The following is a 66,243-nucleotide window of genomic DNA, read 5'->3' on the forward strand; positions in this document are numbered from 1 at the left end:
CCTACTTCCTCATTAATTTGGCTAATATTTAGCTGACAAGGGAACCAATAGAGCACTGAAATTAAATTTACAGTAAATTATCTGATTCTTAAATATGCAGTAAAACAAATAAATAAAATCAGATGGCGATATGGCAAAAGTGAAAAGCAAAAGTGCAAACTGGAGGAATGCTTTTATTCCAGCTTTTCCCTTTAATGCTGTGTAAATATTGGCAAAATGGTTCAAAAAAAAAACTTAAACATTAAACATTAAAGTCCTTAACAAGCCTTTCTGTCATGAATAGTAAAACCATAACTGTATATATGCCCATGAGATATGGAGAGATGTATGTTTAAACATCACAATAAAAAAGACGTTTCCTATTTTAATTAAAAACTATGCGACCATATGATGGTCACATTTTATTAAAATTAGCATTAACATTGCTAACTGTAAAAGCAGCCTCGGTATATAACTTCTGGGTTATCTATAAATATCCACATTCTGTAACAGTCTTAAAACAGATTGCCAATATTTCCAAATGATATGTTTCATAGTAAATAGAGTCAGGAAGTTGTTGCTGTTCTGTAGAGTTCCAGAGTTTTGTGGTAAAAGAAATTCCTCTACCGATGCATCCAAAGCATTTTATATACAGTTTATAGGATTGCTATATTCATTTTGTTTAGGTGCGCAGCAGTTTTGCTGCTGCTGACAGACAAAACTTTCAGAGTTAAATTGCTCAAAATATGATGTCCTGTTTCATAAGAACACACTGTTTGAAACAACGGTGGAATCGGCCTCGACGGTCAGTACCATCAACAGAACTGAGACAGATCATGCCACTCTCTATTGATTATAACATATACATTTGTTCAAAAATTCAAACTCAAAATGTAAAAAAAATAAATTCTACGTTTTCCATTTATAATCTTTTGATTTAAAATTTAAAGTAAGCTCATCAGTCATGAATATAACTAAGTTGTTGAGTTGTGAGGAGTAAGCACTGCAGGGGGCCTCCTGCCGACTTCACAGCCAGAAACAGGCCATTGTTTGATTATGACTTTGGCTGGCTCTGCTCGGTACAAAATGGACAGAATGAAGCCAGCTCTAAGGGGATGACTTCTGAACTAAATAAATCACACTCATGAGACTCTTTGAAAGACACAACAGCATGGGTCACGCGGCCTGCGCGGTCAATCCGTAGAGCTCAACACAGAGCTATCTTTTCATGGCTGGGACCGCCTAAAGCCCTGACTGTGTTCAGACGAGAGTCACATTGTGCCCCCGAAGAAAGAATCTCCTGTTGTTTATCGGTATTCAAGCTACAGCTACCAATCAACAAGTATTCACATTGAAACAGTACCGCCAATGGTACAGAAGGCTTATTTGAGCATCAAGAGTCCGTAGTTATTAGAGTGCAACGAGCTCGGGATAATTGTTTGAATGCAGGTTAATGCCTATGGAGGGATTTTGTTGAAATCCTGAAGCGTAAATTAATTTGTATCACAACAACACTCCTTTGACAGCAATGTAGAATTTCACGTCTGGGTTTAAATGATTATCATAATTTGCCTCATAAAAGGTACAGCTCCATTACACAGCAAGATGTAATTGTGACCAATTTTACACAGTAGAATGACACAATTCCAGAAATATGTTGGTGATTTGTCTAAATTATCCTGGATACTGGGTACATAGCTATAATTTTTATTTCTCTCGGCAGAATCGAGTAAAACATTCTGCACGTGGTTACATTTACTTGATGACTTCAAACTAAAACGACCCTCACCCTCTCCTTCACTTCCCCGCTCCCTCGTCTCCTTTCAGTCGGCCAGAACAGCAGCTTAGTAGATGAGAAGGATTATTGGCAGTTCCCAGATGCTGGAGCAGCACATGTCAGGATCTGGCCTCTGTTATTTATGAAGCCTCTCAGCCCCCAGCCTCTCTCTGCACCACAGATGCAGGTGGGCTTTCATTATTGAAGATGTTCTTCCACTTCTTATTAGATCTCAACCTCTCAGAGTGCATTAAGGAATTGAATCTGGACAGAGAGGCAGCAATATGTGATGGTCTGACATTGCACCCCCTGGAGTTCCTCTAAAATACAGTTCTGCCACACATCAGCTAAATTGTTTGTTCTATTCAGTTTCCAGGAATAGGCTAAGTATTGTGTTTGCACTCCAGCAGACGCCCTTTTAACCGCACACAACCACAGAATAAAATCTTGTTCTGTATTGATTTCTCTTCGGTGCTCATGAGGACAAATCTAAAATGAGTTATATCAGTTTCTCTTTTTTTTTTTTAAGAAAAAAAAAGACCATGTTACATATTTCATCCAACTCCCAGAACTTATGTGATGGTTTCACATTTGTGCCTTTCGGGTTAGACAAATACCTTACCAACAACAACTCAGCCAGGGTTTTAATCAGCTGTTTTTACATTTAAGGTGAGCAGTAGATTATTTTATTTACAAGTCTGAATAAAATACACACTTGCTAAAAAGAACTAGCAAACACATCATTGGAAATGTATTAAGAAATTGGCTGCTGCCTGGAAATAGTAAATTTTGTCCTTCCTGGATATAGCTATCTACTGTGCTTTTGCTTTGTAACAGTGGCAAAATCCTGTTTAACTGTAAGCTATATTACACTCAGTGTGAAAATGCCTCTAGTCAAAATATTAAAAAATACATATTGATCGATTGTATAGGATTAAATCGAGAACAGGTGTGGTTTCATTTGAAGGCATATTTTAGAAAAAAAATAAATATTTAGTGATATTGTACACTAAATGTTTTCTTTTTACTTGTTAGGAGAACTAAATCAGAGCTTTTGAAAGTCTTTTCAGAAATTTGTATTGTAATTTGATCATTGTTGTAGAATATTTTAAATTTAATTAGGTAAAATAACTCTACCAGTTTGCTATAGACGGAACTGGAAGAAAATATAATCATTCTGTATTGTGACAAAGAAACAAATGCTGTGTGTTTCAGAGCCTCTGAAACTCAATGCAGCGACAGATTTTTTTTTTCTTTTTTTTTCAGTCTGATAATAATAAAAGTGAAGAGCAGGTGTCCAGCCAAATGCCATCAGCATTTCGTTTCTGCTTGAATTCTCGTCTGCTTATCGTGAAGACAGTGCATCTATCCAGTGCGGCATGGTGCAATTAGGCATCTTGGTGAATAATGGTGCTGTCACACACACTCGCTGCCTCAGCACCAAGCAGGCGCCCACTGTACTGTACTTGTTGAGAACAGTCTTTGTGGTCAGGGCTGGCCTCTTCTTCAGCAGGGTCCGCTTTTATTACCATAAAACCGTCAACACACACAAACTCTCTCTCTCTCTCTTTCTCTCTCTCTCTCTCTCTCTATCTCTCTCTCTCTCACACACACACACACACACACTCACACACACACAACAGACCAGTTGTCTCCTCATTTGGAGACTTTCTGCCATGTGCTGAATTTACCAGCACAGGCAGTTTATGGAGATTATGGCTTCAATAATTCAAATATGCACACAGCAGCTTTATTACACAGGCTACTACTCAGATCAGTGCGTCGAAATATGACAGATCATTTAGTGGATGGATAGAAAGATCTGATCAATTTCAGGAGTTTAAATTAACACAAGTTCCCCTCTTATCGTTTAAAAAGATATATTGCAAGAAATAACAGGAGATCAGACCTAACATTGCACTTTTCACAACCGCGACCTCAGTTGTAAATTAGACAAAGCGTCCTCTTACCCGTTTTCATGAAAGAGGTCTCGGGCTGCTGTTCTCACTGAACTATTCCCCTGGATCTGCGTTTATCTGTCTTTGTATCCACATATAGTCCGGTGACTCGAAGGTGCAGAGCGGACTGTCCTCTCGGCGTGTCAGCAGACTGGAGTGCAGGGCGCCTGTGCGCTGAGGAGGGGAATCACACGCACACACAGACACAAGCACACGCTCTTTCTCTCACACTCACGCACGCGCACACACACACACTCACACACAAACACGCGCACACATGCACAAATATGCGCTTTCTCCAACTAACACCAACAATCTTGGGAAGAAAAATAAAAAATCTCTGGACTCGGCTGCTTTCTGTGCTATGCTCTGTTTAAATCCCCGCCTCTGCCGGTGAGTTGGTGGGGTGTGTGATCCCTTCTATCCCCGCAGGACCACGATCTGGGAGTGCTGCGCACTTCTACTGTGCGTCGCAGCGCAGCTCCCCACGTTCAGCATCAATGTGTTGGAAGTTTATCAGCAGTACGCCTGCATTAGCGTGTATTCGATTCAGGAAAGTTGCAGTGCTTAGAGCTTTTGTTCACCGTCCAGTTTTGCTTCTTTCTCCCCTTTTATATTTTTTTATTATACAAATTACACTTTAAGTGTAAATCTCACAACAATTGCCTACAAACTGCAGCGGAATACAGGCTTAAAAGTACAAATATGCAAAACAAGGTCCTCTCGCCAGCTTTTGAAGTTTTAGATGCGTCAGATCAGTAGCTTTCTTTCACTTGGCGCCATCTAGTGTAGCTGTCTGTGTACTGCTAACACTGCGATGCATTACGTTTAAATGTATGGTCTTTAGACAAGGTTGCTTTAACATCATCCTTCGGCGAGTCAAAATTGCTGGATCCGGTGTCTCTTATCTTCCCCTTCCATATATTTTCTATAGGGTTTAGGTGAGGAGAGGAAGCAAATTCCATTAATACTGGCACTGATGTAAGTGTTGTACTGGAAAATGAAATCTGCATCTTTGTAAAATTTGTCAGCAAATGAAAGGATGAAGTGCTCTAAAATAATAATAATAATAATAATAATAATAATAATAACACAGTCAAACTGAAATGCATTACTTTCATCCCCCAAAAAAGGTTAAAACACTGAGACAGACTTCTGACATTGTCTCCACTTCAGTACAGATCTAAGGTCAGGATTGTGTTAGTTTTATGACTTTTTCGGCTTTTAGTCCAGCTGGAGTTCACATCTTGTGAATCTCCCACTAACCCTTGGATAGGTGTTTCTTCACAAACTTCCCAAGGTTGTGCATTATGCTGTTGCTTCAGCATTTTTTTTTTCTACCACACTTTTCCCTTCCACTCATCTCTCCATCTCTGCTTCATGCAGCACTGAAAACAGACGGCTTTTTAGCAATGATCTTTAGAAGCTCACCCACATTGTAGTTGGAGTCAATGGTAGCTGGACAAGTGTCAAGTCAACGTTCTTCAACAACAATTAAACCACAGCAGCAAAAACAGGTGAATAGCTTTGTTTGCAACAGAAACTCTTATACAGGGATTTTTTTTTTAATAGTATTTATTTTTGTAATGTTGAACCTTTCCATTCACAATCAAAAGCACAGAACACTAACAAAACAAAACAAAAAAAATAAATAAGGCAGACTAAACAATATTTGAATCCTTGTCACTGACAAAGAACAGAAAGTATAGATGAAAAAAAGGGTAGCTTTTTATACCGTCCCTTTTTATACACACACATTATCAAACTCAAAACAGCAGCATCTTCCCCTTACATTTTTCAGAGAAATGTCTACAAGGAATTCTAGGTGAGTCTGTAAACTAACTCCATAACCATAACCTTGCTGCATTTGCTTAGCAAATTACTTTTAAACATTTTTTTTTTCAGTTTAGAGTGGAAAAACACAATTTTAACTCCTCACAACAATTACTCCGCATATGAATCCCTCTAACAGAAGTTCTCTCCCAACAAAGTGAATCAATAATTTAAAGACTGAGCTAGACTTCTTGACAGCTCCCACTGCTCTCATGTGAAGAAGGAGCCATCTGTGTAATGGGAGCTTCACACTGCCATTGATTTCACAAATGATCCCAGGTGCCTCTCATTTACACAAAGGAATGAAAAGTGGGGGGGGCGACACAAAGTTTAGTTTTCTCCTCATATTGTTAGAGATCTTAATAAATTCCTGTTTTAAAATGTCGCCTCTGTAAGTTATTGCAGTGTGTATCGTTTGTGCATTTGATGGTGACATTTAATTTTGATTTGAAAGACTGAGGCACAGCAGTAAAGACTTGATTGCTGAAGTGACTGCAGGAAAAAAAAAAAAATCACACAGTTGGTTAAAGTTATTAAGTGCTTATTTCCCAAAAGCACAAAAGAGCTGCTGGTTTTCAGTCACTTACTGAGATGAGAGAGCTGCAGATATTGCTGCAGTGAGACGGATCAACGCAGGTGAGAGGACACAGTGGCAGAGACAGACCAGACAAACAAGGACATATTTTTATTAAAACGCAGGCCTACAGTTGCAGGTGACACATAAGGTATTAAACTTTTTTTTTTCTTTTCTTTATTTTTTTTTTTGCAATGCTGTACAACAACTGCACATCAAGAAACAAGACAAACACAATCTGTGCAACTCCAGGTAAAAGACAGTTTTCATTAGAATTCGTGCATGAAAAATCTTATATTCAAAGTTTAAGACTATAAGCATCTCTTGTGTCGCTGGTTCGATTCCCCCGTCTGCCAGCCCTCATCGTTTCTGTCCTTGGCCAAGACACTTCACCCATCTTGCCTGCTGATGGTGGTCAGAAGGGCCACAGCATGGTTTCTGTCAGCTGCAGCCTACTAGCTTTGCCGTCAGCATCGTGTGAATCTGCACTTTGAGATTTCAATTTGATATTTAAAGGGCATTATCAATAAAATGTATTATTATTATTATCAACAACATAAATAAGCTCAGATGTTGACATACTCATAGGTCACGTGTGTAAGATTGAAAATGCAAGGCTCGATTAGCTGTAAAGGGTAGAATTTCAAATATTGTAAAAATTGTTGCACAGGAACGTTACCTTTCAGTTTTACCATATTTACTGATGCCTCACTCCTTAGATTTGTATTAGGATCAAAGGAAAAACAAGCATGTGGTATTGGTTATTACTTAATTTAACCAGGAAAATAAACAAAAACCTTTAAATAATATTTAAAGCAACAATCGTCAAATTGTATTAAAGTAAGAGAAAACCAAACCATCACTCCGTAATGATCAGCAGTGGGCACCATAATATGTAACAAGATGTTAATGGTCAAGGGAGCACTAGTTAGTTTTTAATGTGGTGCCCACATGAATACATGCCCACATATTCATGTGGGCACGTATTCACTGATTAGTGCAGAGAAATGCACTAATCAGTGCATTTTTCTGTGCACTAATTAGCACAGAAAAATCAAAGGTGGAGATTTAATTCGAAGGGACCCAGATTGTGTGGATTTGTTCTTTTCATACTTATTTAATTTCAAGACTCAGGATGTTCTATTGTTGTATTTTAGTTCCTTGGAGAGGATTTTTTTAGGGTTCTTCATTATGTTCTTCATTTTATGAGGCATCATTTTTTTTATTATTTATTTATTTTTTTGTTGCACAATCATCTCTAGAGGCTCCAGAGCAGTCCCCAGAGCAGAGCCAGCCCTTTTTATCTCCTTGCTCAGCTTTTTAGACCCCCGGCTCTTATAAGTTAAAAAAAAGCTGAGCGAGCTGATAAAGAGGGCTGGAGAGCACAACCCCCAACCAATCATTTAATAATTTGCTTTTCACTTTTAACTTCAGTCAGTTGATTATGATTATGACAAAATGCAGGACAACAATTTTAAGCAAATAAGTGTTTTGTTTTACTAACCGGCTACAATACAACACAATGTAGCAGATAATTAAAACTATTTAATTTCTACCACACAGTCATTTATCAGGATGACTGTAGTCTGAATAGAAATGCTCTTTTCCCTTCAGTAGTTAACAGAAAAGCANCATTTTAGAAAACTTTTGAATTTAAAGTGAAAACAATCTGTCTCCAGCAATCCAAAGACTGCAGGTTTGCCAAGGGTCCAGTTTTTTGGACTGTAGGAGGAAGCCGGAGTACCCAGAGAAAGTCATTGCACACAGAGGCAGAACATGCAAACTCCATGTTGAAAGACTCTTGACTAATATTCAAACCTTGATCCTGCTGCAAGGCAACAGTACCAACTGCATCACTGTATATTCAAAACCAAAAATCATTTTGATAATTCCAGCTGATGTTAAACAGGAAAAGGAAAACTGATATCATGCACTGTATCTTAAGTTGCGGAACTTAACATATTATGAACATATAGTATGAGACGGATATCCTGAAATGCACCGCTCCAGATCAGAAACAACCAATCAGAAACAGGAGGAGGACCTTAGCACTGTCATATACTTATATATTTTTATAAATTTTACCTACTGCAGCTTATTGTAGCTATTTTATGTATTGAATTAAAAGGAATAAATGAAAATTAACTTGCGCTCATGTCAAAGGGTTTGTCGGCAAAAGCAAGCTTCTCTGGCCATATCTGATGAGAAGCTAAGCCACTTTCTCACTCTATTATTAATGTCAATTTTTCAAAAGACATCAACTCTAACTCAAGGTTACTTTAAGCACATACCTATTACAGAGCATTGAGTCATGACGTTGTTTTTACAGAAGATGGCATCTTCCGATTAAATAAACAAAACGTTTATTTCTCCTTCTTCTTACAGCCAGCAGAGTGGCAACTACCGAAACACGTGGATAATGAACCTTGCAGAGCTCCGGTTCCGAGTTGTCAATTGTTATCTCCCAAGCGGCTGCTGGTTCCAGACACACAGTGACAGTGTCTGAGCCTGAATTACAGATGGCTTTAGTTTTAGTGTAGGAGGACTGTGGCTCAAGCCTATACAACAGTTGTCAGATTGGTCTGAATTACCAATTTGTCTAAAAGCAGAGGCCGTTTTAAAAACCCTTGAAAGATTTTGAGTAAAGTGTTTCCCTAGCTTCTCGGGAGTGTTTGCGCTTCCACGTAAACCTCTGGAATTTTTCTGATCGCTTGCTTTGCTTCACAAAAGCATCCCTCCTATTATCAAAGAGCCTCTATTGGCTTCATATATCATTCTCAATGGTTTTTTCCCCTTTTCTCGTACTGCGGAGAATTCTCCATGGCAGGGTATTAACTCTAGCTTTTATCCCATCCCTCTTATTGGATGAAGGTCACTCCCTATATCTGCAAAATGACTTTTCTTTCTCCTCTTTCATCCTGCTTTCCTCCCATCCTCCACACCAGGGCATGAGTCAGAGAATCTGACACCTCAGGAGGAGAGAGGAGAGCAGAAGAGATGGAGGGAAGCAAAAGGGGAGGCAAACAGAGAGGCAAAAAAGGAGGGACAGAGACATTTGGAGGGAGAAGAGATGAGCTGATCAATATCTTTCAGAAACAAGGAACTGGAGACGATCTGGTCTGGCTCTGCTTCCTTGACACATAAGATACTGTATCAAACACGGCAATTCAATTTGTCAGTGAACAGTTGGTGGTGGGACTCATTTTCTTCCCTCCAATTCCAACTCTTTGTGTTTTATTTGGCTTGAAATAGTACAATTTCAAGCATTTTTACACTCGCAAGTTGGCTGAACCAATGGCGTGGAACTTGTGATAAAACATTGCCATGCACGTTGAGCTAAAACTACATATTACATAAGCTTCAAAACAAACTGAGCACAAACCCAAAAATAGTGCCGTCCCTGTTAAATATTTCATAGCCTTGCCAGCTGAAGGGGGATAAAAAGCTTCTTTCCCTCTTAGTCGCAACAGAAAACACACACACACACACACACGCACGCACGCGCATACAGAGAGATGCAGATGGCCAGCTGAAAAGAAAAACCTCCATTTAGCGTACTGCGGAGCAAAGCGGATTACTGTCGCGAAGGCAGTCTTTTAGCTTTCTTGCTTGATGTACAAGACTTATTTTAGAGAGCTGTACTTAGCATATACATATCGCTATTTCCTAACTGATTATCTGTGCGAGAGTCAGCCGAAGATTATAAGACGCCCAAAAGAGAATTTAAATTGGGCTCACCACTACCACTTAATACTACTCCCAACCAACTAAAATAGCATCATTAATTCCTCTTTAAAAGTTTTCTCACCCTAAATGTTTGCATGTTTACCATTTAACACTTCTACATTTATGGTTTAATACAGCCATGTCACTACAGTATATAAAAAAATTGATCCACACTTAAAACCAGTTGCCGTGGATGTTTTTGAACAACACTTCACCACTGCAGCTTCCACACACCATGTGTAGTACTCTTGCTTTCCCCTGCTACAAATCCTATGCAACTGCTTAATGTACGATTAACTCACCTCCGTGTGCCAGATGCTTGAAATTGAAACTGATGGCTTGACCTACTTCCTCATTAATTTGGCTAATATTTAGCTGACAAGGGAACCAATAGAGCACTGAAATTAAATTTACAGTAAATTATCTGATTCTTAAATATGCAGTAAAACAAATAAATAAAATCAGATGGCGATATGGCAAAAGTGAAAAGCAAAAGTGCAAACTGGAGGAATGCTTTTATTCCAGCTTTTCCCTTTAATGCTGTGTAAATATTGGCAAAATGGTTCAAAAAAAAAACTTAAACATTAAACATTAAAGTCCTTAACAAGCCTTTCTGTCATGAATAGTAAAACCATAACTGTATATATGCCCATGAGATATGGAGAGATGTATGTTTAAACATCACAATAAAAAAGACGTTTCCTATTTTAATTAAAAACTATGCGACCATATGATGGTCACATTTTATTAAAATTAGCATTAACATTGCTAACTGTAAAAGCAGCCTCGGTATATAACTTCTGGGTTATCTATAAATATCCACATTCTGTAACAGTCTTAAAACAGATTGCCAATATTTCCAAATGATATGTTTCATAGTAAATAGAGTCAGGAAGTTGTTGCTGTTCTGTAGAGTTCCAGAGTTTTGTGGTAAAAGAAATTCCTCTACCGATGCATCCAAAGCATTTTATATACAGTTTATAGGATTGCTATATTCATTTTGTTTAGGTGCGCAGCAGTTTTGCTGCTGCTGACAGACAAAACTTTCAGAGTTAAATTGCTCAAAATATGATGTCCTGTTTCATAAGAACACACTGTTTGAAACAACGGTGGAATCGGCCTCGACGGTCAGTACCATCAACAGAACTGAGACAGATCATGCCACTCTCTATTGATTATAACATATACATTTGTTCAAAAATTCAAACTCAAAATGTAAAAAAAATAAATTCTACGTTTTCCATTTATAATCTTTTGATTTAAAATTTAAAGTAAGCTCATCAGTCATGAATATAACTAAGTTGTTGAGTTGTGAGGAGTAAGCACTGCAGGGGGCCTCCTGCCGACTTCACAGCCAGAAACAGGCCATTGTTTGATTATGACTTTGGCTGGCTCTGCTCGGTACAAAATGGACAGAATGAAGCCAGCTCTAAGGGGATGACTTCTGAACTAAATAAATCACACTCATGAGACTCTTTGAAAGACACAACAGCATGGGTCACGCGGCCTGCGCGGTCAATCCGTAGAGCTCAACACAGAGCTATCTTTTCATGGCTGGGACCGCCTAAAGCCCTGACTGTGTTCAGACGAGAGTCACATTGTGCCCCCGAAGAAAGAATCTCCTGTTGTTTATCGGTATTCAAGCTACAGCTACCAATCAACAAGTATTCACATTGAAACAGTACCGCCAATGGTACAGAAGGCTTATTTGAGCATCAAGAGTCCGTAGTTATTAGAGTGCAACGAGCTCGGGATAATTGTTTGAATGCAGGTTAATGCCTATGGAGGGATTTTGTTGAAATCCTGAAGCGTAAATTAATTTGTATCACAACAACACTCCTTTGACAGCAATGTAGAATTTCACGTCTGGGTTTAAATGATTATCATAATTTGCCTCATAAAAGGTACAGCTCCATTACACAGCAAGATGTAATTGTGACCAATTTTACACAGTAGAATGACACAATTCCAGAAATATGTTGGTGATTTGTCTAAATTATCCTGGATACTGGGTACATAGCTATAATTTTTATTTCTCTCGGCAGAATCGAGTAAAACATTCTGCACGTGGTTACATTTACTTGATGACTTCAAACTAAAACGACCCTCACCCTCTCCTTCACTTCCCCGCTCCCTCGTCTCCTTTCAGTCGGCCAGAACAGCAGCTTAGTAGATGAGAAGGATTATTGGCAGTTCCCAGATGCTGGAGCAGCACATGTCAGGATCTGGCCTCTGTTATTTATGAAGCCTCTCAGCCCCCAGCCTCTCTCTGCACCACAGATGCAGGTGGGCTTTCATTATTGAAGATGTTCTTCCACTTCTTATTAGATCTCAACCTCTCAGAGTGCATTAAGGAATTGAATCTGGACAGAGAGGCAGCAATATGTGATGGTCTGACATTGCACCCCCTGGAGTTCCTCTAAAATACAGTTCTGCCACACATCAGCTAAATTGTTTGTTCTATTCAGTTTCCAGGAATAGGCTAAGTATTGTGTTTGCACTCCAGCAGACGCCCTTTTAACCGCACACAACCACAGAATAAAATCTTGTTCTGTATTGATTTCTCTTCGGTGCTCATGAGGACAAATCTAAAATGAGTTATATCAGTTTCTCTTTTTTTTTTTTAAGAAAAAAAAAGACCATGTTACATATTTCATCCAACTCCCAGAACTTATGTGATGGTTTCACATTTGTGCCTTTCGGGTTAGACAAATACCTTACCAACAACAACTCAGCCAGGGTTTTAATCAGCTGTTTTTACATTTAAGGTGAGCAGTAGATTATTTTATTTACAAGTCTGAATAAAATACACACTTGCTAAAAAGAACTAGCAAACACATCATTGGAAATGTATTAAGAAATTGGCTGCTGCCTGGAAATAGTAAATTTTGTCCTTCCTGGATATAGCTATCTACTGTGCTTTTGCTTTGTAACAGTGGCAAAATCCTGTTTAACTGTAAGCTATATTACACTCAGTGTGAAAATGCCTCTAGTCAAAATATTAAAAAATACATATTGATCGATTGTATAGGATTAAATCGAGAACAGGTGTGGTTTCATTTGAAGGCATATTTTAGAAAAAAAATAAATATTTAGTGATATTGTACACTAAATGTTTTCTTTTTACTTGTTAGGAGAACTAAATCAGAGCTTTTGAAAGTCTTTTCAGAAATTTGTATTGTAATTTGATCATTGTTGTAGAATATTTTAAATTTAATTAGGTAAAATAACTCTACCAGTTTGCTATAGACGGAACTGGAAGAAAATATAATCATTCTGTATTGTGACAAAGAAACAAATGCTGTGTGTTTCAGAGCCTCTGAAACTCAATGCAGCGACAGATTTTTTTTTTCTTTTTTTTTCAGTCTGATAATAATAAAAGTGAAGAGCAGGTGTCCAGCCAAATGCCATCAGCATTTCGTTTCTGCTTGAATTCTCGTCTGCTTATCGTGAAGACAGTGCATCTATCCAGTGCGGCATGGTGCAATTAGGCATCTTGGTGAATAATGGTGCTGTCACACACACTCGCTGCCTCAGCACCAAGCAGGCGCCCACTGTACTGTACTTGTTGAGAACAGTCTTTGTGGTCAGGGCTGGCCTCTTCTTCAGCAGGGTCCGCTTTTATTACCATAAAACCGTCAACACACACAAACTCTCTCTCTCTCTCTTTCTCTCTCTCTCTCTCTCTCTATCTCTCTCTCTCTCACACACACACACACACACACTCACACACACACAACAGACCAGTTGTCTCCTCATTTGGAGACTTTCTGCCATGTGCTGAATTTACCAGCACAGGCAGTTTATGGAGATTATGGCTTCAATAATTCAAATATGCACACAGCAGCTTTATTACACAGGCTACTACTCAGATCAGTGCGTCGAAATATGACAGATCATTTAGTGGATGGATAGAAAGATCTGATCAATTTCAGGAGTTTAAATTAACACAAGTTCCCCTCTTATCGTTTAAAAAGATATATTGCAAGAAATAACAGGAGATCAGACCTAACATTGCACTTTTCACAACCGCGACCTCAGTTGTAAATTAGACAAAGCGTCCTCTTACCCGTTTTCATGAAAGAGGTCTCGGGCTGCTGTTCTCACTGAACTATTCCCCTGGATCTGCGTTTATCTGTCTTTGTATCCACATATAGTCCGGTGACTCGAAGGTGCAGAGCGGACTGTCCTCTCGGCGTGTCAGCAGACTGGAGTGCAGGGCGCCTGTGCGCTGAGGAGGGGAATCACACGCACACACAGACACAAGCACACGCTCTTTCTCTCACACTCACGCACGCGCACACACACACACTCACACACAAACACGCGCACACATGCACAAATATGCGCTTTCTCCAACTAACACCAACAATCTTGGGAAGAAAAATAAAAAATCTCTGGACTCGGCTGCTTTCTGTGCTATGCTCTGTTTAAATCCCCGCCTCTGCCGGTGAGTTGGTGGGGTGTGTGATCCCTTCTATCCCCGCAGGACCACGATCTGGGAGTGCTGCGCACTTCTACTGTGCGTCGCAGCGCAGCTCCCCACGTTCAGCATCAATGTGTTGGAAGTTTATCAGCAGTACGCCTGCATTAGCGTGTATTCGATTCAGGAAAGTTGCAGTGCTTAGAGCTTTTGTTCACCGTCCAGTTTTGCTTCTTTCTCCCCTTTTATATTTTTTTATTATACAAATTACACTTTAAGTGTAAATCTCACAACAATTGCCTACAAACTGCAGCGGAATACAGGCTTAAAAGTACAAATATGCAAAACAAGGTCCTCTCGCCAGCTTTTGAAGTTTTAGATGCGTCAGATCAGTAGCTTTCTTTCACTTGGCGCCATCTAGTGTAGCTGTCTGTGTACTGCTAACACTGCGATGCATTACGTTTAAATGTATGGTCTTTAGACAAGGTTGCTTTAACATCATCCTTCGGCGAGTCAAAATTGCTGGATCCGGTGTCTCTTATCTTCCCCTTCCATATATTTTCTATAGGGTTTAGGTGAGGAGAGGAAGCAAATTCCATTAATACTGGCACTGATGTAAGTGTTGTACTGGAAAATGAAATCTGCATCTTTGTAAAATTTGTCAGCAAATGAAAGGATGAAGTGCTCTAAAATAATAATAATAATAATAATAATAATAATAATAACACAGTCAAACTGAAATGCATTACTTTCATCCCCCAAAAAAGGTTAAAACACTGAGACAGACTTCTGACATTGTCTCCACTTCAGTACAGATCTAAGGTCAGGATTGTGTTAGTTTTATGACTTTTTCGGCTTTTAGTCCAGCTGGAGTTCACATCTTGTGAATCTCCCACTAACCCTTGGATAGGTGTTTCTTCACAAACTTCCCAAGGTTGTGCATTATGCTGTTGCTTCAGCATTTTTTTTTTCTACCACACTTTTCCCTTCCACTCATCTCTCCATCTCTGCTTCATGCAGCACTGAAAACAGACGGCTTTTTAGCAATGATCTTTAGAAGCTCACCCACATTGTAGTTGGAGTCAATGGTAGCTGGACAAGTGTCAAGTCAACGTTCTTCAACAACAATTAAACCACAGCAGCAAAAACAGGTGAATAGCTTTGTTTGCAACAGAAACTCTTATACAGGGATTTTTTTTTTAATAGTATTTATTTTTGTAATGTTGAACCTTTCCATTCACAATCAAAAGCACAGAACACTAACAAAACAAAACAAAAAAAATAAATAAGGCAGACTAAACAATATTTGAATCCTTGTCACTGACAAAGAACAGAAAGTATAGATGAAAAAAAGGGTAGCTTTTTATACCGTCCCTTTTTATACACACACATTATCAAACTCAAAACAGCAGCATCTTCCCCTTACATTTTTCAGAGAAATGTCTACAAGGAATTCTAGGTGAGTCTGTAAACTAACTCCATAACCATAACCTTGCTGCATTTGCTTAGCAAATTACTTTTAAACATTTTTTTTTTCAGTTTAGAGTGGAAAAACACAATTTTAACTCCTCACAACAATTACTCCGCATATGAATCCCTCTAACAGAAGTTCTCTCCCAACAAAGTGAATCAATAATTTAAAGACTGAGCTAGACTTCTTGACAGCTCCCACTGCTCTCATGTGAAGAAGGAGCCATCTGTGTAATGGGAGCTTCACACTGCCATTGATTTCACAAATGATCCCAGGTGCCTCTCATTTACACAAAGGAATGAAAAGTGGGGGGGGCGACACAAAGTTTAGTTTTCTCCTCATATTGTTAGAGATCTTAATAAATTCCTGTTTTAAAATGTCGCCTCTGTAAGTTATTGCAGTGTGCATCGTTTGTGCATTTGATGGTGACATTTAATTTTGATTTGAAAGACTGAGGCACAGCAGTAAAGACTTGATTGCTGAAGTGACTGCAGGAAAAAAAAAAAAATCACACAGTTGGTTAAAGTTATTAAGTGCTTATTTCCCAAAAGCACAAAAGAGCTGCTGGTTTTCAGTCACTTACTGAGATGAGAGAGCTGCAGATATTGCTGCAGTGAGACGGATCAACGCAGGTGAGAGGACACAGTGGCAGAGACAGACCAGACAAACAAGGACATATTTTTATTAAAACGCAGGCCTACAGTTGCAGGTGACACATAAGGTATTAAACTTTTTTTTTTCTTTTCTTTATTTTTTTTTTTGCAATGCTGTACAACAACTGCACATCAAGAAACAAGACAAACACAATCTGTGCAACTCCAGGTAAAAGACAGTTTTCATTAGAATTCGTGCATGAAAAATCTTATATTCGAAGTTTAAGACTATAAGCATCTCTTGTGTCGCTGGTTCGATTCCCCCGTCTGCCAGCCCTCATCGTTTCTGTCCTTGGCCAAGACACTTCACCCATCTTGCCTGCTGATTGTGGTCAGAAGGGCCACAGCATGGTTTCTGTCAGCTGCAGCCTACTAGCTTTGCCGTCAGCATCGTGTGAATCTGCACTTTGAGATTTCAATTTGATATTTAAAGGGCATTATCAATAAAATGTATTATTATTATCAACAACATAAATAAGCTCAGATGTTGACATACTCATAGGTCACGTGTGTAAGATTGAAAATGCAAGGCTCGATTAGCTGTAAAGGGTAGAATTTCAAATATTGTAAAAATTGTTGCACAGGAACGTTACCTTTCAGTTTTACCATATTTACTGATGCCTCACTCCTTAGATTTGTATTAGGATCAAAGGAAAAACAAGCATGTGGTATTGGTTATTACTTAATTTAACCAGGAAAATAAACAAAAACCTTTAAATAATATTTAAAGCAACAATCGTCAAATTGTATTAAAGTAAGCGAAAAACAAAACTATCACTCCGTAATGATCAGGAGTGGGCACCATAATATGTAACAAGATGTTAATGGTCAAGGGAGCACTAGTTAGTTTTTAATGTGGTGCCCACATGAATACATGCCCACATATTCATGTGGGCACGTATTCACTGATTAGTGCAGAGAAATGCACTAATCAGTGCATTTTTCTGTGCACTAATTAGCACAGAAAAATCAAAGGTGGAGATTTAATTCGAAGGGACCCAGATTGTGTGGATTTGTTCTTTTCATACTTATTTAATTTCAAGACTCAGGATGTTCTATTGTTGTATTTTAGTTCCTTGGAGAGGATTTTTTTAGGGTTCTTCATTATGTTCTTCATTTTATGAGGCATCATTTTTTTTATTATTTATTTATTTTTTTGTTGCACAATCATCTCTAGAGGCTCCAGAGCAGTCCCCAGAGCAGAGCCAGCCCTTCTTATCTCCTTGCTCAGCTTTTTAGACCCCCGGCTCTTATAAGTTAAAAAAGCTGAGCGAGCTGATAAAGAGGGCTGGAGAGCACAACCCCCAACCAATCATTTAATAATTTGCTTTTCACTTTTAACTTCAGTCAGTTGATTATGATTATGACAAAATGCAGAACAACAATTTTAAGCAAATAAGTGTTTTGTTTTACTAACCGGCTACAATACAACACAATGTAGCAGATAGTTAAAACAATTTAATTTCTACCACACAGTCATTTATCAGGATGACTGTAGTCTGAATAGAAATGCTCTTTTCCCTTCAGTAGTTAACAGAAAAGCATAATAATACACAGCCATAAAAATATTTCAGACCTGAGGTATATATTTTTACATAAGTGTACATTGTTTCATTTCAGTAAGATTTTTTTCAGCTGCTTGAGGAGAAAATATTAATTTAAACAAAAACAAAAAAAATTGCAACTCCGATCACAGATTACACTGTGAAAGCAGAGAGAGGTGGGGTGTTTACGCAGACAGTGTTGGAGCGAAGCTTCGCTTAAGGGGGAATTAAAAAGATTGTATTTGAAAGAAATCAGACGTCTTGAATGCAAACATTACAAAGTGAAAATATAAGCTCTTGATATCTGTCATTTTAATTCCGGCATACGTGTTGGCGTAAACTCTAAAATCTGGGCAATTTTCTGGGCATAAAAGAGAAACTGCAAATAAAAGCATTTGATACTAATGCTCACCTTGGAGTCAATAATATCAATATTTAGATCAATATGCCCAGCCCTTGTGATGAATCCTAATCTCCGTTTCTGTCTCCTTCATCAAACACGTCTTTCACTGGATCTTCCTTTTTCTTTTTTTTTTGTCAAAATTATGTTTTTGTTCCTTGTGTGTGCGACTCAGCTCTCTGCTGCTCACCATCTGCAGCACCAAAGGATTCAAACTTTCCCACAAGACAGACTCAGACACCCACCTGCCGCGCGCTGACAAGACTATTTCTCTGACTTCAAATGTGTTCATTTTAAAACGAAAAACACTTCTATCTCACTTTAGCTGGAAAGTTTTATCTACTTTAACTCACTTTTAGCCACAGAAATTGTAAAGAAATGTAGCTAAAAGTGAAATGAATGTTATAAAGTGCACATCCTCAGTTTAGATATTATAATTTAAAAAAATAAATAAATAAATAAAAAAACATTAATGATAGATTTATGAATAAAATAGAGGAAAACAGATGCATGTATGTAGATATACATATATTGATTCTGGGGATTTACAATCAATAATCTGTACTCTTAATACCAGTCCACGTCATTTAAGACATCTCAGACTATTGCTACTGAAGTTCTGTTAAGATGTCAAAATATCTGTAGATATTTCATAATATGTTCATTTTACATAAATCTAGACTAAAAATATATTTAAAAAAAATACTCGTCTGGAGAAAAAGCAAGTAGGACACTACACCAAGGACAACAACAGAAACTCCAACTCTGCATGAATGTGATATTTCTCCATTTTTTATTTTATTTATTTATTTATTTATTTTGCCTTTAGCTGTAAACAAGCCACCTGAAGAGAATGGATTTCTTCAGCTTCATGCTCTCTACCTTCTGGGACAAACTCTTTGCCTGTGAGACGTCCAGACAGTTTAGTCCGCTTTCAAAACAGCAGTTTGAGGATGAACCAAACCAGACAGCGCATGAAATTTTTACAGTAAGGTAAATTACTTACTTACAGAAGGACGCCACAGTGTTTTCACACGATAAATAGAAAGAGCGCATCATTTAAATTCACATGTACCTTGGGAATCTACGGGTCCCGTCATTCCACAACATTTGCACCTCGTTGTGTAACTCACTGTTAGATCTCCTCACTGAAAGATCAGCTTTAGTTGATCAGCAGCCTATCCGCATAATTTATTCCTTTTATTTATTCCTCTCTACAGCATGGGCTCCCCTCATCCTGTCGAGAGTGTAGACAGAGCGTCTCCAGTGACATCACCCTTGCAATGACATTACCAGGGTTTTGTTTTGAGCTTCTGGCTCTTTACACTGATTAAAAGGCTGTATCCTATTGGTTGCCACTGGTCAGATTAGATGTTTGCTGACAACAGAGCAGTGGTGGTGGAGTTCACTGGGGACAACAACAGGAAGTGAAGAAGTTGGTTGGAAGACCATGTCACTAATCAAGAGGGAAGCATAGCGTCTACACTCCCTGACCAGCACGAGGGAGGTCAACCTTATCCTGCCAATCCTCAATATATTATACAGAAGTACCATAGAGAACTTTTTGACCAGATTCTTTTTTTGGGGGGGGAGGCTGTAATTTTTCTTGCTGAAAAGTGATGAGAAGTCAGATGTCCCTCTGTTCAGGACATTGGACCTAAATACCGCATGTGTCGAGCTAGAAATCTCATTAATGACCCCCAACACTTGAACTATGGATTTTTTCCCCCCTGCTGGCCGCTGAGAGTAGATGTTGCTGTGTTAAGTGCAGGACCAGCAGATTTTGCAGAAGCGGTTTACCAAAAGGTCATCGGATTACTGAACTATATATTACAGTATACCACCTATACTGGAACCTATTTACAGTTTGTTTATGCTTTGTTTTTGTGATGTTAGAGCAGAATTAATGCATTCAGAACATGTTCCACCTTTAATGTGATATACACCATTTAGAATTCAACTGAAAAATAATAATAAAAAAAACAGAGGAAAAAAGAGAAAAAGAAAAAAAAAATAAGATGCCAAAAACCTGACACAACCACCACTTTTTTGGTTGTGTTTTATGGTGTCTATATAAAGTATTCACCCCCTTGATTGTTTTAACTTTTTATAAATCAATCAGTTTTGATGTGATCAACAAAATTTGAAAATAAATCAACCTTTCCAAGTTCTCCAGGGCCTGCCACATCAGATGCAAGAACTTTCTTCTACTTGAACATAGAGTTTCCCAGATTCATTTAGGCAAACTCTCGTTGAACCTCGATGTGAGTTTTCTTCAGCTGTGCCTTTCTCATTTGTATCTATCACCTGACTTGTTCTTTTCAGTCATCTTTTCTCTACTTTGCTTGGAGTGTTATTAATTTTTTTTGTCTTCATGCTGTAATGGGAATACTGTTTGACCAGTGATTGAACCTTCCACACACACGTGTCTTTTTAATAAAATCACTTGATACACACTCGCTCCATGCAAAGGATCTTCATTCTACCAGCACCATTTGGCTGGACCTCTCTTGTATAATGTCAGTCACTGTAAGGGAATAAATATCCACATTATTATCCATGCAGTCAATCATTTTATGTAAAATATCATCTTTGGCCATTATTTTTGTCTAAACTAATCCTCACATTGACATTAAAGGCATCTATTTTGTAATATATATTACTATGCACATATATAAACTACAAATCTCCCCCAAAGGAGTTAAGCAGGAAAACTTTTCATGTCTCTCAAGAAATGCTAGAAAGATTTGACAGAAGTATAATTTTATCGACACCAAGACCTATTAAAGCTTCACCTGGACTCTGCTCAGGTCAATCTGTTACACGAGGTGCTTGTTCCTTGAACAGTAGGAGGTGCTGTGTGATTGAAATCCTTCAGGCTGAGAGAGGGAGAGAGAGAGAGAGAAAAGGGGAGAGAGAAAACTGCCTGCGTGGGTCGGACCAGCTACTAGGTATCAGTCAATGTGATATACTAAGACCCATTTTAGCATATGACACCTCCATCACCTGGGTGAAGGGACTCAGATTGCTTTAAAACAAGTGTCACAAACAATGCAGCAACATAAACACAGTCAGCAGCCCAGAAAGTCATCAAAAGGCCTCCCTCTGTGTGTGTAGGTGCATTTCTGCCAGCCTGCACAGTGGGTGGGGAGAGAGAAAAAAAAAAATGTTGGTTTAATTGTATTATTTGGATTTATTTTTAGAGATTTATCCCAACACACTGTGAATATGTGCCTTAGTTTGGATGGTTTCTAATTAGTATTGTTAACTCTGAAAGGCTCACGTGTGTTTTCTTTGTTACATCATAATTTCTATAATCAAGTAGAGCTGAAAATTAGATGGTAATCAAAATTCACAAAAGCCCCGCGTGCGCTGTAATCAGCCGTAGTATGTAGGAACCCACTTGCACAATGCGCATCATTCCTGCTTGTCTGGGAGCATTCAGGCTGAACAAATGCTCCTGGTAGTAAGCAAGAGTGAAACAACGAGAGATGGCACCACGACAGCAAGTACGATCCCCACAGCTGTGGAGCATCTTCCTTCTGCTTTCCTCTCCTCCGGGGGGAAAAAAAAAAACACGTCTGAACCATCCCACACTGATCTTCTCAGCATTCTTCAGTCTTTGTGTCATCTGGGGGGAGACACATGCGAAGAAGGGCTGAACTCCTGCTTTAGCCGGAGGCTCAGAGTAGGTTCAACTTTCATTAAAGTGCCCTCTGCGGCAGCTTGATCTTCATGAAAGCCGAAATCATCTTTGATTCTCTTTCAGTCGTGGAGTGATGTTTTGATTTTTTTCCCCCTCCTTTATTTTTGTTTAAGAAACATCAAAGAGATTTCTAGCACATAAGTAAAAAGTAAATTCCTTTATAATTTACATGAAGAGAGCGCCAAAGCTACAGGTGCTCCCATCTCCAGTAAATAATAACTTCTACAGACTATTAAGAATGAACCAGACTTACACACCTGTGTATACATTCTCTATAGCATCTGAACGTGTTTACAACTGTGTCAGTGATTTGCATTCCGATGCATAAATGTATTTTAGAAAGCACATTTCCACACTGGATTCCTTTGAAGATTCATGGCTTTACTTTGAAGTGAGTGCACTGATTCAGACAATGCAGTCAACACCGGCAATGGACAGAACAGATGGAGGGGGTGAATACTAATGGGAGATTTAGTCTTTCTTGATCTGCAAGTGATTGCTTTGTTGAGCACTCCCTGAACAGAAATAAAAAAAAAATATGGAAAGAAAAGTCACAGACGACATGGTGATATGCGTTTCCATGTTTCTATCTATTTTCTATGAATATGAAAAATGTGAGTGTGAATATGTCTGAATTTGTGAAAGCTATTGGGAAAAATTTGACTCTAGTGTAAAGCATTGTCAGTGGTTAGAATGACTAGAAAAATGCAGTCAAAATGATCAATGTTGTTGGAAATATAATACTAATAAATCCCTAATACAAACAGTATGACATTCATATATTCCCATCTGTCTGCATAAGGTCATAAGGTCTGTCTGTGCATAAAATATGTCAACGCAACTACATTTTAGAGTATCTCCAGCTCATTATATACCTCAATGCTCCAAACAGAAATAATAAAAAATAATAATAAAAAAATCAGAGTATCCAGCCTTGAATGTTTAATATCTTGCTTGTGAAATAATTTTCTCATGCTGTGGTGGTTAAAACCTTCGATATTTAGATTGAATTAAAGTCTAAGTAATAATGAACCTCAGAGAGCTAAATGTGCTGCTCCCATATCTGAGAAAAATTCAAGATCATTATTTCCATGGTTGTCAAATTGTGGTGCATAAAGCTGCTGTCATTACTTGATCTGCCTGTTAGTGGTACTAAATTTTAGCATGAGTTATTCATAAAGTATCAATAAACCAGTTGCGATGTATGTAGAGCTGTTGAGCACTAACATCATCATCGTATTGATCGGAAACTCCCCTGAAGAGAAGTGCAGTGGCGTTTATTTTTGTACAAACTGAAGTGGATAACATTGAGCCAAGGAACAAGTGCTACTATTTGGGTTGTTTTGAAAACATTGGGGTAAATGAGGGCAGGACCCGGAGTTTTGTATTTGCAGCCCCTATGTAAGATTTTGAAGTGAGGGTAGAGGGAGAAACCGACTTTCCTGTTTCAAAGAAACTTTTGATTAATTCTTCCAAATGGATCTTGGAAGTTTCACCTCTTTGGAAAAATACAACAGACATGGTATTTTAGATCAAAGATAGATATTCATACTAGAATGGCAGAGCCAAAGAGCAATTTAGACAAACATGCAGGCGGGAATGATTGAAATGAATTTAGTGGCATAAGGTCATGACATGATTTTAAAATGTCTGTCAGGACGGATGTGTAGTGAAAAAGGTGGCATTTAAGTGGTCCTTTTTCATAAAAAGTGTTGAGAACCACTGGTTTAGTTGTTGGAAAACTATTTTAGCTTACAAAAAAGGTGAATGAGTTGCTGCAGTGCCAGGAGAGAACATTTATGAGAAAATGACAAAGTATTTCCTTCTGGAGATGGCCGAGACAGAGGAATTTTGACTCTCACCACTTAAGCAAATATGTATCCCAGAGCATGAAAAGCAGCTGTAAAAGATGAGATGAAAACAGTGCAGCTAAATAATCATTGTGGGTTTAAATCCTACTTGTTAGCATTTCTTTGGAAGCCAGATACGGTTTTACCCATCTTCTGATGCAAACGTAATCATATTCCTTGCATTTTGTACTGATATAACATACCTGCTTTTTATGTTTTTTCCAAAGCCACTTGTCTCCACGAGCAGTTAAAGAATATGACAGTACTTGTTCATGAACATAAAAAAAATAAATAAAAATAAATAAATAAATAAATAAATAAATAAATAAATAAATAAATAAATAAATGATTCAAACATGACAAGTTGATTTCCTTCAGTCCTTCCATAATCTGATTTTAAAGCTGCATTATGCAGTTCTTAATACGGCGACAACTAGGTCACAAGTCACATCTCAGAATTTGCAGAAATAAATGTGGGATTGAGAGTGAATTATGGATCTCTACTCAGCTCACCATGTGTGTGTCCTTGAAGTAAGTCTGTTAGTGCATGGATGCTCAAAGGCAGCCTACAGATGTGTTTGCTGCCTCTGCAGCCTTGTTATTTACTTTAAATATAAGGCAAACGACAACCGGAAAGATGTGACTTGTCAAGTCAAAGTAATAAATAATAAATTATAATAAAAAATGCATAATGTATGTCAAGGTAAATGTATGTTCGGTATAACATAATACAATCTATTTCTTAAATATCTTTTACACAAACTCAAAAGACGTTAAAAGACCCATTTTCGTGATTTGTGACATATCCCTACTTAGTTTTATTGAATCACATCTCCCTCTAAATTAAAGTGTTCTCCTGCTGTGAAAGAAATTAAGCTTTCTCTAAAACCATGTTCCAATTTCAATGAAACCATTTTTAAAAAGGGGCATTTTGTGCAGGTAATTATCTCCATTTTAATCTCGGAGACAGAGAGCCAAAGCCTAGGGTCACATGCTCCCTTAATTTGGTGTCTGCAAAGAAACTAAAAAAAAAAAAAAAAAAAAAAAAAAAAATTGAAGATGACATCATGGCAGATGTGAGAGGAAATGTCTCTCCAGGCTATGTCTCAACCAGTCCACAAGATAATGTGTCATCCGCAGGTGCACAAATGTGCAATGCAGGCAACATTATGGCAGCCCAGTTTTCTGTGTTGTGGTTGGAAACCGCCTGTAGGCAGGAACTTTATCTGATAAGTATGTGGGAGGTTCTGGCTTTTATTTCAAGGAGAGGTAAAGAAAATTTCAAGGGTGCAAAAGAAGCAGTGTATGTAAAGAATTCCAGCATTCCTTATTTTATTTTTATTTTTTTATCAGGATACCGAGTTACTTGGTGAGTCTTGCACTTTTACCAGAAGTAGGCAAAAAATAGAGAAATATTCCTTTAATACAACTTTCAATGCCATCAAGCCTCCAGACAGCAACTTCACAGAGAAAGCTATCTGCACTGTCTCATGTGTCACATATGAAATGCTTTCTTCAAACAGCTTTTGATCTAGAAATTACAAGAAGGTGAAGACAAAGGTAATGAGACACAAAGCCATGACAATGTGGCAACACCAGCTATGGTGAAATTCAACTTTTGAAGCCAAGAAATTTCTCTCACGTACTTATTACAGGAAGTATGTAAAAAAAAAAAAAAAAGCATGCAAAGTGCCCCATAAAAGTCATACTACTTGAACCTTTTCTCTCTTTGACATTTAACAAGCAGAAATATTTTGGTGTATTTTATCAGGAGTTTATGTTAAAGTAGAGTACATTGGTGAGTAAATAAGATCCCACTGAACCAGAAGGCTGGACAAGAAAAGCATTAATCATGGAACTTGGCTTAACTCTGCTTTCTATGAACACGAGTGGCCAAGAAGAAAGCCATTATTAAAATAAAGTTCGTGAAAAGATTTTATATCAATATAACAATGGAACGGCCCGTCATTAGTATAATAATGATTGCTATTTTACTATCATTATTATCATCATTTGTTTTTCCAAGTTTATTTGCTTGTTGTATAACTTATGTAGCTAAGTGTATTATATGGTGTAGATTGGCAAAGAGTACGTCCGGTTGTTACTTACAATTGTCATTATTATTATCAGGAGTCAGTAAATTTTCTTGTCCTTTTGTGAGAGTCAGTTTGTAATCATTTTGTTTTTATGCAATATCATTTATTTGTTGGTCCTTTAGGGTAGGGTAAATGGAGCAGGCGTATGAATACCACAACATGTTTTTAATTGCAAATTTCTGATAATCACTGAGTCATTTTAAATGTTACATTAAAATGAGATAGGGTGTCGTTTTTACATTTTATTTCATTCATTTAATCTGGTAAAAGATCATCTCATTTCTAAGCATGACCTGGGCAGAAAATCTGCAACACACAACCACCATAAGTGTTTACTTCTTTCTTTTCCTTTTCAAACAGAAAAGGAATAAGTGGTAAGCTAATTATTTTTGTTCTTGGTTATGCATATACACATGTTTTCTCTTGTACTAAGGATTACTTCTTTTCTTTAAAAAGAAAACTGTACCAAATAAAGGCAATGAGATATCATATCTACAGTCATAGCAAACATGTGGCTCGATGTGACCAAACTGTTTGTTCACCATGCAAAATGGTCTGAGTGGCGGAAAACATAGTGGGGGAGCCATCATGCTGCGTTTCTTCCACTGCAGCAGGGAAGTTGGTCAGGTTGGAGATGGAGCTAAATACTGGACAATAATTGAGGAACCATTAGCAAAATGCCAAAACGTCAGTGAATTTAGTTTTGTGAATCTGGTAGAGACAGAATTCCCCCAAAAATTCAGGAGAGGCAAAAAGACTTCCCTGACCTTTTCCTTTGCTGAACAAAATAAATTGTCTACAAAGTATTCATTTGGGGTTAATGATGTGTGCACTTCTTATATGCTTTTTCCACTAAACACCACTTTGTGTTGGTCTATCACATAAGATCCAAATGAAATGCCCACAATTTTGTGGTTGCAGCTTGAGAAAATGTGCAGAAGATCAAGGGGTGGGAACACCTTTCGCAAGGTAGTGTAATTATTTTTTGTTTGCTGGCTCAAATAACACAAGATCCCATAAAACAACCACCCTGTAGTTTATGTGTAATTTAGAGAGAGCCAAAAGCACTTTTCTCTAACCCAGGCAAGAGATAATACGAGTGACATGCTGTGAGAAACACATCATATCAAAGATTTGAGTTATACTATGTGCAATAAGCAAAGAAACACAACAATTTAGAAGAGCTGCAGTGTTTCACAAGCTTTTTGCCTGTTTTCATTCCGTTCACGATTAAGATACTCAGTCATCTGCATGCTCCCCATGCTGGGAATCAACAAGAACAGTAGTTATTTTGTGCTGTTTGGACTTGAAAGGTTTAGCTGTGGGTTATGCTTCTCATTTTACACTTTCAGGTAACTGTAGTAGTACTGGCAAGTTCATCCCTGCTTTCATTCAGAGTTTGAATCCAAACCTTTGGACTTTGCTGCAAACCTCAACCCTATATTTTCCTGTCTTATTCCTTAAAACAGGCCAGAAGTGTCACAATATCCTAAAATAAATAAATACAAGTATTTAAAAAAAAGAGTGTATTCTGAACGAAAGGATGAAGAATATCACGCTCTGTTCTTGTGAGGACTATCCAAAGAGGACGGCGTGTAAGAACAGCAGCTGCTTAGTAACTAGAGCATGATCTATTACACATACTGATTTCCAATAAGTTCAGAAACCTATACATATAACTACATAACATTAAATTTAACCCTACCACCAGGACAACATATATATAAAAAAGAGCACATACAAACAGCTGTAAATGACGTTCAAATAAGTAAAAGCAATCCATCCAGCCTAATCAAACATATCGGGGTGTCTAATGTATAAAGAGCATGTCTGAGCCTCCAGGGGATAAACCAACAGATCCTACAGAAAGGTTTTGTTTTGTCTGCACATGTCTATACACATTCCAAGAATGTGGAGAATGGTAAGCAAGCAACAAGAGGGGCTTTGTGTTCCTCTATCCACTGCCCACCCAGTAGATTAGCCTCTTATCTGTTAAATGAGACTGTGCCGACAGATTTGGATAGCAGGCCCCTGGCATCAGCAGCGTGCTCTGTGCACTGAGAGCTCTGCTGTATCACAGATAGTCCCTTCGCAACAGCTAGGCAGCACAGACAGCCTTGGACCAGGCAGTGGGTGGATATGTGGAGACACATAATAGGCAGCTTCAGATGCTGCCATCCCTCCTGCTTCCACACTGCAGGTATTACCCCTCCCCCCCTCCCCAACTTTCAAGCTGTTTCTTGTCACAGATACAAAATTATAGCCATCTTTGTGTAAATTACATATTGTTCTGAAATCACAGTGTTAAGTAATGCAACAAGAAGACAAAAAAAAGCAAGCCTTTTTCAAATGTCACTGTCACTTGAACATAAAAAAACACAAAGGTAAAGACACAAAGAATGTGCTATGTTTATTCTTATAAAGTACTACTTAAGTGGGGGATTTTTTTCGGGCTTGCCCATCTTTTCCATTGTACATTTATGCAAATGATCGGTAGCTGCAAAACTCTTTTCACGCCAGTCAATACTAAGTGAGGACAGTAGCTGCAATCCAATAATTCATATTTCGTATATTTCTGTGAAATCTGGTAAAAGCTTGATCTCCTCTGCCTGTTGGAGAGGAGATCAACAGACAGAGCAATTTAAATGAAAAACAAACACAATTACAAGTGGTTTAAAGAAAGCCTCCCCTCTCCTGGAACAGCATTACTTACCAGGGAAATATGTGAAGTGACAGATTCTCAGTAAACAGGAAGCCCTAGGTTGGTTTAATTTGAATAAAAAAGGGGCAACCTAACCAAAATGAGGCCTGGTTGTTCCAGCCTGGAGAGTCCAGCCAACGGCAGAGAAGAGAGCGTCTGTATGCAGTCTGCTATCAGGTAGTCCTAAAAGATGACTTATCTTCATGTTTCTCTCACAAAATGTACCAGAACATAAAGTTTCTTGCCAAAGTATCCATACCCCCAGAATGTTTTTGTAACCTCTGATTACTTTCCCACCAGAAACCTTATTGGGATTTCATGTGATAGAGTAACACAAACTAAAGCCAACTTGTGAAGGTAAAGAAAAGAATAAATGAATTTTTAGATGTTTTTTTGCAATTAATAAATAAATGTGGAATTGATTGGTCTTGAACTAATTGTACTCTGAAATCCCAAGTGAACTAAAAGAATCTTTTAACACGATCCACGTGTGTAATTGAATCTCTGTATAAATGAAGCTCTTCTCTAATGAATCAGACATTTGTTAGAAAATATTAATGAAAAGCAGCTCCACAAACAGACCAAGAGCCACAGCAAGCAGGTCAGCAACAGGTTAGTGATAAAGTTAAGAGGAAGTTTAAAGCTCATAAATCAATATTCCAAGATGTGAACATTTTAAAGGACACTGTTCATCTAATTATGAAAAGTGTATGGGCACAACAGCAAACTTTAAGTTGTTATTTTGTAAGGCACTGCATGTTTTCTAGTAGGTTAGACACTTTTGTTTCATTAATTTCCTCAAGTGAGTTTAAAACAAATGCTGAATTAAATAGAAGATACAAGTATTATCTGCATGACGAAAAATACAGTTCTTTTACTATTATATTTTTACAAATTACTCCGGTATTTTTCCGCATGTAAACTAATCAAAACATGCTTTGTATACTTTTCTGCAGTGTTGTGTCTCATCCCTTATTCCAAACAAAACAAGTATTTATTTCATTCAATTCTGTCCACAAGGTTGAGATCAGAAACTGGTAACGAATCATGTCATTTAATTTTTGAAAGCACAGATATGATTTGAAAAAATGAATACATTTTCTTTTCTTAATGTGGACTCCCTCTTGCTATTAAAGTGCAAAACAATTTACACCTTCATGTTGTCACATCACTACATATTTTATTAGTTACTTTATGTTTGTCAGCAAATACATTGATTACTCAATATTATCAGACAGGATTTTCTTCTCTTGAACAAATCACACTCAAATACAAAAGAAAGGTCAAAAAGACTTCAGGCGCTAATTGAATTGTCTGGGTCTTTACTCTTCGTAGCACTCTAAGCAAAAGTCAGTCATGTTCACAAATGGATGTTTTGTTGAAAAATGTTGTCAAACCTGAGTTTGCATGTGCTTCTAATTCTGCAAGAACTGCTCTTCAGATAACACCTCATTGCACTGATGCAGTTGTTCATATCTAAGTTACGTATTTTCTGCGTGTTTCTTGGAAAGTTCACTCATATCTTTTTTTTCTCATTTATGCAAATTACAGGCAGAGTAAACAGGTTCTTGAGGTTCAGAGTTGTTTGTATTACTTATGCTCCCTTTATGTCTATAAATATGACCCACTTGCTTTTAAAGCTGTCATGGATCACTATCCTCCCTCTTTCAACGTGTTTATTAAGCTGGCATTGTAGTGAGGTAATTTGGCCACTCTACGGCAGTACTCCGTCAGCTTCTGAGTGCAGAAGAAGATAACAAACATGTCAACGTTGGAGAAAATCTTGATTATAAACAAAGACATAAAAGAGGGACCCTGCAGAATGATGCTGTCTGTACTATCAATAAATAAAGACATGGTAAGTGGATGGAGAAGTTCCATCATTTTTGTCATCTTCCTCTTTTTTTGTTCCTTTTGATGATCGCACCACATTTCTTTACACTTTCATTTCATAGTTTCTTTTTTCTATTTCAATATATAATACTGCATTTGTTTTGAATACAAGTATTTCATACATGGGACCTGTCACTTCAGGAGAGCTAACTCTAGATTAGAAGAAAACTCTGGATCTGATGGTCCAATATAGAGAAGTGTTCCGATATAAAGAAAGGCTGATAACAAATCACACTCCCACATTGTCCTTTAGAACTGAACATTAGCTTTTCTGTATTGTTATCAGCTTAAAAATTGTCCAGTATCACATTTTGGAAAGAAATCTTCTTGGCAAAGTATAGTTGAAGTTAAGACCTTGATCCACATTCATCAAGATTGGAAAAACAACGAGGAAAAAAATCAATTGGATCTTGTTTAAGAATTAGCCATGCCTTTAAGTGAGTGTTGCTCCCATGCACTCCTGGAATATTCCTTGAAGAGAAAGAAGGCACTTTATTTGAAAAAAGAAATCAAATTGTTATTACAAATTCCATTCAGTCAGTCAAGGAAATGCATCTAGAAAGAGACACGCAGCTAGCTGACTTGATCATCACAGAAAAATCTGTGGGCAGATCAAACATGCACTGCCTCCAAGACAGCCTGAAAATATTTGTTGAAACGATCTGTAAGAAGGAGTGGGTGAAAATTCATAAACCGAGAGCAGAAAGTAAACAAAAAAAACTCTTAGAAGTTGTAAAGTCTGTCAAACACCCGAAGTTTTGACTTCATGAGGTAATCTTAGTTTTTAACATTTCATACTGTAGAAAAAAGTCAAAGCTGACTGACATTAGTTTTATTATGAGTTTTCCGCAAAGACTGCTTGGTTCTTTCCTTTTAAAAGAAAAAAGTACAGAATTCCTTAAAGGTATCAGCAACTTTTTTGGACACCAGCATGACGAAAACTTGGGATTAAAAGCAATGCTCCAGAGTTTATATAAGATTTATTCTCACCCACATATCACTTGGCTGGATTTGAGGCTTTGTTTCCTACAGCCTTTGACTCATGCCATCTCAGTCTGAGCTGTTTCTATGCGACTAGGAGCCAATAAGGCAGGTTGAAATGCCCCCACCCAGTCTGACTCATGATTTGATCTGGTGTGTTGTCTGTTACACCCAGCGCCGGAGTTGATTGGTAGTATTAAGTGCACACCTGGGACCCAAATTCTTACTTTTTTCCCCCACTTCCATCCTCCCTAAGCCCAGGGTCTGAGATGCATGCAAGGGAGGAGAGCTCTACTGCATACTTGGCAGCTCGTGTGGACTTACTGAGACAGAGCTGCCTGCCATGTTAGGCATGAGTGCCAGTCACCGTCAGGTCCAATGGATAAAACTGGAGCACATTCCTGAAGCCTTACACGTTCTTGCTGGTTAATAAATCTCTTACCCTGCAGAGGACAGGAAAAGCAAGGGGTTGATCATTATCCAGACCACAGAAGTAACTGGAGAGGACATGGAGTCAGTTTACATTGGGGGTGGCCTGTCACATTCGAAGTGGTTTATTTCTCCCCAAAATATAAACAAGAACCCCATGTAAACGAATGCTCCATGAAATAATACATATGTTTTAAGTTCTAGATAGACGAAATCCCTACACTCCAAATGCTGTTGAGTTCTTTAGTATCGTAGTTTTTGTCTGAAAATATATCTCAGTTAGACGTATGATCAGGGTTTCAGTGAAATGGGTTGAACAAAATATGTGAAATATGCTGTCACACTTTAAACTTATCGACCAAGACTGCACAGCAAGTGATAATCTCTGCTGTTGTTTTATTTTACAAATTTTACACAGGTCAATATTGATTAGACATGCTCACGATGTGTTTTGATATTATAGCTGTTTTCAAGTTGAACTTTTGCTTGAGAACAATTATCTAATATCTTAATGGTATTTTCTGGATAATAAATGACTAATTAAAAATTACAATAACAATAATAACAATATGAAGACTATTACTACCGCCATTAATAATTTTAAAAAAAATCCAATATTTTAAAATATTTATAATAGGGTAACATTAAAATAACAGTTGACCTGATTTCTGTCTGCTGAGTATTACTCATAATGTACCTAGCATTTAAGGTTTGCTTTTATTCATGACAATGAACAGAGGTATGAAATCTGACAGCTTCATCCTACCTCCTACAACCTAAACATATTAGGCATTCACAATTCAGATTGTCCTCTTCAATAAAAGATAAGTTATTATCTTAAATTACGTTATAAAGCATGTTACTTGAAATCACGTATATATGGTTATAATTTTTATTGTGAGGGTTTCAAGGAAGTTGCTTGTTAGTTCACTTGTTATATTTAAACTATAAGGTAATAGATGTCTAACCTGCTTTAGGCATTAAGTCTCCTCATATTATTTTGTCATACAAGCTTGTTTGGGAAGACTTGACCACACCACTCTGAAGAAACCTTCCTGGGTGGCATGTGCTGGAGGTAGAGTGCTACTCATGCCATTTACTCATAATAAGGAAGAACATCATGTGGTGAGGAAGAAAAAAATCCTCAGTCTTCCCTGCTCAGTTGTCATCCGGTGCCTTCTGACAAGAAGTGTTTGACATGCTGTTTTTTGGAGAATAAAAACAAACATGTAGTTTTTAATTATGCATGGTTTAATTGAAAATAATGACAGTAGCTATCTGAATAAAGCCAGCATACCAAATGCTGTTGGTAACCAATAGCACACCAAGCTGTTTCTGTCGAAAGCACTCAAGCATTTTGAAAATCTGTGAAAATCTTCATTTGATCGCAGTATTTTGAAAACAGAAGCAGAAAGAAAATGTGCAATACCCTTTCAGAAACCATCTAATAAAGACTAAGCATCAGGTGGTTGAAGGCAACAGCACAAAGCACAGCATTACCATTTAACTCAAACTCTCTATCTTGAGGTCAACTCATCTGTCTTTCCCGTGTACAGCTTAGACTTTTTGAAGTGGGCCTCTTTTCAAAGGTTATGACTTGTCAATATCTGACCTGCAGATAGCTCTCTTAGTGTCTTCACTTAGATGAAAGAGAAATTTGCTCTACCATCAAGAGCTACTTTAAGTGGGGCCAAGACACATCTTAAGCCTCAGAAATGTCATAGTGATTGATGGGAACCCTACTTCATACCTTTTCTGCTCTAAAATGCTTGCATTGGATGGTAGTTGACATGGAAGTCGATGGTTAGTTGCAGTAATATTAGTCTGCAGTATTTAACAGTGTCATTCCCTTCTAAAACCACATATCAGATGCCATAAACTATATCTCATCAGACAGTTTTTTCACTTAGACATAGTTTCATTGTACTCTAACACATCATATCACACGTTTTTGTATTTATTTGTGCTAAGCCATCCACTTGCTGTTTATCCCTACCTATTCCTGGAGAGCCGCGGAGCTAGTGCCCAACTGTAGCAGTCATGGATGGAACACACTATGAAGAGGTCACCAGTCCAACACAGGTTAACACATAGCCAAAAGTCCATGAACACACACACACACACACACCCCCCCACACACACACACACACACACACTCCCTCCTAACAGCAATTTAGAGAAACCTAACAGCATAACATGTTTGTTTTTGGACTGTGCATTTACCATCTCAGGATGCTTCAGAATGGAGTTGTTTATCTGCTTCTTCTGGATAGCTAATTTTAGTTTCATTAAGATAAAGATGTGGGAAGACTTGTATCCTGCAGATAAGATATTGACAGCTCATAATCTCTCAATTAGTTACTAGCAGGGCTAGAATAAATGCTTGAATAAGGGAACTTGTTGTATCTAATAGCTCTTTGACTATTTAATTACAGGTAAATAAGAAATTGAGACTTTGTGGGTGTTTGCCATTATAATTATAATCTACTCAATGTGCCTGTAATGTTCTCACTGTTAATTGGACTGTATAGGAATCTTGTTAAAGCAATGCTGGATTGCATTTAGGTCACTTTGGGTAAATGCTAAAGTTGCAGTACTCACTTAAAGCCCATTGAGGACCTATTCAGTTGTTGAGTTCTGACTTGACTTCAGCTTTTTATGGGGGTCATTTTGTGGCCACTTCATTTGATGACTTCGGTATTTGCTAATGTCCCTCTGATGTGTTTCAGGGCCAAATTAGCCCCGTTTGTCGCCGATAACAAAACTATTACCTCACTCACAATGATCATTAGGGGCTTTTTGTCAGACTTCCGTAGAGCATGCAGTCTCTTTAACAGCTGTGTGTACAGGCTCTTATGAAGTAGCCTGTTCCTTCACGGCTTGTATGCAGAGAACTGTCCAATGCCTTGTAATTGCCTTCGAGGTCTCCTCAGGTGGATTAATTATGCAGTGAAAATTGTACATTATCAGCTAACTTGCCTCAGCACGAAAGCGATGGGATTAATTAGCACTGAGATAAGTGCTAATGTGACAAGTTGAAACTACAAGTCCCAATGTGCTTTTGAACAAAACAAACTATTTGTTAAAATAAAACAGTTTCTTGTTTTACATTAAAACATGTTTTACAGACTAGTGGCTTACTAATAACCCATTTTAATGCAATGATTTGGCAAGGACAGTGATTCTTTTTAGGTATTTGTGCTAAGTGATGGGAACTCAATTTAAAAAGGCACATAGATGTAAAGAAAGAAAATTATTCTTCCTCCAGTTCTAATATCGAATTTACAGTGGTGCAGAGAGAGCACCCATCACATTCCAATTAAAGCTTCTTATAGACAAAAGGCCAATTCCTTACCAGCATTGTGCATCTTTTATGATGTCATATCTCTTTTAACCCTTGTGTTTACAAATGGGGTCCAACCGACCCCACACACGTAAAACTTGTATCATTTGCCACAGTCCTCCCACGTTTGCCTCAGTCCTCGCACAGACAAGGGTTAAAACATTTATATTTGTACAGCTGTTTTATCCTGAACAGAATTTTGTATAATGTTACTGATAATGCTATGATACGCAATAGCACTCATTTGAATACATTTGTGATCAATATTGTCCTAAAGCATTCATTAAAGTATCTGAAATTTGATCTGATTAGAAAACCCCTAGAAATTACAAGATAAGTGGTGATATGGCCCAAAGTATTATATCAGAGTTCTGATTAAGTTTATTTTTAACAGTTGGAAATTCTGGATTAAACGCCTAATCTCTATTATTGCTATACCATGTAGGATTTTTCAGCTGTACCAGTGAGTGAGACAACAAGGGACTTGTGTGGCCATGTTTTTTTATTTTTTTTCTTTTGCAGCAAATGTATGTATTTACTTATCCAACAAATAGTTTTTTCTCAAAAAACAGTTTTTTTTTTCACAATTTACAGTGGTAGCAAATGGTGTCAGCCAGGATGGAGAGACTGTATTGGCTGCTGCAGCTATTTGTCAGTCTGTGTGATGTTACCTGCTCCAAAGCTGTTTTTAAGGACCACAATGTTACACCAGCTTCCTTAACCTAAATAATTATATGCTAAAGCTGCATATTCTGGGTGATCTGCAGAAAGTCTGGTTGAAGAAAAACTGTATTAAAAAACAAACAAAACAAAAAAAAAACATGTGCAAAAGACTGCAGGTTGGGGCTTGGCGTGAGCAAATTCCCACTCTTTAATGACTCAGATCAAGATAGGGGACACCAATCGTGATTCAGACTTTGCAAAAATTTCTAACTTGAGAACCACCTACACAAATTACCACTGACAAAATTTGTTTGGGACAAAAAAAAAAAAGATATGTGAAGGGTTTCACTACTCATTGCAACTCCCTGTGCAGTTCAGCAAACAGCTCAAAATAACCCTCCCAATAAGTCACTTGGAAGAAAATGTGAGGAGTCAGCTGATTCCTAATCCTCTCTCTTTTCCTGGGCTTTCTCACATCAAGAGTCAGACTGATATGTGCAATCACATGAAAGCCCCTATGCAGTGGGGCTATCATGGTCTAGTAAACCTCCAAGCTCTATTGTGTGTTTTGGCAAAATGAGACTTGAGTGATGCATGTGTAATGAAATTCCTTCATCTGCCTTCAATGCAAACAACAGGATGATAGCACAGCAAACACAGATAGTCTTCATAACATGTTTGTGCAGACGACTTATTCATCTGAGTTAGATACAATCAAGCAAACAAAACAAGAGAGAAGTTTTTAATTTGTACGATCATTTCCGCGATGAATAAAAAAAAAGTCAAAACCTAATTTAGAGGAAATTGCTATTGACGTTCATTTAGGCAAAACACTTGTTTAGATAGTTTCCATCTGATCTGTTTTACATGCAGATGTGACATTCTTGCTCTTTTTTTTCCACACTTTTGCCCTGGAGTAGTGAACAAAGAGTCAGAAGGATTTAGTGATTGACAGCCCTGTGAACTATTACAGACAGGCCCTATATCTCTGTTTTAAAATCCCACTCAGGACTGCCAAGAGTGGTATTAAAATATGGAAGCCCTTTACTTGGCTGTTCTGAACCTTGAGCCAATTTTTCTTTTTTTTTTTTTCTTTTTTTTTTGCTGCAACATAATTTCAAATTCCTTTGTTGATATTTATGCATGATGATGTAAATGGCAACACATATTTCACACAAAAATTTGCAGTGTTGTAAAACACAAAATCAGATATCATTTGCTGGCAAACACGATGAGAAGAATGCCCATTTGCAGTCTTTTATTAAGCATTTTTATTTGTCAGTACGACATCTGTGATCGTTGCATTTTTATGAGATTTATACTCAGGCCCGCGCTGTTGCTTTAACACTCGCTGCCTGTCACTGGCTGTCAGTCTGAGAGATGTTCCTCTTAAACTTTCTCTTCGTCTTTCAAGTAAATTTCCCAGTAGAGCTCATGCCCTATTTAAAACCATAACACTGCAGTCAAATGTAACCAGTTGTTCATAGTGGATCCACAAAATGCCACCTTCTGTTTGCATCTGTTCTGGAAATGTAGAGGAAATGCTGAGAGTGGTCACAGGGAAGGTAATTAATCTCAAGGAAATCTTTTGTAATTCCAGTGAGGAGAAAATCACCTGAATATTTGCTTTAAATTCATAATCCACAGATCAGCAATGGTTCTAATGGTAATGAGGATTTTTGTAATGTAAAAATACAAAAATGGTAAGTAAAGAAATATTGTTGATCTTATCAGGACCCATCCCTGAGCACATGTAACCTTTAGACCATGAGTGACCCAAAGCTGCTCTGAGAAAAGATTCTTGGCCTTTGTTAACAAGCAGCCTGTTCAAACAAGAACTCAGGAACTTGTGACTAATAACTCACATGGAGATGGTAAAAAGAACAACCAGGAATTAATAAATACCCTTGGGTGTCCTCAAGACTAATAAGAGCATATGCTACAGTAACCAAAGTGCAACTTTGGCATTTTTATTTGTTACTAGGAATATATTTTTAAATAATAATCATAAAAAAATATTATAGGAAAACCTGCTTTCAATAGTTTTCAAAGAAACCTGGAGAATTAAAGAATAACTTTCAAACTATTTGTATAGCTTTTCACAGTGAAAAACTGCCAGTCAGTTAGTCTATTGGTAGAATAGGCTTTTAGTGAAATTGCCTATTTTATCAAAATAGGCAAATTTAAAGTTGAGTCAGAAAAAGACAGACCACAGGACCTCATTTCAAATGGACTTTAAAGGAACAATTATTTTAAAACCATAGTTTGCACAAAATGTGAGCAATAAAATGGAGCATACTGACATTAACTTCAATCTTTAAATCTTTCAAAACGTTCAGACTAATCATTACATATTTTAAGATTTATGTAGTTCTACAATGGTAGATAGAGCAACTACTAACTAGTTTCAGCCTCCCGAAAAAAAATAATCTGTATTCATAAGACCTTTAAAAAACCAAAAGTAGAAATGCATCAATTAGCTCTTTTTTTTTTTTTTGCCGATACTGTCTGAGGTCTGCAGTTTCTGTTTTTGATCATCTCAAAACAGAATAGTGACTTACAGGGTAGATTTTCAATTCCTGTTTTAACAAAACAAAACAAAACATTTTCACAATTATTCACTATAGACAACACCGTTTTTCCATTTTGTTAAAACAGGAACAGAAAATGTCATTTTTCAAAACAAAAACATGTTCACCATTATTCTAATGTTTTCAAATGAAACATTATAGTTAAACCCTCAACTTATGATATCATTTCTGATTTCCCAAAGAAAACATCAGTCTAATTAGGCATTGTTTTGCATTTTTGTTTGGTCGATTTGAAAAAAAAAAAAATAAATAAAGCAATACACAAAGGCTTTTTAAAATAATAGCAATTTAATTATTTGGTTGACATATTATTAGGCAAATCATCTAAACCTAGAAAATAAGCAGTATGGTACTGGTATGTTTACTTTCTGTTATCATCTGAAATTATTTAAACTTTGAAAAAATACAAAGTAAAGTGCCTATTTTAGGCAGCATTCATGTGATTGAAGCCAGAGAGCAGTTGCAGAGCTCACCCACAACAACCATTAACTGTTTACTCTTTCTTTAATATTGAATGTACTCATGGATCAGTGCTTCTGTGTTTCTTTTTTATGTATATCTTTATGCTTTGTCTACTCAAACACCCAGTCATGGCAGACGGATACTCAGATTCTGCTGGAGGTTTCTTCCTGTTAAAGGACGGTTTTCCTTTTTGCTGTCTCTACATGCATGCTAAGCATGAGAGGGGTTGATTCATCACAATCAACTGTCCTCTTTTGCCACATGCTCATCCAGGAGGACTAAAGGCCGCAAGTCAGTAACTTGATGCAATTGCCTGGGTTAACAATACACTAAAGTAATAAACTGTGGCTCAGTGGTAGAATTTTGCAATCAGAATGTTTGATTCCAGCTTCCTCCTGTCACAAGTCAGCGTACCCTTGGGTAAAATATTCAAATTCAGTTCAATTCAAAAATATTTGATTGATGCCAAAGGGAAATGAAATGTTGTTGTAACTCATTTAATTAAAGAGTTATTGTAGATGTTGATGGCTGTGGGCAGGAAGTTCTCAAGTAGCGGCTTGTAATACAACAAATTTGAAGAGTCCTCTGACTGATTCTGTTTTTCTGTAACAGTTTCATGAAGAGGAAGGTGAGGGATGTTCATAATTTTCTTGATTTTGTATAAAATTCTACTCGCACCATGATCTTCAGAGGTTCCACAGTAGTCCCCAGAAGAAAATTATCCTTCTTAATCAGGTTGTTGCGTGTTTTTAGGCTTGGTTCTGATGCTGCTACCCCAACAGGTGATGGGAGAAGAGATGACACTCAGCAGGGTTACAGAAGATCTCCAATATCTTGGTGCATCTTGGTTGCAATCTGTAAAACAAACAGTGGTAAGAACATGTACAAAACAGAAAACACATGGCCAATGAAACAAGCAGGATTGGTTTGGCTCTAGAAGCTGGTTGACAAGAAGTTAATCTAAGTGAGCCACAAAATCAAATTCTGTCACGGGTCCCATAAAATCTTGGGCTGGCTCTGACTGTTTTGAATATAAATATGCAGCAAGTATGAAGGAGGAGGGAAAGGGTTGCAACTACACATTCTTACATACACATGCAAATAGACTGCATGCCCGTACACATTCTTTCTATAGTTTACCTGCCTGGATTTGTCAAGGTTTCCTGGGAGGAGCTCTGGATCTGCAGACAAAGGAGCATACTTGGATTAGGTTTTTAGGTCACTCAAGGTGGAAATATAAAAAAAAAAAAAACACACACACACACACATACACAATGACGCTCTAGCACCATAATTAAGCATAGTACAGTATAATTAAGAGGTGAGTGCTTCCAGTTGTGATGTTTTCACCTGCTTCTGTTCGGATGAAAAGAAGGCGGAGTCAGGCTGCTAACAGGACTGGCCTCAACCTGTAGACCTGTGTGAAGCGAACAGAGAGAAGGAGCGCGGCGGCGGTGGCGGAGGGAGGGGAATCTACCGTCACCACCACTATATACAGATAAAAAAAATATCTGTAGGCTTAATCTAACCAGATGGACGTATTTCTCTCCCTGAACTGGTTTCTCTACGAGCTTAATGATAGCTGCCTGCGTCGCTGAGGGGAACAGCCCGTAGTTAATGGCATTTGCGAGGACTTCGCGGCTCTCTCCGGGTAGAAGAGGAGACATTACGCCGCGAGTTAGCTAACGTTAGCTCGCTAACAAGGTCAGTTTGAAATATGGACTCTGTTGCTCTTGTGTTTTACTTTTGAATAGGATTTCGTCTTCCTTCTGTGTGCACACCGGACTCGTGTGCAGGATTAGCGGGGACTCCAGGTCGCTGACAGGACGTGCAAAAGACTGCGTTTGTGATGGATATATTATGTTTGCGTTAGCCTGTTAGTTAGCCCCCCTCGGTAGTTAAATCTCTGCCCAGTCCGCTCCTTATCCCACTTTGGTGTTTGAAAGTGAGCTGACTCACAATAACTCTGCCTTGTTCAGGTTGCTGCTTTCAGTGAAGCTTTTGTTAAAACCTGATTCAGCAATGCAGCCTGACCTGGATAAAGGGAGCTGCGGTGTTTTTGACACAGCTTTGTGTTTCTGAGGCGAATGCCCCAGCAGCAAGTCGCTGCTCGTTTCCGCCTAGAATAAAACAGGTGCATCTCTGCGCCTCAGACGGAAGGACGTGGGATAACTCATCTAGCCGCTTACTAAATTAGCCAATTTACATCTTTCAGCAGTTTTACAGAGAAGTTGGCCCGACTTATCGAGAGTTTCCCTGGTATATACTGAGGAATGATTTATCAAGGTTGAACGTCGTAGGCGGCGTTGCGATTTCCAAAGGCCTCCTCCACCGAGTCCACTTGAAGCGGGGCCCAGGAGCTAATGCCTAGTTACTGAGCTAACGCTAGCTTTATCACATTACCTGCAGTTTGCATTGCAACACAAAACTGCTATTCTGCAACACTTAATCATGTTAATAGTCACAGTGTTTGCCTTTTCGCATGCCTTCTAAACGAGATTTTTTTTCCCTCCACCCTCTAATCGCAGGAACAGAGTCGCTGCTGATGTTGGAAGGATTGATTAGTTGGATTTATAATTGACACGAAAGGATTATGAGCCAGCGGCCACACAGACTTATAAAAAGGCCTCCCACTCAGTCCCTGTAAGACACGCAAGAAATCTAATGTAACATCTGTTCTTGCTGAGACAGTTTGAATCAGCCAGTTATGTGTAAATCTTCTAATGGTTTTTGCTGTAACTTTTTGTACATTATCTAGAGTCTTTATGTAATTATCTCCGTTTATGTACATGTTCTTGAGTAAATTGAGAGTTTTGCAAGTCGTTTGGGGACTCTTTGAGGTTGCTTTGTTCTTCTTTAGTGCTGCTTTTTGTCATTTATCAGTAGCAACATTTTTGAAAGGGGCTTTTTTGTTAAAACAGTTGTTAAAAGAAGTTGTGGATTATCCCTAAATCTAGTGTGTAGGTTACTGATTAAGTTGACTAGCTACTTTTGAATGGGTGTTCAAAGGATCTTTGATGCCTTTTACAGTGTTTAGTAAAAGTCTTAATTTGACTACTTGTAACTAGGGTTGTCAAACTATGTTTTTAAGATGATCTACATGAGTAAAATTACCTATTCAAAGATTTCAAATGTCAAAATTGATATAAACTCACCCATTCACATTTGCCTAAATTGTAGCACTTCTTCCAGCAACCTTTCTCACCTGACCAAAACAATGAGCTGCTGCAGAAAGTCTTAAACTCTGCTAGCATGACGTGTAAATTGAGAGGGGGCAAAAAAACCCGCAAAACTTTTTGAAGTCTTTCCCTTTGAGATTCTAATGCTGAACATGCTAGTTGCACTAATGCTGCAGTGCCAATGTTTGACAGCATCTAAAAGCTCCAGCATCTGCAACGGATAGATAATGCTATCTGTTAGAATATCAGCGAGAAGGACACGGTGACTCTGTTTTGTCCGAAAAACTTTTCCTGTCAAGATGCGCTTCCCAGGTGGGAAGATGTGCACCATACAGGGCTCTGTTGTGTCGCGTTACAAATCAACGCAGGAAAATGTTCATCAGTTGTTGGCTACTAAAAAGTGAAGCAACGAAATGAACCAGTGCAAACCCATTCACTCCTCCTTAGTTACAAAAGCAATGGAGGCCAATGAGACAAACGGTTATGCAGGTTATGGTGGAGCCAGACTGAATCTGACAAAGCAGGAAAAGGTAGGCACCCGCCGTTGATCATTAAAGGAAATGCTATTATGCAAAATTGCCAGCAACATCAAAACAGCATAGGGTTGTTGCTGAATACATCCACATGTAACAGAGCTGTGTTTTACAGTTATAATAAAAGGCAATAATTGTGTAAGTTAACCAGTTACATTCTTACTAGGATATTAAAACTTGTAGTGTGATCTATTGTTTTACCAGGCTGGGAAGTGGCACTTCTAATCAAGAACTAAATTGTCCCCTACTTTTTGGTTTTAATCTAATTAAAGAAGTTAAATGCTTACTTGTTCTATTTCAAATGTTTCTCTCCCTCTTTGCTAGAAAACAAAACTGTGCCTTCAAAAAGCTATTGCTGTGTATCCAAAGAGTGTTTTTCTTAGCGTCAAGTTTGTCAAATTTTATTATCTTGACAAATTTACTTGTAGCTGTCCCTTTTTTAATATCAGCCAAAATGTTATGTTGTAGAATATATGACTGTGAAACCGAAACCCACAATACCAAGTTGAATCTGCTTTTTTTGTAGGGGGTATTGCTGAGCCAGTGATGAAATCACCTGTCAAGTGATTGATGTACAAATGGCATCTGCAGTGTAGCTGACAGGATTGCACCTATTATCAATCCCGTGTACTAATAAAGGTCAATATGAGATGTAACCGTGGTTCTAAAGTGTCATTCACTAAATTTACTGCACCTGCACAATACCAGGAAAATGTGTAACTGCAATATAATTGCTGAATATTGTAATTAATTATATTGATTAAAATCAACATCACCCTTTTTTCACTCCATTGCAGTGATGTGAGCTTTGCCGCTCTTATGCACATCATGTGGGTCTCCAGGGCGATTGTAGTCAATCCAATCGATCAAATGTATGTTGATATAGAGCTGACTACATTGTCTCAGATATACTCCACCAAACAAAACACAAAAGCAACAATTGTGTTTGCCCCTCCGGAACTTATTGGTTATTGCCATTATAGCAATTCAGTTTATGATTGTTTTTTTTAATTAGTTTGCTTGTCTGCTGGCAAAAATTCAGAATAAACAATTGCATGCTGCTTACCAAATAGAAAACCTGCATCATCTTTAAAGATCTTATTAATGCCCACACTTTGACTATTGTTTTTCTTTTTTTTTTTTGGTATTGTCAGAATTAAAAAATGTTTCCACATTCGAAAATACTGGAGGAGAAAAGTGGAGTAACATTTCTTAATTCAGCAATCTGCAGTGGGCAGTGATTTGTGGGGAAGGAGAAAGGCAGCATTTAACTTTAAACTCGACACAACTGGAGATTTTGACATCCCATTTAGTGTATAATAGCATATTTTAGCTGTTTCAAATATATATATTTTTTTAAATCTGGTGTACTAGGTAATAGGTATGCCAACTTTGTACATTTGTTACTTATTTATATTGGCATTACTTTTTGCCATTTCTTAAATGCTGAGTTCACTAATAAAAAAAAATGTTCTGGGCATTTATACCAGGCATTTAGGTAAAGAAGCCCCCAGGGTCCTTAGGCTTTTAGTCTAGATGGGCTGTTGGGTTGTCTTTAAATTCATTTTTGCTTACTAGCATAAATATATGGTTAGTTACTGTTTTGGTTAAACATTTGTGGCTTGTAACATGAAAAAGATTATAATTTGTGCATGTCAGAGAAGATGCAGCAAACTCCACTAAACATATGGTGCCCTACAGTAATGGCGAACTTTCTGATAATGGATTTAGAGTGGTGTCTGAACTCCTGTAAATATCCAACAGCATTTGTTGACGTACAGCACTGAGATTTCTAAGTGTACTGTAGTCGGTGTAAAGGGAGTTGCTCTGGAATCGCCACGCCAAGTTCTGTTTTCAGTCGGCAAAGACATTTTTTTTTCTTTTTTGTTGTTCCGTTTTCTCCCCACATATTTCATTACTTTGTTGAACAGAGTAGAGGGCAACACAAGGGAAACATCCAACTGCAAAGCAACCTTGTCTCGTGGATATGTTTGTTATTCAGCTCATGCTCTATCTAGAGGCTGCTGCATGTGCTACGTCAATTCAATTGGCCCTGAGTGCCACTGTGCATCGGAGGCCTAATTATTTTTGATGGTTTTCGAGTTTTAACTACTGTTGAACCACAGAGTGCATGGATGGTTGTAAAACGCTTTTGTGCCCCCAGTAGTAAAGGCCTCTGGGTGCAAATCACCCACACTAAAGTCTATATCTTTGCGCAGTTTACCAAACATACAGTATAAAAGCTTAACATAAAAAAAAAATAATAATAAAAAAAAACACGAATTGGAGATAACACTGTTCTAAAATTAACAACCAGTGTTGTGCCTTAGCATAGACTCGACAAACTTGTTGCTTGTAGAGTAGAAATCTCATTAACTGAGTAATTTACTAAAAGTATTGTAAAGACTTGCATGAAGCCATTTCCTCACTGTGGTGGTTTGTACTTGTAGTCATTTAACCTGAGGCACAAATGTTTGTGTAATTGTTTACTAGGCATGGCTGCCATGAGAATCTCACTGTTTGACAACCATGTGTTCAAAAGAAAAAAAAAAATGCTATTTTACAGTATCACAATATTATCACAAAAATTTAAAACAAGAATGTAAACATGTTTTTTTTTATGGTGAAAAACAATTTTGCTAATGAAATAATATATTGAGTATTGGAATTTAAGTCATGTTTATTATAATACTGTTTTTTTTTTTTTTAAATAATTGATATTGACTCCTCTACTTCTAAATAATGACTATCTTGTGTTTCCTGGACTGGAAATATGTCCAAATAGAATAATTTGTCTTTCGTTTAAGTGAGAAAAAACCTTTTGGGTCTTTCTTCAGCCGGCTGACTGGCAGTGAACAGCAACAGGTGGGGATGGGGCCACTTTCTACTCCAGACAGCTGTGGAAAACGCCAGATAGCCTGTAGCTTTTTCTCTGGTAAAGAGAAAGTTACATGTTCTTACCCAATACCGGAAAACTAGCCAATGTCTAATGATTACATTCTTCCACTACTCTTTAAGGAAACAGCTGGATGGAATCAGAAATGTAATTTTATCACAATAATCCATTTTTATCATAAGATGAAATTGCTGCAATAAATAAACTTTAGCTACTCGAACTCGCAGCCAACTAAGCTAGGTTGGTGGCATCAACTAACTTACTCACTCTTTGGTTGCCTAGCAACATCCAGTTGAGTAACTTGTACAGGAGCAGTTTCATGTTTTGACACCATGCCTCAAAACTGCTTAAAAATAAAAAATAACAGCAGCAACAGTATGGCAGGTTTTCAGATATTTAAAACGAACAAAAACAAAAAAACTAATCAATAGTTATCAACATTGACTGATATGAAACATTTATAAAGTGATATGTTTTTCACTATTCACTAAGCTCATGTAATAACATGGTTTCACTCAGATGCTTTGCTGTTTTTGGAAACTTAATTTAATGTGGCGTCAGTGAACAGATTCAACTTTCCCAAGAACTCTTGAGTGTTAAGGTAGTCTGAGTAGATCAAGCTGAATGTCAAATGAGACTGAGGGTTTAGAGGTAACATTGTTTAATACCAAACAGTGGCAGTCAGAATCAACACTAATTTGCAACCTCACCTATAAACCCAGTAACTGTTTTCAGCTTTAAATTAATCCTCATAAACACCTCCAGTCCTAACCTTTATGTATATATATTTTTATTTTGTTTGTTTTTTGGTTTTGTTAAATGCTGCTTAGATTCATGTTAAAATGAGTACAGTTCAATGCTCAGATGTATTTTCCCCTCCACTTCCTTCCTCAACATGTGTGGCAACAACCTGAGGTCATGTGTTGTGTTTTCTCTGTGTTAAAGGTAGCTTAGGCACCCGGCCCATTTTCGTGTTAATACTTGTTTTACATTTAGACCACAAACGACTGCATTATTCATGCATCATATAACGGTCGTTTTTTTTTTTTTTTTTTTTTTCCCAGCCTAAATGTGCTGCGCTGTTAAAGAATCAGTCACTTAAATTTCTTTCACAATCTTTCAATAAAGTCAATACTGTTTTCTTTTTTGGACTGAGTTGAAATGCTGGGGAAGTAGAGGAGGTGAGAGACGATGAACTGTCTGAGATGAAAGGGGGGGGGGTAATTCAGATGAGGTGCATGTCTCAGCTTGGTTAATGGGCTGGAAGAGTTGTGACTCATTGTTCTTTTTGTTTTCGTGAATAGATGGCAAATGGTAGAAAATGGCTTCCTCTGAATTGTTTTGTTTTTTGGTATGCCTTCCGTTTATGGAAAGTTCGTACATCTGTGTTAGATGGACTTTGATGAGCTGCTAGGTTTATGTATTGCTCGGACTTCATAGCATTGCTTACTTGATAAAGTTTTCTATTAACAGCCAGAGATGTTGACTGTCGACAGTTGGAATAACAAAGTGTTAATAGTAGTTAGGGTTGAGAATAATGGAGGGATAATTATGTTTTGGAAACATGCATAATAAAATTACAAAAAGGTAAGTAAAACAGTGAAATCGATCTGGATTTTGCTATCTTATTGGATTTATTTCCTTTTTTATTTGGAGGTATATTTTTTCTGTTCCCAGCATTTTTTTTTTTTTAATTTAAGGTAATTTTAGACTATAATAGTTTACAAATGTGCATGTCTTTTGTGGTTTTAATGTACAAACAAATGTTTTTTTAAAACCAAATTTTATGTAATGCTTTATTTTTGTGGTTTAACTTATTGACCTACCTGAGAGAGTTTTGTTTTGGCTTCTTTTAAACAATCATAGTGCAAAACCCTGGAGTCAAAAACTGAATGAAGATCAAAGTTACACTGAATTTTCATGAGGATCAGCTGATTATTTTTTTATTTTTATTTTTTTTTTTAATTCACAAATTTGCCTAAAGTTTGGTTTGTACTTTAATGGATTTTAGAGCAGGCAAAGACATTAATTGCATCACTTGATGTCACACCGTTGTGCCAAGGCAGACATTGTGATTCTAGGCAAATGGCTGACCCTCCTCTGCCCATTTGAGTGCTACAGGATTAAAGCTGGCAAGGTCAGAGCAGCAAGACTTTAATTCCAGGCCTGAGGTTTGCCTAATTAAAACTTTAACTGAGTGGGGGGAGAGGGTAGGAAGGAAAAAATAAATAAATAAATAAAACCTTGACTGCAGCTAAGAATAATTGCTGTAACAAGAACTACAAAATAAAGTTGTAAAATATATAAGTGGTCTAACAGTGGTTTCCAAAGTAGGGGTCGTGAGACACCAAGTGGGGCAGGCGGGGCTCTAAAGATGATTTTCAGAACCATTGTGATGTAGAAAGATGAATCATATCACTCTGTTAGATAAATAAATATAGTTAAAATATTTATGCATTTTATGGCGGTTACAGGCTGAAATGTCTGGTTTACAAATAACTTCAAATATGGATGTTCTGATTTCTGCTTGTAAGGCTTTGACCAGCTGAATCACAGACGGTAATTACAATATTATCTTATTAATTTTAAATGACCATCTGTGTGTGTGTGTGTGTGTGTGTGGAACACAGCAGGGCCTTGATCGTCCAACTTTTACAGGTGTCTGTAGTTTACCACACCTGACTCAAATAATTTGGTCTGAATTAAAGGCAGTTTATGCGCATGGCCTGTTTTAATGTTCTGTTTTAATATTCTTCTGTTTTACATTTAGAGCACAAATAACTGTGTGATTCATGCATCGTTTTCTCAGCCTACATGTTCTGCACTGTTGCAAAATCTTTTCAGTAAAATGAATATCGTTTTCTCTTTTGGACTGTGTTGAAGAAATGATGGGGGGGAGGGGTTGAGAGACAGTGACACTGAAATGAAAGAAAAAAAATCTGACGTGGTGCACTTCTCAGCTAATGGACTCAAAGGGTGCTGACCCATTGTTTTTGTTTTAGTGAGTAGATGGCAAGTTATACCATTTCTATAAAATTTATTTTACATTTGCTCCAAATAATTCCTCTGAGGTGTTATTGGGGTGCGTTTGCAAAAATAATCCTTTGACCTAGATTCTTGTTCTCAGCTTTAATCAATGCAACAATACAGTGCTTTATGCTGGAACAAAAACACTTATCGTCTAAGGTCATTACTGCCAGACTTTTGGTAAAATGTGAAATCTGAAACAGTTGTGAATAGCTTTCCCTGAAAAAAATATATTTGTTTAATAACTGTTGTCTCTAGCTGTTTGAAACAAAGTACATTTTCTCAAAGAAGGTTTTGTTTGTAGTTTCCTTGAACCAACACTCTCCTTGACAAAAACACATAATTGCCACAAAATTGTAGATGCTGATACGGTGTCAGGCCGTGAAAAAGGAGAGCAAGGCATTGCATCATGTCCTGGTGTATCATCATGTGATTCAGTCTTAATGTTGCCATTTTAAATAAAGAGATTGCCATGTAAGCAATGAATCTCGTGCGTTTTGGCACTGGTGGCTTTATATGCCTATGCAGCTTCGTCCTTATGTTTACTCTTCCGTTTTTCTGTGTGTATCTCTTGCAGCGGGCTGACATGGACGTCTGACAGGCTGTCAAAGATATCTTCATGGGTCACAGAGGACAGGGAAGAGAAACTGCAGCATTTGTGAGCATAGCCAATCACTAGAGATTCTGACCCATAAGCATATCATTGAAGAGACTTCAGTGCATGTGGCCTTCTCGGTTGTTCACTGACATCTGCTGTGCAGCCCAAAGGCCTCTTGATATGCACTATATACTTAGAGACATGAGCTGCAGGTATGCGGGGAGGAGCAGGTTTCCTTCATGCAGGACTCTCCCTGTTGTAATATGGCTTCTGGCTACTCTGGCCCATGGTGCCGTGCCAGATCAGCAAGAAACACTGGTGGACATGATATCTGTGGAACTAGAGGCCTCTATGCAGTCCTCTGTGATGTCTGAGCTCCAGGCTGCAGCATCCTCAGTTGGTGAAGGCCCCCCTACAACTGTACCAGAGTCTTCTGTGGGGAATGGAGTCCACACAAACATCCCGGATTCCTCAGCAATCGTAGGCCAGGTGTTCCAATTGAAGGTTCCTCCTGGACCCGACCATGCATGCTGCAACGTCCAGGTACGTAAAGCTAAATCTTGGCGTCTCTAAAACCCATGATCTCAAAAAAATTCTAGCGTTCAGTCAAGATGTCTTAACATGTTAACAAATTATCACGTGACTTAATACAGCAGTGGGCATCTTTGTTTTTAAGTCATCTTCAAGAACTGTTATTCAGGAGTAGCTCAATAAATTTGAAAATTATGAAAAAGGGTGACATTCAATTAAAAACATTTGACTGAATTTATTATATTTATTCTTTTGAAGATTAAAGCTTACAGGTAATGAAAATCCAAACCTTAAAAAACATTAAACCAATAAAAAACAGAAGTCTTAGCCGACTAGGAAGCGGAAAGCATCACATGCTCTGACAAATAACACAATTCTACAAATCATTACTGACTGAGAATTTTCACTGAGCCTGAAGTCACTTGGATTTTAGTGCTTCTGCATTCTTCCTCCAGATTCTGAAACTTTGTTTCTGGATCTGGAGTGGCTTAATCAAGGAATGCAACCTTTCTGGCGCATGTGTTGTTTCTCTTAAAGTACTGGTTGCTGCCACATTTGTGCCCTAGCTACTTACTAACATTTTCTTTACCTCTCAAGACTGCAGGTATACCCGTTTGCGCAGTTTTTCCTTTCACTCAAATCTCCATAAAGTTGCCTAAACGCAACACAATAAGTAGCCATCATCTCTAGCTGTGGCCTTAGTGACTTAGCTTCCACACCTCCTGTGTGTAACTGTTGTTTACATGATAGTGTTGACCTTTATATGGGCAACACACATTACTATATGGGCAAACAATTACTTTTTTTGTCATATTAGGGCTTTCTGTGAAACTGAATTCTGGGTTTTCAATACCTCTAAGCCAAAATGATCAAAATTACCAAAACTTCATGTGAATTGTAGCACTGTTTGTGATTAATCTGTGTATGTATTTAAATTTAAGATGCAACTGAATCCCTAAAGATATGAGTTTAGATGTAGCTAAAATAGTTTTTAAATTCTTGGGTGGAAATAAAACAGTTATAAAACTTTACAGAAGGCTGAACTGATGGTTCAATTGAATTATAGCTCAAGGAAGTAATAAAATGTGTCTTTGGAAATGCGTGCTTGTCAAAAATAATGTTTCCTTGCACTCTTCTATCTCCTGTGTCTTATAGTTGTCATATTGCCTAGAGTTTTCTGTCATTATAAAAAACATTTAATGCTCTATATAGCATTTATCCCATCATTTTTGATCACTGTATCACTGCTCATTGAGGCAGACTCTATTGCAATTTGTTCCAGTCAGACTTATGAGTGACATGAGATTATTATTGGCCTGAGTGGTGATACAGAATGATATCCTGTCACAGCGTAATAACTCAAAATGATGAGTGATGACTCACACAGTTATTATGAATAGGAGCTCACTCTGCTTCCTGTTCATCTTTGGCAAGATTTGATCAACTGAAAGGAATGAAAGGAGTGCGATTGTGGCAGATGATGGGGTTCCTTTTGCCCTACATATTTCAATTTTACATTCATTTTAATTCAGTGTGGTTTATCAGAGTTCCCCATCATTGGCTGATGGCTCGGCATGAAACGGCAGACAGAATTAAATGGTTAATTTATGATAATTTATTCCGTACATTTCATATGAAACCATTAATCTCAGTTATTAAAACATTTGTTCTGTTTTTTGTTTAGAGATTGAACTGGTAATTGTTTTTTTGTTTTCTTTTTTGTAAGAAGAAATATTCTTACATTGGTATTACATTGGTATAAACAGATGTTCATTTTGAACATCTACTGATAAATAAAGATGCACTCTAACATATTATTAACATAAAAGTCCTTCTGAGCCACTATAGACAGATGATGTCATTTGTTAAGTTGACATTAGTGTATGCGTTTTTGGAGGGGTTTTACCATGTGGTAGTGGTTTCACGGTGTTGAAAAGCAATATGGATATAAGCCTAGATAATAAATGTGCAACATATTAGTTTGCACATGGACAGATGTTTTCAAGCCTGTATTTATGTTAGCTGTGATTATTTTCTGCTTGCATTTTCTTTTCCCTCCGTATAACAATGAATAAACATTGATTCAGAAAACTGGTGTAGTTTTGGGTACAAACATCAGAGAAGTCCCACATATCTTCCATAAAACACTCTGCATACTAACACTCAAAGTGTGTAAGCAAATGGTGGTTGATGATTGTTGCAGCCAAAAAGAGTAAAAAAAAATATAAATTGATAACCATGGCCCTGGTTAAACATAGTTTCAGTAACCTCTCCCATAGCATTTGCTAGACGAATGAACAAAAGACAGTAAAGTGATAACTAAACCAAAGAGAACTAATGATGAGCCACATGACACAAACAAAACCTGATGATATATTCCCGTCCTCTGCAATTTTTATTTTTTTTTTATTTCCCAAATGCTGTACTTGCAACAAAAAACTAGTAAAGCACATTTTATACCTGCCGGATGAGATCCTATCTGTCTTGAGATGTTGCATGTGAAGTTAAAGTGTTGTCAGTCAGGAAGTTTTATGCCTCACTTTCAAAAATAATTCGATTTTGCTCAGACTTTCTCTTTGACCATCCCCAATATAAGACTTCTCTAAATTCTTAAAATGTGACACCCATCATGGATTATTGAACAAAACCTCTGTGAAGATTTTAAGGAAAGTACATATGTACCTGTGTTAACACATCTAAGACAGGTAAAGTCTTCCTAAAAATAATATAAATGATACATTTGCAGTACGAGGGGTACTTTTTTTTTTTGTATAAAACTGAAACTGTTACTGTTATTAAATGTGAGGTGACGGTTACTAGAGACTTTTATATTTCAGACCTAGCTTATATCAGATTTGCTCATGCTGTACAAAATGCTAATAGTTTTTCTCTTTTCTCTAAGCTCACTGAGATGGGAAGAGAGACCTTACCCTCCTGGCTGTACTGGGACAAAGAGAGATGCACTCTAAGAGGATTGGCTCTGGAGCAAGATAAAGGTGTATATCATATCTTGGTGTCAGGGGAGCAGATAACTGAAGGGACAAGTAGCCAAGTGTATCCCAGTACAGTCTTCACAGTTGAAGTGTACCCAGAAGAACGGGCTGACACTGAGCCGGCTCTGCTCACTCTGCAGTCCGATATCAGTGGCCTGCAGCCTTTCACCTGTGGCTCAGAGGAGCCTGTCACGGTCCTTACTGTCATCTTGGATGCTGATTTGACAAAGATGGTTGCTGAACAGAGGGTCAGCTTATTAGGACTTATGAGGAAATTCTCTCATGTGCCTCTGGAGCACATGAGAGTGGTGCCTGTTGTAAACAATCGCTTATTTGACATGTCTGCTTTCATGGCTGGACCAGGAAATGCAAAGAAAGTTGTGGAGAATGGAGCCCTGCTGTCATGGAAAGTTGGATGTGCGCTTGATCAGCCCAGCATTCCTGACATCAGCAGTGTGCAGTCCTCGGCAAAAGATGGGACGATGTCAGCCAGGTTGGGTTACCCAGTGGTTGGCTGGCATATTGTCAACAAAAAACCCCATGTAGTGAAACGCATCAGGCGTCAGTTGTACAACACTCCTACTCCAGTGCCATCCCTACTTCCCCCCACTGTTAACCAAGAGCCTCTTTCTCGTGTTGTTCCTACCCCAACTTCACCCGCTATTGCCCCAGCAACAGACAACTCTACTCCCCCTGTCCGAGGCCCTTTACCTTTACCGGTGAAGCCCACATTGAGGGTCAAAGATCAAATAGCTCATACACCTGTCTTTGGACCTCCTCAACCTACCAGAGTGTTGGGAACTACGAGTACCATTCCAATCATGCCTACCATGACTCGACCAACAATTTTAGGGCCAACTGCTTCGCCAACGCCACCAGGTGCCGGCAAAAAACCAAAACCTTCAAAGAAGCCCAAGAAACCCAAAATGTCCACCCCTGCTCCCCGTGAACCAAAGTCCACCACTCCTAAAACAACCATACGTACAACTACTCTTTCTCTGACCACAGACTTGAATCAAAACCCAGAAATCCGCAACCCGATTGATCAAGTTAAAGCATGGGTTGGCACGTACTTTGAGGTCAAAATTGCTTCAGATGCGTTTTATGACAGAGAAGATGGTACCACTGACAAGTTGCGTTTGACTCTGAAGAAGACCCCAAAAGAAGCCGTGAGTGAAACCTCATGGATCCAGTTCAACAGCAGCATCCAGCTTTTGTACGGCCTTCCTGACGAGGAACATGAAGGGAATCATGAATACTTCATGCTGGCCACCGATAAGGGTGGGAAGAGCATCGTTGATGCGTTTGAGGTCCAAGTCAACCGCTGGACTAGCAATGACAAACCGTCAGTGGTGTTTGCTGCTCGTTTTCACGGTGACCCCAAAACTTTAAGTGAAAATGTTCACAATAAGATTCTTTTGACTAAAAAACTGGCCTATGCCCTGGGGGACCGAAATACCAGCACAGTGACCCTCAGGAGCATCACTAAAGGATCCATTGTGGTTGAATGGACCAACAATAGTATTCAGCAGAATTTTTGTCCAAAAGAACAGATAACTACTCTCACCAAAAGAATCTCAGATTCCCAAGGAACACCTTCGCCAGCCTTCATCAAGGCCATGGAGCCTGAATTTAAACCCATAAACATCTCAGTCCGTGGTACCAACAAATGTCAGAGCTACACATTCATTCCACCAGGAGAAGTGCCAATACCTGCCCTTCCTACAGCCACACCGTCTCCTGGAACAAGTCAAAGAAGTAGTGATGATGTTTACCTCCACACAGTGATCCCTGCTGTTGTGGTGGCAGCCTTGTTGCTTATAGCTGGGATCATTGCAATGGTCTGCTACCGTAAGAAGCGCAAAGGGAAAATGACAATAGAAGAACAGGCCACCTTCATAAAGAAGGGTGTTCCCATAATATTTGCTGATGAACTGGATGATTCCAAGTCTCCACCATCCTCCAGCATTCCTCTAATCCTGCAGGAGGAAAAACCGCCTCTTCCTCCTCCTGAGTACCCCAACATGGCCGGCCCCCACAGTACCCTGCTCAACCAGGATCTGCTGGAGGAGTATTCAGCCTACCAGGATGACGATCCCAATGCTCCACCTTATCAGCCCCCACCCCCTTTCACCGTTCCGATTGAGGGAAAAGGCTCACGCCCCAAGAATATGACATCCTACAGGTCACCACCTCCCTACGTACCTCCCTAACGCACACATCTGAGCTTTCAGTTTGAAAAGCTGGTCCGATTTAGGGATGCTTCTCAGAAACTACAACAGGAGTACATTTACTTGTGTTCAATGAACTGGCTTTGACTTTATAGAAGAGCAAGCAACGGCATATATCTGACCATCATGAATAAAACATTCTGCTACTGTCCCTGGACAAACGGATAGAGGACAGTTTGTATTTCTTTTTCCTTCCTGTAATTCAGATCTGCTTTTGACTTCTTGCATCTTATTTTTTTGTCTGTTTTTTGCCAAGAAGAGCCAGTTTTATCTTCAATGATCTTCTATTTCTATTGTATAGAAAATAATAAAGCAGCAGGAAAGACTGAGGTCTTTTGGGCCTTTTGTGGCGATGTCACCATGACAGCAGACTCGAGGCTCTCCCTCCCGATTTTAATCTTTGAGTTCTAAATCATTCTTATCTGCCCTTCAGCTAGGTTTAGTAAGATTTTGCACTTGTTATTTCTTGAGGGGATGAAAAGCAAAATGGCAAATTGAACGCATGATGCATTTTATTCACACATAAATTGATTTGTTTATTAGATATTGATCTTCCCCGTTCTTTTACTTAGCTCCCTCTGGATAATAACATGCAGTACTTGCACTTATGCAAATTCTTGTTAAACCTTGCACTATGTGTCTTTAGCATAATTGAAATGGTTGAGTGTTTGACTGATAAGAAGGTACATGAATTTTAGATCCTTGAACTTGCCATATGACTGAGGTTCCTCTGGTACTTGACCACAAAGGACGCAACTGTAATCATGCCTGTTGTAGATGTAGCTTAAACATGATTTATTTTTCCTCTCTTTAATGTGTGCCACTACAGCTGCCTGTGAGATAACTGGGCTTGCTGTTGCCAAGGTGATGTCTGTGGACACAGTGCAATTCTCATGGAGTTGCTACAACAATAACAAAGGGGCCTGTGGAATGCTGTGATTCACAGCAGGCAGAATATATGTCAATAAGGTGGATCCATTGTCTTTTATTCAGTTTTTTTTTTTTTTTTGTTTGTTTTTTGTTTTTTAAATCTGTGAGGGGCGGGTGGGTGTAGAGTACTGTAATACCACTGCTCTGACACAAGGGTTTGCACTACTAGTGCGGTGCCTGTTGTCAGTTCAGGTGAGGCATGGGGTAGAAGGGGATGTACATATTTGTGTGCCTGTGAAATAAAACGACTCCATAATGTTGATGTTTTATCAGTAAACCTGGTTGGAAACTGGCGGGCCGCCGCCCCCCCCCCCCCACTCCTCCCGAGTGGGAAATTTTTATTTTTTAATTTTATGTCTAGATTTATGATCACAGTCATTTAAAAAAAAATATATATATATATAACTTTATAGTTTGTGAGGGTAGAAAAGATTGTTTACGTGCCCATCACATTAAAACAAAAATAAAAATAAAGCATTATCTCAATGTGATGGGGAACAAAGGAACCACAACAATATGTGAATTATGTACAGTTCATATCACCATTAGAACAATGGTTTAAAAAGATCTAATGTTTTTACTGAGTTTTTGATACAGTCTTAAACTTGTTTTATGAAAATATATTAATAAAATGTAATACTATTTGTAAAACCTCCTATGTTGTATGGTCTCCTTTTATTTAAGAAACTTGTATGAAGTGGAAACATTTTATTTGTTTTATTGTTGAGGTCTGTCAAATATCTAATCAAATACACCTACCGTTCAGTACAATAGAATGTTAAACTTATTTGAATAATTTAAAAGTAATATTCAATCCCCACTTAATTCAAGTATTTATTCCTGTTCATTTTGATTATATTTTACTTCTAATGTAAATCCAACATCCAGAGCTCTGCATTGAAGCATATTATTAAATCAGGTATTTGTGCTTTTTGTTGAGTGGGGAAATCCTATGTCCTGTTGGAAAATTAAAAATATCATCCTCATAAAGCCTAAAAACAGAGGAAAACTAAAGGCTATCTTCAAATTTTCTGGTGGACTGAAGAAGTGTTTTCCTGGTCCTTAAAAAAACTTGCATTCTGTCCACCTACGCTCTGCCTCCCAGATCGGAAACCTTGATTTCCAAAAAATATGTTCTGACAAGAGGACTTTGAACGACTGAACCTAATGCCTTTTCTCCTCAGCCCAGGTAAGATACTTCTGTCGTTATCTTTGGTTAACAAGTAGCTTTTCACAAGACAAGTCTCATAGATGTGTCTTTTGTGTTAGCTCTTTAATCTCTAACTCCATCCACAGTCCAGGCCTCGTCAACCTCTTCTTAAACTCCTGAATGGGTTTTCCTTTATAATCCTCTAAAGTCTCAGATTTTCTCAGTTCTTTGTGTTGGCACATTTCATTCTTCCACAGAGCATTCCATTTGTGAGCTTTTGTGGCTTACCTTGCATTTGTAGGGTGTCTGTGTGCTGGACAATATTCAATCTGTATTGGGAAAAAAACAAACATTTTATTTAACTTTCGGAAGGTATTTGTTTGCTAGTAGGCAAAATGTACTAGAACATGCTTGTAGTATTTCAATACATTCCTGCTACATTGAGCTTTAAAGGTTGGCGATGTTTGATATGGCTGAAATTTTAGTGCTGCCTGCTCTCATTGTGGTGATAAAATCCACAACAGGCAGCTTCTCTTTACAGCATTCCTTACTGGGCCATGTTTCTCTCTTTGGCTCTCTCTTCCCGGCTCTCTGGAGTAATCTCAATACCAAAGGCATATTCTTGTTAATGTAGCACGCAGTAATAACTGAGATTCAAAGTACTTAACATAAAACTTGTATACTAACAAAATGCATCGGTGCATAAAGCTGAAAAATGCAAACATCTTGACCTGGATCTTTCGGGACCACGTGGCTGAATTGTCAATGCGATCTAGGATTAATTTAGGTAGGCCAGCGACTCCTTGAAAAGGTCACCACTTTCCCATGGTTTATCCTTTGTGAATAAGGGCAATTACTGGGCTTTGCTGGAACCCCAATGGCTTAGAAAAGGTTTTGTTACAATGAATGGCCTTCTCGTGTCTTGTTGAATTTCTTTAGATCAAAACATTGTACGTTTCTTTTTAACATCTTCTAACCTATGCCATATTGTCAGGTTTTATGTTGTTGTTTTTTTGTTTGTTTTTGTCTTTTTTTTATTGTATAGATCAGGCAATGGATTATAAAAATTAACTTGTCTTTCTGAAAAAAAAGGTATGTAAAAAGTAAAATCAATTTTGAACAATGAGGCAATTTATTTTTCCTCATATGGTTTGAATATTTTTTTTTCCTTTATTTTTTGAAAACTGCACAAATTTGTAAGTGGGCAAATACTTTTTCACACCACTGTACATCCTTGTGTTTTGGAATTAATTTCATTGTCATAATTTCATTAATTGAATTGAATTTCAAAATTGCCAACTACCGAGAGCCAGGGAGTTGTTTGTGTTGTTGATATTGTGATTATGAAGATTTGAAAAACTTCATATTTAAAGTTGTAAAAATGTATTTCATTGTGCTGGACTGTGTGCTTGGAGCCCAGAAAACACCCAACATTAATCATGGACAAACACAGAAACAAAAAGAGAGCGGTGGAAGCATCTGAGACTGGGAGAAAATCGGAAACTTAATGGCAACACATGGGACCTAAGAACAATGAATGAGGATATTATAACGGAAAAAGAAAAAAAAAGAATTTCCCCTTCTGATTTTCTCTTTTCTTCTTTTTTTTTCCTTTTCATATTGTCTCTGTAGTATAACAGCACTTTATACATCCAACCACAGAAACACACCTGTGGGTTTTTTCTAAATATATCTCAAAACCTACATTCATGCTCCCTGTTAGAGCTGCAATAATGCTGGCTGGCCTTCTCTTATTTCCTTGCTGTTGGTCGTTACAGCACATAATTGATAACTAGAAGGTGGATGATATTGCAAAGTGAAGGCAATAATCATCTATCAGCTGGCCAACAACCATCCAACAGTGGGCGGCTGATTGGTTTACAGGAGTCAGTCGCCCACTGACGGGGTAATTAGATCCAGCATGTTTTGCTAATGAACAGACAAGCTACTGTTGTGACATTTCACCCCTAGTTTCAGATGTTTCACAAGTCTCACTGAACGTGTTGTGAAGCAAATTCATACTATTCCAAGAGAAATATCCTGTACTTTTGCTGATGGGCATCTTGCAGGCAGCTCTCATCATTGGCTTAAAAAGCCTTATTTCCAGAAATCTTGAGATATGGCAGACACATATGTGAAATTATTAACACCCACATAAGACGATATCAGGTGTGTTTGTTCAGCACTGCCACAGTCTCTATAGGATGTCGTAGGAAGAAATATTGAGGAAAAACAAATACGCTTCCATTTACTGGAAGAGTTATGCCTGCTTATGTTGCTGTTCAGCTTGACAGCAGCTCTGCGGAGGAAAGACAACACATTATGATAAACAGCAGCTGTGTGTGCTGTTATCTTGCTGTTTAAAGAGCACAAATGGGCCAGCATCTTACAAGTCCATTTATTGTTGCAAAAGGTGGATACAATTTGCAATAAAGATACTGCCTTCTGTAAAAAAAAAATATATATATATATAAAACATAAAACTTTATTGGAAGAAACACAACATGTCATGTTTGAGTGCATAAAAATCTCATGACTGTCCAGTCGGTCTCTTGATTCATCTCCAGACTCATTAATAATGAATGGAGAATTGAACATCACATATGTGATGAAAAATATATAACCTGACGAAAACCTATAAGGTGTGCTGACCTTTACTCAGCTGCGGATGCTTGAAGCTCCAGAAAAGGTACTGGACCGGTTTCTTTGCATCTGCGAGCTTAAAGCACTACTAGCTTCACCTGCTCATGACTCGTGACATGAGTCATAAGATCACAGAAGAAAATGGTGATGATTTCAGTCAGATGTACCAATACAAACCAGAGCCTTGATTCAAAACGCATGACAGATCAGTGTGTTAGGAATTTTTATAGTTAAAAGAAATAATCCTCTGACCAAGTTCTTAGTGTAGACAGGTGTTTAATTATTTCTAATCAATGGCATTACTGATGGAACTTTTTCCCTTTATTAAAAATGTATCAGTCATTTACCATGTACCTCAAGGCATCAGGAGGCGGTTAGACACGCTGCTTTTTAGCGATGGGATTAGAACTGAAGAGACCTTAATAACGGTGGGCAGCTGCGTATTATATGGGCCTCCCCAGTTATATGACTCACTGCTCTATAGAAATTTAGCACTTTGTCTCCCATTAAGCCTGAAGCACAATAATAAATAACGTAATGATGAGGACGTCTGTCAGGGTAGTGAGCATGTACTTCAGATAATATTACAAGAACTCTTACAAAATACTTTCCGTGGCATCAAAGAATATCTTTTGACTATTAATTATAACTACATTGGCTTGTTAAAATATTAACTTAAACATTTATCCTCTGTTTTATTGCTGTTCAACCTTGAATTGATGTGGATGCCTCTCCATGAACCCCATGAACTTTCAGACTGGCTTCAATTGCTTGTTTCTTCTTGAAACTTTGTGGCAGCAAATGCAGTTTCTAATTGTTGTCTCATTGTGACTCTGTTCTAGTGCCATGTACATGGTAATGGTCATAAATGGAGTGTGTTCTGCTTAATGGGAGACTTAAAGATATTTTCCAGATGTTGTGAAAAACGAGGACATCACTTGCTTCATTAATGATGAAGAGTATGATATTGTCAAACTGTGGAAACCAGCCTAACATGGTTTCCACAGAACAGTGTATGAAGAATGCTTCGTCATACACTAAGATGTTCATTTCAGTTTGATACTTTTGGGATTTTTCTTGAGTGTGAAGTTGTTTGTTTGTTTGTTTGTTTGTTTATTTATTTATTTATTTATTTATTTATTTATTTATTTATTTATTTATTTATTTATTTATTTATCACAACCTGGCTCGTTAGGTCATGATGACAAAAAGAGAGATGTTATTTCAGCATCTAACTTTATTTTCTTAATAAGCTTAAATTAAGGCTAAAGAAACAAGCAACAAATAAGATTTAAAGTAGATCCTAAGATATAGTTAACATAAATCATTTTTGTTTGGTGTAGATGTTTTTGAAAGAGTCGATGTGTAAGTGTCAAAACAGTGTGAAACAAAATCAAAGTAAACCAACACTTAGCCAGGCTAATACTGGACTGCCTACAGTGGGGCCTGCAAGGACAGCTGCTGGTATGATGTGCAGGCCGGTTTAAATAAACTGGGAACACTGGCCCCGGGTGTTCCCAGTCAGTAGCTGACTCCAAACCACCCGCACTTCACCCAAGAGACAAATATGTGAAATATTAAGCCAGGCAATGACAGGAGTTGTCACACTTGTTTGTTTACTTTTTAGGGTTTTTTGCTTGCTTATATTGTTTTCCCCATTTTAGAAAAAAAAAAAGAAAAGAAAAACTCTCCTGTTGCTGCCTGGTATCTGCTTTTCAACAGTCACTGGAATTTAAAGTATGTATGAAAAATGTATTTTATACCGAAGGCCTAGCCTGTTCCTGAGCTGAAAAACCGCCCTGTTTGATTTGTAAACAGTTTTTTTTAAGACATTAAATTCAAGTTTAACTGAACTAATGACAAAAAGTGGGAGCAATCCAACTTTTTAAAGTCACAAGTAAAGTTTTTTTTTTTTTTTTCAGAGTTAAGTGTCAAGTCAAATCTATGTTATTACATCCCAGGGAAGTACCTTATCGTATTTATTTTCAGAACGATCTCTGGCAGGGCAACCAGCAGCTTCTGTGGAAGTTTTAGAAAGCAGTAAGCTTTGGAAAGTGGTGGAAATCTCCAGGAAAATACCCAGTATGTTTTGGTAAAGTTTTAGGAGCGTAACTAGGAAACCCTCTGCAACTTCTACAAAGTAACTATGAAGAACCAGCAAAGAACTCATTAATATTAGGGACAACTTTAAGAAAGTAACCTGTTTGGTACAATAACATGTCCAGCAAAATAGCCAGTAAGTTTCAGAAACGTAACTGGCAAAGCAAAAGAAAGGACCCTGGAAATTATTCAAATATTCTCCTGTCATTATTAAGTAATTAACTTTTTTTTTTAACCTAAATCTGTGCTTTGTAGATAAATTCTTGTCAGTTTCACTTTGATTCTTTTATGACAAAGCATAGCAAAGATAGCAGTATGTCAAACAAAGCAATACATCCAAAGAATAGTGTCAACCGATGAACCAGATTACTACCACGTGTTCACAAAAAAACCTAAAATCATACAGACATCAAATTGCATCTTGCGATCTAAAATGCCAGCAGCGCCACCTGGTGAAATAATAAAATAAATCAATTTGAACGCTGCAACACGGTGAGGAAACTTGCCCTCGGTGATGAGGAGGTCTATTCGAAATAACGTTCTCTTATCTCTAAGGACTGATCTCTCAATCTGATACAAGATATTAAGTGGAAAAGCTCTGATGTAGGAAGAAAACAGTCATTACTGCAGTATCAGTAGATGGCAGTAGAGTCACAAAAAGAGGCATCCTGATTACTGCCTGATTAATGAGATCCTCATCTCCTTTCTGCAGCTAATAAATAACCTTTGGTCACACGACAGAAGATATAAAAACACAATTATCGTTTGTCAGTTTGGGTAACAATGTCCTATTAAAAGATGTTGTTTTTATTTCACTTCATTACCCTCCCAGGAGGGTTACCAAAACAATCATCGAAGGTATTCCAAATGCATGTGATGCTACTCATTAATCTAGTTATTTGCATTTAAAATGTGTTAATTTCATTGACTCATCCTCAGAAAAATCAGAGAAAATAGCAATGACATTCTCATTCAGTCACAGATTTAGAAAAGCCAAATAATTGCATTTTGCACCTTATTTTGATAAACCCAGTAGAATCCAGGGCTGCAGTGGCAATGTGAGAAATGTTTATGCTAAAGTCATGTGTATACGGAAGCATGACAACACTACGAAGTACCGAATTTATAAATAAGCAAGTGTTGTTTCACAGCAGCAATAATAGTGTTAGCGTTTTAAGGTGAGGCTGACTGCATGGGATGCAGACACCTGACAAGTGATGGGTCATTAAAAACATTTACTGTATACCTGTGGAGCAAACGCTACAGCACTGAGGTCAGGTGGAAGGAGGAATCTGCCCACTCACTTTTATAGCTCAATGTGTTTCTGTACAGATGCATAGCTTAGGAGAGAATACTGTTGGTTTATGTACTAAGCAGTGCATTGCTTTTGTTTTAGACATTTAGCTGGAAGGTTTCTGCTCCTGGTCTTAATGTCCTGCTTATTTCGCAAAGAATATCATAAAAAAAAAAACAGAATTTAGACATGCAGAACATAACTAGACAGATAGAACATTAGATATGTACATCAAGTTTACAAAACAGGTGTGGAAAAACTCGTACCAGTTACTGGTTTCTCAGACGTGTGCTTCAAACAATGATGTTCATTGTAAAAATGGAGACAGAACATTCCTTCCTACTTTTTACACCCAGCATTCATTACGCTGACAGCTTTCTTCTATGCCACCATAAAAGCTGAGGAACTCATTTTACGACACCACTCGAACAGGCACAATGTGTCATTGCATATAAAGCTCACAAGTCTGAAAAAAGAAAGATTTTCTTAAATTACAAAACAAAAGTCGAATCACACCAATCATGTGGAACAGCTCTTCGTTCCCTTTAAATGCATAAAATATCCTAGATAGTCTAAAAGGAATTAAATGTCGTAGGTGAACAATTCTGGAAAAGTCTTCTTATAGCTTCTAACACGTTTTCATCAAGAACTGCTGTACATTTAATTCCTTCCATCATACCAACTATCAACTCTGATCAGCTTCCCTGTCCTACTAAAGAAAAGCAAACCCATAGGATGATACTGCCGCCACCCTGTTTCACATCGTGGGAGCTCAGAATTATACATTTTGTCTTTCTGCACAGAGCGCAACATGATCAGGACACCTCAGTTCCACATCTTTGCTTCCACATCTTTACTGTATCCCCCACAAAAAGATGTGATATTTCTTGTCGAACACACAAACTGCACATGTGTTGATCTTGTGCAGTACAAATCTCCACCGGTGTATTTGTCCGGTAAATCTACACGAGTAATGTCATAAAATTCTGCTTCAAACCAACTGGGAGGATCATTCCTTCATTCACTCATTCAAAGTTTAAGAATCACCATTAGTACTTACTGTAGCACAAGTAGACGGAATAATTAATAATCAATTGTAATTAGGCACTTCTCCCCTTAACCATCACAGGTGTTTTTTTTTTTTGTTTGTTTGTTTTTTCAGAATTCCACACTGAAATCTCCTTTAACAAATAGAAAAGTGTGAGTTTCTTTCATAAAAGCAATTTTTGATTTAGCAAATCTCAGTACTGTTCTACTTTATTGACTCACAGACTGTTTTGAAGGCATTGTCTTGCATTGATAAATTACATTTCTATTCACTACTTTACCTACAAATAAGTCTGAATATTAAAGTAAATGCAATGGATGTAAACTTATTGGGAATATACGTTTGCATAAAACTTCAAACGCTGTTTTGAATCCAATGTCACGTTAAAGTGGTATCTAGTCTGAGGAAATGAGAAAGATGTAGGAAAGCCTGTTAACTGAATTTTTTCACAAATATTTCAGAAAGATAGATGGATGGATGGATGGTTATCCCAGGTAATTCATTTTGTCACAAAGGCACATAAGGTAAATTAGAGCAAGCAAAGCAGACGACATAATTAACTCGTTTGAAAAAGTATGCACATTGTAAATTTACCAAAAATAATCAGAAACCATCAGAATAAATAAAGTTAGAAGATCAAAATGTGAAATTTAAGCATAGCTTCTATAGACGTGAAGCAGCAATCGCAACAAAAGACAGCAACGAGGGCAAAGGGTTGTAGCATAAATGACGACAGCCGAGTCTGCCACAGCAGGGGATCATTAAGGAGGCGGCATGGATTGTAAATGATGAAGGGCAGTTTGGTGAGTGACCTCCTGTCCATCACCATCTCAGACATCTCCAGGATCTGTCCAATGATTGTTGCCTGCTTTCTTAATGGGTCCATTAAACCCGCACATCTGTCGCAATATGCTGCTACCCCTGCAAGCCACAGCACAGTGTGACTGCAACCAGAGTGGTAAAAGATCCCCAGCGCATTATTACACACACTGAGGAATCTGAGTCTTCTCAGAAACTAGTCTGCTCATCCACTCTAGAAGCTGCAGGACTTAAAACAATCAATGTATCCTTTGCTGCAAGCCCATCAAAACGCAGCATAGACACACAGAGAACAAACAACTATGCACTCACACCTAAAGACAATTTGGAGAGACAAGTTAATCTAGAATGTGTAATTTCAAAATGCAGAAGCAATCTTCTAAGGGTAATTTAGAATGATCGATTACAACAATATTTACACTCATATTCAATAAAGTAGACTACTATTGCTATTATGTTTATTATTATTTACAGTCTGGTGCTTTCAAGCCTTTACTTCTGTTGATTATAATGATTTTTCACTGACGCAAACGCGACATTTAAGATTAGAATATCACACCAGACCACAAAAAAAAACAAAAAAAAACATTTTAATACACAAATTTGTTTTGTGCCTACTTGTATAGTACATTCTTGACTACAACAAACAAAACTCATAAAAATGATTTTCAAATGTATTAGATATGACTGTGTGTGCTTTAATAGTGCAAAGAAACAGAAGAGACTGGTTCTGTTATTGATCACCACAGCTCACAAGGTGCTCCCCTGCTTTATACCAGCACAATGTATTACATTAATCAGCTCATTTATTTACTTTAAATCTAAGATCCATGTTATTCTCTCATTTTTATTATACTTATTATATTTATTTTATTTGTGCTAAATAAATTATTTAGCACAAAAGTGAAGTTAGATTCATGAAAGTAAAATTGCAGGTACCCTGCAAGGTATCAAACATGTTAGGGCTATGTTTAGACTGCGTTCTCAAACTAATGCATAGTCTCATCCATCAAAGAGAGTGCAATGAAAAATTAAGGGTACATGAAATATGCACAAAGCCAAACCTGTGACTGTTTAAAGAAACACGAAGCACCCTGCTCTGTCTGCAAATTAGCTCAGCTATTACTCAGTGGTAGTGTGTGTAAAACGAGAGAGCCCCTCTTAATGTTCTAATGAGTGTTTGGCTGAAATACAGAAACTGCACTTTGAGGCAGCCAT

The 66,243-nt window shown here is 37.8% G+C and overlaps 2 protein-coding genes across 3 annotated transcripts in view; one reads left to right on the top strand and one right to left on the bottom strand.

Annotated features, from left to right (window-relative positions):
* The window catches only part of LOC103141827 (poly(rC)-binding protein 4-like), a 49,952-nt gene extending 45,772 nt beyond the window's left edge, over positions 1-4,180 (bottom strand). Inside the window, exon 1 of the mRNA XM_007557611.2 lies at positions 3,727-4,180. The gene's annotated coding sequence lies outside the window, so the exon portion shown is untranslated. The remainder of the gene's footprint in view (positions 1-3,726) is intronic.
* A 36,269-nt stretch (positions 4,181-40,449) lies between these two features.
* On the top strand, positions 40,450-56,626 carry LOC103141828 (dystroglycan-like). 2 transcript variants are annotated; one of them, XM_007557612.2, is made up of 3 exons: positions 40,450-40,757; positions 49,266-49,829; positions 52,720-56,626. In XM_007557612.2, the coding sequence occupies exons 2-3, from the start codon at positions 49,410-49,412 to the stop codon at positions 55,021-55,023; spliced, it is 2,724 nt and encodes a 907-aa protein (XP_007557674.1). In that variant the 5' UTR covers positions 40,450-40,757; positions 49,266-49,409; the 3' UTR covers positions 55,024-56,626. The 2 variants fall into 2 exon arrangements, with proteins under 2 accessions (XP_007557674.1, XP_016529611.1); XM_016674125.1 differs by lacking the exon at positions 40,450-40,757 and adding an exon at positions 40,832-42,762.
* Positions 56,627-66,243: the final 9,617 nt, after the last annotated feature.

The sequence above is a fragment of the Poecilia formosa genome, unplaced genomic scaffold (assembly GCF_000485575.1).
Source record: "Poecilia formosa unplaced genomic scaffold, Poecilia_formosa-5.1.2 Scaffold90, whole genome shotgun sequence".
Lineage (NCBI taxonomy): Eukaryota > Metazoa > Chordata > Actinopteri > Cyprinodontiformes > Poeciliidae > Poecilia > Poecilia formosa.

What these genes read in the sequence shown, in the direction of transcription:
- LOC103141828 (XM_007557612.2), top strand. Translation starts at nt 49,410, where the DNA reads ATGTGGCCTTCTCGGTTGTTCACTGACATCTGCTGTGCAGCCCAAAGG. An exon ending in ATGCATGCTGCAACGTCCAG is followed by an intron (nt 49,830 to 52,719) that starts GTACGTAAAGCT and finishes CTTTTCTCTAAG; the next exon opens with CTCACTGAGATGGGAAGAGA.